The following is a 69,327-nucleotide window of genomic DNA, read 5'->3' as shown; positions in this document are numbered from 1 at the left end:
AGAACTGGCATTTTTTTCCTCCATCGTGTTTTCTCATTCAGGGTCGTGTTCGCTCCATTTTCTTAAGTCTTCTTTTATGTTCCACAGTAAAGTTTCATATTTTTCTTCATCTAGCTTCTTCCATTATCTTTTTAAAGTTGTTCTTAGAGCTTTTATGGCTTTTATTGTTGTTCTGGAGGCAATCTCTCCTTCTCTTTATGTGCTCTCATCTGTTATTGCCAGTGTATAAAAAGAGCTATTGACTTGGGCATATTTATCATAGAGCCGGCCATATTATTGAACACTCATTACTTTTTAATAGGTTTTCAGATGATTCCCCTGGGTTTCCTTGATAGATCACACTACCTAAAAATAACCGGATTTCATCTCTTCCTCTAGAAAGTGTATCTCCTATTTCCACTTCATACAGAATTGCATTGGAAGGGACTTCAAGAATGATATGAACTAATAAAAACATCCTGTGACATCCTTTACTTGGCCCAGTTTAATGGCAATATCTGTGCTACTTCACCATCAAATGTAAGATTCAGTTAGATGTCCACCTCGTCTCAATTTCCCAAAATGTTTCCGAAATTTACAAGGAGAATAAATATCCTATTTTATCAACTGCTTTTGTGGCATTTGTTAAGACAGTTTGGTTTTATAAATGCATTTTATTAAATTAATAGTTTATTAATAATTAAACCACTTTGCCTTCCAAGTTTCTCTGCCAGGTCCTGGAGAACTTTGTTACAATGAATCTGATGTTTAACTTGATAGTATTCACTTGTTTTCTATTCAGACTGTATATAAATGAGATACGTGTACCTGTCTCAAGGTTCGTGTGTGCAGGTCTGTCCTGATATTTGCAGAATCTAGAAACTCTAAGTAGAGGTCCTGGGATCCGAGTGTAATTAGAAGCCCTTATACCATATGCCTAAACATTTAAAACTTGCAAACCAAACTACTGAGCTTCTAAATAATACATATTCTAGCCTACCTTTTCAAATATACTTGTACTATGACAAAACAGTCTATAAAGCAATAATTTTATATGATTAAAATTTGGCCAAATATTTAAGAAAAAACTGAGTTTAATTATTATCACACACGTCTGGATGTTCTTTTTTTTTTTAGTCTTTTTGCCATTTCTAGGGCTGCTCCCACGGCATATGGAGGTTCGCAGGCTAGGGGTCTAATCGGAGCTGTAGACACCAGCCTACGCCAGAGCCACAGCAACAAGGGATCCGAGCTGCGTCTGCAACCTACACCGAAGCTCACGGCAACACCAGATCCTTAACCCACTGAGCAAAGCCAGGGACCGAACTCGCAACCTCATGGTTCCTAGTCAGATTCGTTAACCACTGAGCCACGACGGGACCTCCATGCCTGGATGTTCCGATGATGAACTGTCAGTGTTCGACTGTGTATCTTAAATTGTATGTATTTTTTTCCAAAATTATTTTCTTCCTTCTTTTATTCTTTTATAGCCAAATCACCAATTATATTACTCTAATAAAGATGTTATATAATATCTTGGCAGTAATAAGCTAAAGTATTAGACAATGAAATGCCATTAATTCAAAGTTTAAAAAATGATGTACTTTCATTAAAGGGTAAATAAAAATGTAATACACAGAAAGTTAAAACCTGTTCATGTTTTCAAATCATGTTTTTGTCTTCTAACATATTTAAAATTGTCTTTCATTAAAAGATAAAATGCAAATTTAATTTAGTAAACCTAAAATTTTATTTTATTATTTTTGTGTGTGTGTCTTTTTAGGGCCACACCCATGGCATATGGAGGTTCCCAGGCTAGGGGTCGAATCAGATCTGTAGCCACCGGCCTATGCCACAACCACAGCAATTCGGGATCTGAGCCGCGCATGCTACCTACACCACAGCTCACAGCAACACCGGATCCTTAACCCACTGAGTGAGGCCAGGGATCAAACCCGAGTGCTGGTGAATGCTAGTTAGGTTCATTAACCGCTGAGCCACAAAGGGGAACTCCAAACCTAAAATTTTAAATAAAAATTTTGAAAATAAAGCAGAATTTATTTTTAAATCTAGTTAAATACTATTAAATCTTTTAATAAATATAAAGCCATTAGCAATTCTAGCATAAATGGCAAAGTGAAAAATCCATCTCATGTTTCATGTGTGTTTTGTCTAGACCTATGTTACACCAATTTGGGAATATATAATTATCTAATATTGGAAACTTTTCCTCAGCTGTCATCAGTAATTGTTTGGGAATACTGTGCTAATTTGTGAGCACCTCTGAACACAAATTGTATTGTAAATAAGGTAGGAAAGTGGACATTTGCACTTCTAAAAAGTGATACATCATATGCAAGAATCTATGGCATTCTTTTTTTTTGTCTTTTGTCCTTTTAGGGCTGCACCAGCAGCATATGGAGGTTCCCAGGCTAGGGGTCTAATCGGAGCTGCAGCTGCCGGCCTACACCACAGCCACAGCAACACCAGATCCAAGCCGCGTCTTCGACCTACACCACAGCTCACGGCAATGCCAGATCTTTACCCCACTGAGTGAGACCAGGGATTGAACCTGAAACCTCTTGGTTCCTAGTTAGACTTGTTTCTGCTGCGCCAAGACGGGAACTCCAAGAATCTGTCACATTCCTATCTGAGAGGAAGATCTGCCAGGTCACTCTGTTTGTCTTTCTTCTCACCTAAATGCCCAAATTTTCCCCACACTCAGAGAGTCCATCTCCAAAATCAAAAGGGACACAACGCACAAGCCTTCCCAGCATCTGGACGTACTCAGCCTTTGTTCTGATGACGGGGCGGCGGTGGGGGCAAGAGTCCAGGAGACGTTTTCTTTTCCCTGAGGCTGAACTGCATCCTAAGAATGGGTATTTAGGACCACGCTGAGCACCAGCCCTGAAAGTCAGAGGTGCCTGCCTGGTGTTCTTTAATACACTCCTCTGTGTGTGTGTGTGTGTGTGTGTGTAAGCATAGACATATATGGGTGTGTGTATATGTGTATCTATGTGTGCCTTCAAGTCTGCAACCAGGTTTCAAATGGATTGGCAAAAAAGTATATATGTGTGTGTATATATGTGTGTGTATATATACATATATACGTGTGTGTGTGTGTATTGGGAGGGAGGGAGAGAAAGAGAGAGGAAGCAAATGTGGCAAATGTTAGGGACTGGTAAGACTAAGAGAAGGTTATATGGTTCTTTTTTGTCCTCCAGTTTTATTGAGATGAAATTGACATTCAGCACACAGTTCAGTTTAAAGTATGCAGAGCATAATGTTTTGATAACATACATCGTAAAATGATTATCACAATAAATTGACATCTATTATCTCATAGAGATACAAAGTTAAAGAAATAGGAAAAAAGGATTTTCGCCTTGTGATGAGAACTCTTAGGATTTACTCCCTAAACAGCTTTCGTATATAATACTCAGGCCGCAGCGCTGACTGTATTTATCATGTTGTACCTTTTACACCCCTAGTACTTATTTCTCTTACAACTGGAAGTTTGTACCTTTCAACAACCTTCGTCTAATCCCTTCTCTTCCTGCCTCTGGTAACCACAAATCTGATTCTATGCGTTTGTTTTTGTTTTGAAATAATTGAAAAGTAATTGACCTACCACACTGTTAGTTCCTGTTACCCAACACAGCACATTATATATGGTTGCTTTTTTTTATTTTTATTTTTTGGCTGCAACCACAGCATGCAGATGTTCCCAGGCTAGGGGCTGAATCAGAGCTACAGCTGCCGGCCTACGGCAACGTGGGATCTGAGCCACGTCTGTGACCTACACCGTAGCTCACATCAACGCCAGATCCCTAACCCACTGAGCGAGGCCAGGAATCAAACCCGAATCCTCAGAGATACCTGTTGGATTTGTTTCCATTGCGCCACAATGGGAACTCCAAGTATACATGGTTCTTGTGTTCATCGTAAGTTTTCTACGTGTTTCATAGTTTTCAAAATGAGGCAGGAGGAATATTTCATTTGCTTCTTCTCTCTTTTATTTGTAGAATACTGGAAACTTCCAATTTGATGTTAATACTTGTATGGAAATATGTCCAGAATGTTTGAGCCAGTTCTGGCTCAGAGAGTGGTGACAGAACTAAGTCTCTTGTGCAATGATTGGACTTGTGGAGAGCATTGGGCATCCCCAGAGTCAGCATCCACTGTGTAAAGTGATTCGGGTATCTGCGGATTTGGAGGTTTGCCAGGTACATACATTACAGGGTGAAGGGCGAAAGAGAATTGGAGAGACATGCGAAGAAGTGGTTGTCAAAAGCGGATACAGACTCAGCTGGGTGAGGAGGGAAAAGAACGCACTAGAGACCCTGAGGAAGGGGGCAGATTGGTAGTCAGGGCCTGGATAATTTAATAGAAAGTATTGGAAGGGGATGCTTAGAGTGAGTGTGCTGTAAATAGAGAGGCTAGAGGTCAAGGGTGAGATGCTGATGTTTCTGAGAGCATCAAGTGAACCACGGTCTGTTATTGGTCATGATCAAAGCTAGGGGTGCACCCATGGGTTTGGTGGGTGAAAAGATGACTGGAAGAGTGGGCGTCAGCAGATAAGCAAAGGGTTCAGCATGGTGCCGAAACCCAATAGGAACACACTGCAGGCAGCCTGAACTTGGACAAGTCAGTTTACCTGAGACTCCACATCTGTGAAACAAAGATAACGGCCCTCCCTCAAAGGATGGTTACACATAATGCACAGAGGACTTTATGTGCGCAGTTCACAATGCATGCCCAAGGAATATTAGCTACCACCTTTTGACTGGACCTTTCGAAAGTGCCAATATTCACATATTTTTGTCCTCCCCCGATGGCAATTTCATAGGGGTTAATCCAATATTCTAACATTTTATTCTCTTAAAGCTGTATATTTCCAGAGTTGTGGCTCAGAGGTAACGAATCTGACGGATACCCATGAGGATGCAGGTTCAATCCGTGGCCCCGCTCAGTGGGTTAAAGATCTGGTGTTGCCGTGAGCTGTAGTGTAGGTCACAGACGTGGCTCAGATCCCACATTGCTGTGGCTATGGCATAAGCTGGCAGCTGCAGCTCCAATTTGAGCCCTAGTCTGGCAACTTCCATATGCTGCAAGTGCAGCCCTAAAAAACCAAAAACCAAAACAAAACAAAACAAAAAAACAAACAAACAAAAAAGACAGAGAGAGAAAAAGTTGTATAGTTCCAATATAATATGGCTTAATACTTACTGGGTTTGTTTACAATTTCCTAAATTGACAGTGGCAAATAGTTTACTCTGGCTGTGGGGGCCAAGCTGCTTGGAAAAAATGCATGTACCAGCCTCCGGAACCTCCCTCACCTGTGACCCAAGGTCAGTATGGCGTGGGCTCAGGGAATTGATTTCTGTTAACCTATGAATGGATTTCTCTGTCCTGATGTTGGCCAGCCTCAGGATTGGTCCTTTAAGGCCTAGGTGATGAGCTATGTCATGGTGGTGGGGAAACCAGGACCCAAAGGGCAGGAGGAGGTCCTAGAGTTGGTAATGGGGCCTGGGGCACAGGGAGGAGCTGAGCCACAGCAGCTGCCATGAGACTAGGGCTATGTAACTGGTCTCCAGGATTACAGCTTCTTGGGCAGAGGGTTCTGAGTCTCGGAGGACTTCTGAGTCAGGCTGCTTCCCCATTGTGTTAGAGAACATCATTGACCATCTGATTACCATCAGTGCCGGATGTTTTTGCCATGACTTTGCAACTTTTATTTATTGTTCCACTTCCTGTTGAGTCTCTCTCCTTGCTGAATGTCAAGACCAACATCAAAGAAGAATTTGAAAATGGACTTTATGTGCACATAAAAGAAGTGCATTGACAAGGCGGGGGTGGTTTTCCATAACCATGTAGGATAAAAATATGTCATCAGTTTGGAAATCATTTGTTATTTTTACTCTACTTAGGAGGAGAAGAAGGAGGTGGTATTAAGAAGATGGGGGTTCCTTCTTGGAAATCGTTGAAGTATATTTGCTGAGGCAACTATGGTGTTCTAGGTCGTGAGGGGTGGCATGAACGTGAGAGAATAACAATAGTTATAATTATAGCTATATTTTAGGGTGCCCATTATGTGCCAGGCGCTCTGTGAGCCACTCTCATTATGTGATCTCATTTCGCATTCACAAAAACACTTCAGCCACGGTCAGGAAGATGGGAAGATTTTGAGAACATCTAGTCCCAACCAGTTATGAGTCTAAGAAACCAGCAAACAGGCAAAGCCAGCCCCAGAGCTTAAAAAGAAGCAAGGAGAGAGCTCCCAATGCAGTGGATTTGTTGCATGGATGAATTACAGTATTAGCCAGAATTTTAAGAGATGTATGAGAGAGAGATGGAGTTTCCAGTGACATCCACTTGGAAGAAACTTGAGCATTTCCAAGGGCAGTTGATGAGAACTTGGTAAAGGTGGCTCCCATCAAGGTGGCATCCAAAGGCAAAAGGACAAGGACAAGAATGCCAAGCCACACAGCAGAGAATCCCCAATATAGGGTCCAGGAGTTGAGAGAAAGGGGTTGCATGTCAGACTTAGCAGAGATTGTTCTCTTGTCATCCTGGCCAAGGGTTCTCATTGCTTCCTTGATGGCGAGGAGCAAGAAGCAATATGAGAAACCCCCAGATATCATCCATAATGCATATACTTCTGCTTAAATTAATTCAAACCAGTTCTTATTCCAAAACACAGTCAATGATTCTCGATGAATTTTTTTTTTTTTTTCTTGGAGGATACAAATCCAAGTTAAAGAAGATCTCAAAGTGGATTGGGTCCACCCTATGGGATGCCTTTAGTGGAGAGTTTGATGTTCAAAGTGGGCAAGTTAGATGACCCACAATCTGGACAGTCTTGGTCATCTGCTGGTGCTCAACTTCCAGCTATGGGAGTGGGTGGGACCAACCTATATGAGAAGAGAGTATGGAGGCAAGGGACAGTGTCAGGGAACAGTGTGAGACCCGTAACTAAGCACGAAGGTCACATTGACCCAAGGGAGGAGGCAGAAAGCAGGATGCGAGGGCTGAGCAATGGAGCAGCAGGCAGAGACACCAACCGTCAACAAGCGTGTTCAGGCTGTGGGGTGAGTGAGACAAAGCCTGAGAATATTCTGCCGGTGGATACATAATTACAGGAGTCAACAGGTTGGGACACCAGAAAAGCAGCATCCCCTACAAAATATTAACCCAAAGGTAATGCAAATCAAAATGTAGCAGGTAATTATTTTACTCCATCAACCTAGGTGTACAGAAAAAGTTACATCTCCTTATTTTTTTAAATTAACTCCATCCGGCTCTGAGTTTCTATCCAGCTGAGTGGAAATTCATTTTTGATCATTATTGACTCTCCCCTAGTAGCCCAAGAAGAGGCTCATGTGGGGCTTGTTAAGTTGAAGACAATCCTTAATTCTTCTGCCCTAGTAGTGCTTTCTGGGATGCTCATTGTTAAAATTTTCACTGCCATGGTCATGGTGCCCAACCCTCCAAGATTCATTCTAATGGGAATCCATTGTTGTCCTCTGAGCCTCTTACCAGTGATGGTTTCTGAATGTGAAGGATTCTTCATAAGGCCTTCAATGAAGCATAGATTCAAATCAAGGTCTTTTTTTAACTCAGTGAATTTTATCATATTTATAGTTGTACAATCATCATCACAACCCAATTTTACAACATTTCCATCCCAAACCCCCAGCCCATCCCTCCCCCCGACCCAACCTGTCTCCTTTGGTGACCATAAGTTTTTCAAAGTTCAAATCTAGGTCTTTCTGATTCTAAAGCTCCTGCCTATGCTGACCCTATGCACAGGGTTAGCATGGGCAATGTAGAATTGCCCCCTGAGGGGGAAGCCCAATTTTGCCCCCTAGCTTCTAACGAAGCATTACAAGACCCTGATGGGTCAAGACCATTCTGCCCAGGTAATCTCAGGTTGGTATTTCTCACCTGAAATTAGTGCTTTAGGTGGACCTAAAATTCTCCCTTTGGGCAAAGGCCTTTCATGGCCTTCATTGAGAAAGAAACTATGGGTTCAATTTCTATGGGAGTTTCTGTCTAAGATAAGAAGATAAAAATACCTTTGACACTCTGGAGCAAGGTGATGGCTTTAGTTAGGAAAATAATCTTTCAGCTGACATGAAATTAGAGTTGACCTTTAAACTTTTTTTTTTTTTTTTTTTTTTTTTTTTTTGGTCCTAGCTTTTCTGAAGAAATGGCTTCCAATTCTGAAATATAAGAAACTCAATACAATGAGGTTGTGTGTTCCATCCCTGGCCTTGCTCAGTGGGTTGAGGATCCGGTGTTGCTGTGAGTGTGGTGTAGGTTGCAGATGCAGCTTGGATCCTGCGTTGCTGTGGTTCTGGCCGAGGCCGGCAGCTGTAGCTCTGATTTGACCCCTAGCCTGGTAAGCTTCATATGCCGTGAGTGCAGTCCTAAAAAGCAAAAAAAAAAAAAAAAAAAAAAAAAGAAAAGAAACTCAATACAGTGGTAAATTATGGCCAATTGCCTTCAACTTTTTGGTATGAGATTTCAGACCCATCTAGGGTTACATAATTGTTTCCAATACCCAGAAACACATACACACTTAATTTCATTGTTTGATGGGTCCTCGTTGTGGGTCTTAGGTGGACCAACTTTAGAGAACTAGTTACACTCGTGGAGTTTTTTGTTTTCCCCATTTTTAAAGCTGTTTTTTGAAGAGATAATATTCACATCATTCAAAATTCAACATGAATTAAAGAAATACAGTCAAATCTTCCTCTGAACCTCTCTCAGGCACCAAGATCCGCTTTCTGAAGGCAAGTGTGTTTTAAGCAACTTGAACGTTTTTTTCCAGAAATATTTTATTCACATGCAAATAGCACTATAATACCCTGTCCTGCACTTTGCTTTTTTCATGTACTTAGCAATGTATTTGGTGATTTTTTTAGTATCAGTTCACAATGAATCACTCATATTCCATTAGATACCTGGACTGTCATGTGTGTAAACTGTTATCCATGGGGTATTTATTTATTTCTTTATTTTGGCTGCACCCACGGCATTTTGAAGTTCCTGGGCTAGGAACTGAATCCCAGACACAGGTACAATCTCCACCACAGCTGCAGCATCTCCGGGTCCTTTAACGCACTGCGCTGGTTCAGGAATCAAACCCACCCCTCTGCAGGACCTGATCCACTACCGTCAGATTCTTAACCCACTGTGCCATAGCAGGAGCTCCCTCAATGGGATGTTAGGTTGTTTCTTTTCCTCTCTCTCTTTCTTTCTCTCTTCCTCTCTTTCTTTCTATCTCTTTCTTTCTTTCTTTCTTTCTTTCTTTCTTTCTTTCTTTCTTTCTTTCTTTCTTTCTTTCCTTCCTTCCTTCCTTCCCTTCTTTCTTTCTCTTTCTCTCTTTCTTTCTTTTTCAATTTCAGTGATGCTGCAGTGAATAACTTTGTTAAACGCATCATTTCTCACCAGTGTAAATGTACCTATAGGATAAATTCCTGGATATGGAATTGCTGGGTTAAGGGGTATGTATACCTATAATTTTGAGAAATATTGTCAGATACCCATCCAGAGAGGCTGTTCCAGTTTAACCTCTGCTCTAAGAATATATGAGTGTCCATATTCCCCACAGTCTTATCAATACAGCATCAACTTTTTTGACCATTGCCGATCTGACAGATGAAACAGAACTTCTTATTTGTAGTTTTACCTTGATTTCTTTAACCTGAATGATATTTTCATAAGTTTAAGAGTCAAGTTAATTTGCTTTATTATGAACAAACTATTAATACTTTTTGGTCAGTGTTTACATTGGGTCATTAATCCTTTTCATATTGATTTATAAGAACTCTTTATATATAAATGACCTGTCTTTTCTCCATGATGTAAGTTTTGTACATTTTCTCCAGACTTTTCTTTGTACTTTGACTCTGCTTATGGCAATTTTTGCCATGGTTATTTAAATTGTATGTATTTAAAATTATTAATCCTTAAAAAATAGTTTTGGGGTTTTATTTCTTAATTAGAAAGACATTCCCTATTCCAAGTGTTAGGTTCTCTTATGATTTCTTCTGGTACTTTCTGGGTTTCACTTTTACATTTAAAAATCTTCCTGTGTAGGCTGTGAATGCAACTGTTAGGATAAGCTACTGTATGCTGCAGTAACAACCCTGAGCCTCAGTCATTGAAAACAACAAAGGCTAACTTGTTACTCATATTACACCCCCATCTTTGGTTAGCTGGGGGCTCTGGGAGCCAGGCTGACAGAAAACATTATTATCACGATGATAGGAACACAGAGGTATGGTGACACACACACTGACTCTCTAGACTTCCTCTTGCAGGGAACATGTTTATGCCCACACTTCATTGATCAAAGCATACCACATGGGCAGAGGAAAGAACTGAAATATTTGTGAACAAATGCAATGATTGCTACCAGAATTACGGATACAAATTTTCATTCCCAGATGACAACTATGATGTCTCAGATCTATTTAATGACTAATCGACTTTCGCCACAATTTCTCCACCAATTTGAAATGCTTTATTGTGGCCCAAATTTCATTGTGTATTTGGGAGTACTTACAGATTTTCTATTTTATCTCATTCATCGCTCTGTCTATACAGGCAGCATTTGGTTTTAATGATGTGCCTTATATTTCATAAAGTACAATTTCATAATTTATAATTAGAAGTTTTATAGTATGATGTTTTAATGCATTAGTCCTCTCCCAATATTATCTATTTTTTTCAGAATTTTACTATTCTTGCTTGTTTATTTTTTGATGAATTATGGAATTGTCTTATTTAATTACAATATCCCATTGATGTTTTTATTGGTTTCCTGTAAAATCTATAACTTAACTTGGGAATAACTAACATTTTTACGATGCTGAGTTTTCCTATCCAAGCCATGATGTATCTTTTTTTTGTTGTTTGAAACTTGTTTTTGTTCTTTGGCAGCACTTAAAACTTTTCCTCCATCAGTTCCCGTCATGGTGCAGTGGAAACGAATCTGACTAGGAGCCATGAGGACACAGGTTCAATCCCTGGCCTCGCTCAGTGGGTTAAGGATCTAGCGTTGCTGTGGGCTGTGGTGTAGTTCGCAGACACAGCTTGGATCTGGTGTTGCTATGGCTGTGATGTAGGCCAGCAACTGCAGCTCCGATTTGACCCCTAGCCTGGGAACCTCCATATGCCATGGGTGCAGCCCTAAAAAGACAAAAGACAAAAAATAAAAAATAAAAATAAAACCTTTCCTCCATCTAGAGCTCATGCATTTCTCCAGTTGGTTCCTGACTATTTTATTTGTCATCATTATTACTATTGTATGAAAGGATTTTCCTCCCTCCCTCCCTTTTTTCTTCTCTTTCTCTCCCTCTTTCCTTTTCCACATGATTTGTATTTGTGAAAGTTATTGACTTCTCCAACTTTTTTCTTTCTTTTTTTTTTTTTTTTTTTGGTCACACCCACAGCAAAGTTCCTGAGCTAGGGCTCAAATCCTAACCATAGCTGCAAACCTACACCACAGCTACCACAACCCCAAATCTTTAACCCACTGCACCAGACCGGGGATCAAACCCACCCTGGTGCATTGGCCAGAACCTCTGCAGAAACAATGCCAGATCCTTAATCTGCTGCGCCGCAGCAGGAACTCCTTTCCAAACTTTAAAAAAATTACTAAACTGGAGGCACAGATAACATGGAATAGGCATGAGCTAATGCTGACATGAAGGTAAGCTAGAGGGGCCCACAGACATATCTTTCCTATATTTAAGCTACATACAGGGTAACCAACTAGAGCCATATGGTTGTTATTCATAAAGTTAGTTTATTTGGAAAAGTGGCAGATGGAGGCAGGTTAGTATCAAGGAAAGAAAAGCATCTAATCTGAAAATTCCCAATTTAAGCCACAGCAGGCATTTCCCAAGCGTTGAAATGCATTTAAACATCACTGGGTCACAGACCTAACACCGGGCTTAAAGCCTTTTAGTTGCTTTATCAGAAATTTCTGGAATAAAGCCTGAGTCCAGCTACAGAGTTTTTGAGCTAGAAGGGGGCTTAACATGAGCTAGACACGTGGTTCTCAACTCTGCACATGAGAAAGACCAAGGGAATTTTTGAAAAGCATCCATACCTAAGCCCGTTTCCACAGTGAGTGCAGGCGTGAGGCTGGGGGGAGGGGGAAGTAATACCTTTTGAACCCTCGCAGGTGGTTTCGTGGTGCAGCCGGTGGAGAACCAGGGCCTTAGACCAACGTTCTTGCTGTGCAGATGAGGAGAGAGCAAGGACGTGGGAGGAGGTGAGGGGTCCACGGTTGAGCTGGGACCAAAACTAGGTCTCAGGGGCCCCGCCCAGGTAACAGGAGCGATGCTTTCCAAGGCGGCCGCGGCGAGCTCTGGAGGTCAAGGTGAGCACTCGTTTGCTCTGCCAGCTACCTCCCGAAGGAGGCATTTCACAGTCCCCGTTTTATAAGGCAGGGACTTGAAGCCAGTTCTGCAACTCGCCCAAGGTTATGCAGCTCCAAAGGATCAGAACTCAGGAGAGCCCCCAGGGGCGGCCTGACTCAGAGGGGCCGTGTGCCCCCCAGATGGACGTCTCATCCGCTCCGGCCATGAGGCCCTGGAACATTACCGGCCACTTTCCCTTCCCTGGGGGGATAATAAGTTGTATAGTATGGAGTCATTAGGAATTGTTGAGATTTTAACAGTTTTAGCAGGACAACGTCTTTCTCTGTTCAAATCTTACTTTAAGAGCAGGGAGATGTTCTTACTCCAGCCCAGGCTGGAGCGGGAAGACGGATGCTGAGCCTCACCCATGAGTCCCCTCTGACTCATCATCCGATCACCCTCGCCTAAGAGGGTCATTTCATTGTTTCTTTTTAGGGCCACACCCGCTGCATGTGGAGGTTAGCAGGCTAGGTGTTGAAATGGAGCCACAGCTGCTGGCCTACGTCACAGCCACAGCAACGCCAGAACCGAGCTGCGTCTGTGACCCACACCACAGCTCACGGCAATGCCGGATCCTTAACCCACTGAGCGAGGCCAGGGATGAAACCCGCATCCTCATAGATACTAATTGGGTTCGTTAAGCACCGAACCCCGACGGGAAATCAAAGATCTTAATTTCAACACTTTGGCTGAACACCCCGAAGCGGCATGGCCAGATCACATGGCAATTCCCCTGTAACTGCTTTGAGCATCTCCAGACAGTCTCCACAGCTGCACCATTTACAGTCCCCCAGAGGGCACGAGGGGGCCAATGGCTCCACATCGCTGTGCCACTTCCCTTACTTTTTGATAAAGGCCACCCGAGCAGGTGTGAGGTGCTATCTCCTCGTGGCTTTGATTTGCATTCCCCTGATTCCTGGCCTCAACTATCTTCTCATACACTTGATGGCCATGTGTGTGCCTTCTTTGGAGAAATGGCTATTCAAGTTGGATGTCCATTTTTAAATAGCGTTATTTCTCTTTGGGCTATTGAGTTGTAGAAGTTTCTCCTTTTTTCCTCTTTTGTCTTCTTAGGGCCGCACTCGCGGCGTATGGAGGTTCCCAGGCTAGGGGTCAAATCAGAGCTGTAGTTGCCAGCCTACACCACAGCCATGTCATATCCGCGCCTGTGTCTGCAATCTACCCTGCAGCTCATGGCATTGCCAGATCCTAAACCCACGGCGCGAAGCCAGGGATCAAACCTGAGTCCTCATGGATACCAGTCAGGTTCATTACCGCTGAGCCACAGTGGGAACTCCTAGAATTTCCTCTGTAGTGTGGACTGTCCCCTCTCCTGAGATATATGGTTTGGTGATATTCCTTCCCATTCTGTATGTAGGTTTCCTTTTCACGGCACACACGCAACGGAATATTTTTCAGCCTTAAAAATTAAGGAAGTCCCGTAACATGGATAAAACTGGAGGACGTTATGCTGAGTGAAATACGCCAGTCAGAGAAGAACGAATACTGTACGATTCCACTAACGAGGGAGCTCTCAAAAGAGCTAAGCTCACGGAAACAGAGAGTGGCGTGGTGGCTTTGCCAGGGGCTGGGGAGCGGAAAATGAGGAATTGCTCTTCAATGGATATAAAGCTGTAGTTATGCCAGGCGAAAACGTTCTTTGGATCTGTTGTACCAGCTTGTTCGTATGCTGAACAATGCTGTATTATACGTAAATATTTGTTAAAAGGGTAGCTCTCACGTTAAATGTTCTCACTGCAATAAAAGAAAAAGAAACGTAGGACGTCAGCTGGCTCCCCCGACGGCCGCCTTACACAGCGTTTCCTCCAGAGCAGCTCTTGAGCCTCTTCCAACCCTCTTTTCCAACTCCCCCTCCAGCAGACAGAGCCCCCTGCTTAGCGAGGGCCTGGTTTTAAGGGCCACACCTTCGGGGTGCTCAGGTTACTGGCCCACCTCGCCGAACTCAGGCGGGCATCTGGGATGCGCTTGGGGACCAACCATATTGGACCACTTTTCTCGGCACCCCTCCCCCCGCCTCAGGGCAGTCAGAGGCCCGGATGCCAAGCCTGGTTTGGGGAGATTTTCTCCAGCAGGCCCCGTCCTCCCCTGCCCACCCCCCACCTCCTCCCGGTCCTGGCAGCTGCTGGGGGACCTCGAGACCTGCTAAGTGACGGGGCTGCAGAGGCCAGGGGGGCAGCTCCAAACTGCCTCTGGAAACAATTTCTTCTGCTCGGTTTGGGAGTCTGTGAAATTTTCTCTCCTGTCTCTCTGCCGCCTTTCTCTGCTGCTACCTCTGGAGTGCTGCTTTCCCGCTTCCTCATCCTGCCCCGTGGGTGTGTGTGTGTGTGGGTGTGGGTGTGTGTGTGTGTGTGTGACAGAAGACGGCTCTGTGTTAACACCTCTCTCCCTCACTCCTCTGCTCCTCGTGCGAGAAAAGCCCACGTCTGCGGAGGGTCCCAGCCGGTCAGGGGCCACACTGCCCACTCTGGCCTCGGGGCCCCCGAAAGATCCAGAGGTGGGCTGGTCTGTCATCTGCACCAGAGAGGGACACAAACCAAATACCCAGATGGGGGGTTGGGGGCTCGGGAATGGTGTGGAGGCCCAGAGGGACCTGCGGGAACATAGCTTCCATTCAGGGGGCTCAGGAAAAGGCCGTTACTTAAGCCTTTCTGTCCCTGGGTCTCCCCCACTGTCAAATGCAAGGAGCCTGTCGCTCATAGCTTTGGAGTGAGGGCTGCAAGAAGCTGTGTCAAGGTCGTTGTGGCCTCCACGTTACAGATGGACCTGCTCGCTGTCACAGAGCCAGTGGCTGGCATCAAGCGACCTGTGACCTCTAGCTCCCAACATCCTTCTGAATTGCCACCCTGCTTCCCTTGTCAAGCTAAGTCTGTCCTCGATTCTCCCTCTGTGGCAGCCCTGCCTGACATTCTGCCAGCATCACCGGGAGCTCCCTGGCGACAGGGCCTGGCTCGCCTGTATCTGTGGAGGGTGATCTTTTCCAGCGTTACCTGTGCCCAGGTGTGCTTGCCTGTCCCAGGAGGCTGACAAGCCTTTGAGTTTCCTCGTGGCAGGACTTTTGGCCATAGGAGCAAAAACCAGGCAGCAGAGGGCTCCCTCCGGCTTTGGTAGAGCAGATGCCTGAGCTCAGGCAGGGACCTGGGTGTGGATGGGGAAAGGGCTGAGTCATTGGAGCGATGCTCTGGCCCCTCCTGGTGTCCCTCTCTCCCCTGGGACAGGTCCTGCTGCAGATGCTGTGCCTGTCACAGGAGCGCAGCCCAGGCCGTGGGTCCTGCCTCCTAGGGCCTTGGCGAGGACTCTCAGGGAAGTGCTGTCATCTGCATTTGAGAGCTGAGGACATGGCAGCTCTTCCACTCAATTGCTTGCAGTCCCACGGCTGGTGGGTAAACTTTCAGGATTCGGACTAATCTCCTGCCAAAGCAATACCTCAGCAGGAAGGCAGTGGTTTCCAAACTAGGTTCAGGGGGACCCCTAGGGGACACTGAGGTTTGGCATGGTTTGTCAGATGGATGGAGGGTGGTGGTTCTGAGGGACGAAGGGGCAGGTTTTTCCCATGAGGGCAAGAAAGGCCTGCGATTAGCTCAGAGAGACTCTAAGGCGTCTTCAAGCTCCGGGATGAAGGACACCTGGCTTTTAAGGTGACAGTCGTGAAGGGGAGCGGGACGAAGGGCTCGGCCAGGCTGGTCCCCAAAGACAGATGGCGCCAGAGACCAGAGGCCCCAGATATCTGGGGTTTCCACACTCTGGGGGCTCACAAGCTAACACCCCCTTTCTGGGCATAGAGGAGAGGTATCTCAACATGCAGATGGAGCGACAGACAAATGCAGTGTAAAGCTTATTAAAAACATGGCCGAGTTTGTGTTTGGACATTCCTATCACACACACTCGTGTGCCCCGACACACATCCTAAACAGTGACTCCTAAACAAGACAGTGTTAGCTCGGGCTGTCCCAGAGTGACGCAATTCCGGAGAATTTATTTATTTATTTATTTTTCAGGGATGCACCTGCAGCATGTGGAACTTCCCAGGCTAGGGGTTGAATCAGAGCTGCAGCTGCCGGTCTACACCACAGCCATGGCCACGCCAGATCTGAGCCACGTCTGTGACCTACACCACAGCTCAAGGCAACACCGGATCCTTAACCCTCTGAGCAAGGCTGGGGATTGAACCCGTGTCCTCATGGATACTAGTCGAGTTCGTTAACCACTGAACCACGACAGGAACTCCCTGGAGAATATTTTTAAATAGTCCCCTTTCCATTGGTTGGGTTTCTACATGATCCTCACTGAGGATAAGATAAACAGGCACAAAAACTAAGAGTCTGTTGCTTTTTTTTTTTTTTTTTTAAAGAACAATAGTCAGAGCTAATTTTCAGTGTCTCTTTTGTATATTCTGGTCTTTCGCGTGTTCCTCAATGGGTTTTTCATAATCAAAAGAAAACTCTAGCAGGAAAAAGAGTTTTGTTAGCTGTTTCCATAACTATGTTGTTCCAGTAGATATAATAAATGCTGTTACCAGAGATGGTCATTGGTCAGGTCCAGTCTGAGGTCAGAACACTGTGTTGTCACCACAAACATTTCGCAAGCAGGGAAGGGACCTTTGCAGGGATAAATGGGCAGCGGCCCCTGGAAAGCCCAGCATTGCGGGTAGGCGGCGGCTCTGGCTCCACTCAGCGCATCCTGCTCTGCGAGGCAGGTAAGCCCTGATGCTCCCACTCGGGGACACAGGGGCCCCTTTGCTGGAGGTTCTAGGCCTTGGCCCGGGTCCTGTGGCACATGGGCAGGAGGGAGGCAGGAGGACCTGTGTCTGATGCTGGGATGGCTCTGTGCCCTCTGAGGACCTGTCCTATCTCTGGGGCTCAGTTGTCATCCTGCAAAGGGAGGGAGCTGCCCCAGGGCTCCGGGGGTCCCTTCAGGCTCTGCCTCTGTGGGATTCTGATTTGAGCCAGCTGTGTCCCCCACGCAGCTGTGCGCCCCCTCCCCGGCCAGGGCCAGACCTCTGAGAGGGCCACGAGGTAGGCTCCCTACTTGGTACAGGGCGATACTCTTGGGGGGCCAAGGGACCAGAATGAGGGCACCAGGTCCTTCTGGGCAGAGCCCGTGGGGTCTCCAGGGAGATTCCTGGGCTCCACTGTGCCTCCAGGGCCCCAGACCAAGCAGCCAGGCAGGTGCATCTGTCCAGCAACTGAAAGGACAGACCATCAGAACCACAGCCAGCCCTCCAACCTGGCCTAATGGCCACGGGCTATTTCTCCAGGAAAAATGTGGCGGGGGGGGACTCTTTTCCAAAGAAATGGTTGCATCAGCCCTGAGTAAACTAACACGTGGGGGAGGAGATCACCTCTGCCCTCAGCTTGTCCAAAGGCCTTTTCACTGGCCTCTGCAGGAGACTCGGCTCCCCTCCCTCCCCCTCCCCTCCCGCCCTCTTTTCTCCCCTCCCCTCCCCACCATCCAAGCAGCCCTTTGTCCTCTGAACTCTGAGAGGAGTGGGCAGAGGCTGAAGGCCAATGGTCCTGTTTGCTGAGGTCACCAGCTCTGACCTCAGCCTCTCGCAGGTTTTCATGCAGTAGCTCTGTCCCCTGTTCCCAGGAATCAGAGTCTTGTCCTGTCCCAGAGGTGGAGCCTAGGTGGCCCTGCTAGGGGTTGGAGGAAAGTCCCAGGAGGCTAGAGTGTTCTTTCCAGCCCCTGCCAGGTGCCCACATGGTGGGTGTCCCCACCATAAGCCTGGAAGGGCCTCCAGGTCAGGGGGACGTAGCTGGCTGTATTTCTGAGGGTCTGCCTTTCAGTTGCTGGACAGACGCACCTGCCTGTCTGCTTGGCCTGGGGTGGCACATGGAAGAGGTGGCACCTGAAACTCTTCTTACAAACCAGGCGCCCTCATCATTTCTCCTGTCATTCAGCTTGTTGGACAGAGAGGACACGTGGGGCCCAGAGAGCTTTAGTCACTTGCTTGTCACCACAGAGCCATCACAAGTGATCACAATGAAACCCTCATTCATGTCTCTGAGACCCTGAGGCCAGGCTTCTTCCCTCCCACCTGGAGGCTTTTCCAGGCTGATGGTGGAGACACCCACCATGTGGGCACCTGGCAGGGGCTGGAAAGAACACTCTAGCCACCTGGGCCTTTCCCCCGACCCCTAGAAGGGCCACCTAGACTCCAGCTCTACTCCTGATGCCTTTGGTGGCCCCGCTCACTGAACCCTCACTGTGACCAGACACCACGACCTGCCGGCCTGCCTGAGGTCACACTTGTCATCAAGAGGCCAGGAGGGGCCCTGTGGCCTCTGAGTCAGGGCAGGGCTCCTCCCTGGGCTTCTACCTGAGGACACCCAGGGAACCTAGTGGAAAAGGAGCCCCTGTCTCCCAGTCCCCTCTGAGGGTGTCTGCTCCCCTGGCAGGAGGGGGACAGGTTCTCCTTGGACAGCACCTCCCCCATCACCAGCTTCCCCACCTCGGAGCCTGGCACCCCAGCTTCTCACCCTCGCTCCTCCGCGTGCCTGCTGTGGGACCTGGGAAAAGCCCCTTCCCCTCTCTGGGCCCAGTTTCTCCACTGGGGAGCCTGGGAACCATTCTCGCACTTGCTCAAAGGCTGAGAGGGAGCCCAGAGCAGCCTCCTGGATGATGGGAGCCCAGGAGGTGCCCCCCCTGGAAGGTGACAGAGCAGCAGAGACAGCAGACTGCAGGCCACACAGGGGAGGACACTGGGCATCTTCCTGCCTCAGAGCCTTAAAGGAGTTTTGCTTTTCAGACATGAGGGCAGAGGGAATGTCCCTCTTCCTGGCTCTGGGCCTCCTGGTGGCTGGGCTCTGCTCCAGGGTCCACTGCGTCCCAGCGGATGACCTTGCCTCAAAGATTGTGACCCTGAAGGACCAGATCACGAAGCTGCCAGTGCACAACACCGCCGTAGTCTCCAGCAACACCGACTTCGCCTTCAGCCTCTACAAGCAGCTGGCTCTGACGAACCCGCATGAGAATGTCATCTTCTCCCCGCTGAGTGTCTCCATAGCCTTGGCCTTCCTGTCTCTGGGGACCCAAGGCCCCACCCTGATAGAGCTCCTGGAAGGCCTCAAGTTCAATGTCACAAAGATCCCCGAGGCAGAAATCCACCAGGGCTTCCAGCACCTCCTGCAGGCCCTCAGCCAACCCAGCAACCTGCTGCAGCTGAGGTTGGGCAACGCCATGTTCATTGATGAGCAGCTGGAGCTGCTGGAGAAGTTCGTCCAAGATGCCCATGAGCTGTACCACTCCGAGGCCTTCTCCACTAACTTCCAGGATTTAGAAGCTGCCAGGAGACTCATTAATGACTATGTGAAGAATAAGACCGAGGGAAAAATTGTGGACTTGTTCAAGAAGCTTGACTCACTCACCAAGGTGGTCCTGGTGAACTACATCTACTTTAAAGGTGGGTGACAGGATCGGGTTGGGGGGGACACACAGTTTGATTTCTGAATCTTCAGGGCTGTTGCTGTCCCAGCTCAGGCCACTGTGTCTTAGCAAACCAGTAAGGAGGGTTTGGCTTGGGGAGCCCTGGGCACCAAAGTCCTGGCTCCCCTATAGGCTTTGTCTTTTCTTGGGGGTTTCCAGTGTATCATTGTCCATACAGGACATCAGGCACTGACACTTCATCCCAGGTCGAGGGAGACTTTTTAATCCGGACTTAACTTGCATGGCTGCCAGAAGGAGGCGCTCTCCTTTCAGATCCCTCCAGGGTGGCCTGGAACTACAGCTCCTTCTCCAAAGAGAGGTTTTGGACACCCCAGGAGTCTTCACCTGTGGGCTTACATGACCTTGAGGGTGAAGATGGCAAAACCCTCATCTGGAGAAGGGTCTCGTGGGAGGACAAGTTCCAGGGCAGAATCTCCCAGATTCTAGCTGGCCCAGTGCCCAGTCCCGCTGAGATAAACTCAATATTGTAAACCTCAGCCTGGAAACCCACACGGGGCAAGGGGAAGGCCTATGCATGTGGCATCGGAACCAGCAGTGCAAATAGAGATGCAACCAGATGAGGACGCAGAGAAGGAGCACCAAGGCAGGGGTGAGGTGCCTGAGAGCCTAGAGGCAGGTAGACCAGTTAGCCCAGTGCCAGGGCTCCTGGTGGCTCCCATAGCCAGACCTGGGGCTGTGGTTTCACCTGTAATTGAAGGCTTGGAATTGTACTTTTCTGGAAAATGAATCCAGCCTCACGTGCTCTTGTTCTTCAGGTCTCCTATGCATCCCTGTCCTCCCTCCCTGCCCTGTCCTGTGAATTTTTCCCCCTGCCCTCAAGGGACACCCCAGGAAGCTCAGCTTTCCTTCCACTCATGGGCACACAGGGAAGGCTGGGAACAAAGCAGGAAGCAGGGTGACCACACACTCAGGGAAGCCCCAGGGCTCTGCTCTGCCGGAGAAGCTCCCCACTGAGTGCTCCAAACTCCCGGGGTGGGGAGACCCGAGCCTTCTCCTCTGCTGACCCTGCCCTGCCCTCCCGGGCCCCATGGGGCGCCTGATCCAGCCTGGTCCCCAAGCCTGCGGAGATGTGCCCTCCCTGAGAGGCCAACGCCTAACCTCTGGTCACTCACGCTGTTCCCTCAAGGACCAGGATGTCCCCTGTGTCCCCAGGCCTAGCCTGCGCCCACCTCTCCCTTGCCCCCCACATCCCTCTTGGTTCCTCACGTAGCACAGTTACCCAGGCTTCCTTCCTGGCCCCTTCACCCCCCGACCTGTGGGGATCACCCCATCCCCAAGGGCGTCCCCACCTGCCCAGGAGGATGTGCAGACCTAGGAGGCCGCCCCTAGGGGCACGTGGGGGTGTTGGTGTGTGGGGGTGTCTTCACCCCCAGGGATCAGGGCAGAGGGGGCAGAGGCAGGCAGCCCTTGCATCTCAGACTCTCCCTCTGCCTCCAGCCAAGTGGAAGACACCCTTCAATCCCAACTTAACTACGGAGGCAGATTTCCACGTGAGCAAGAACAGGACGGTGAGGGTGCCCATGATGGGCATTAGGGCCCTGACCGTGCCATACTTCCGGGACGAGGAGCTGGCCTGCACGGTGGTGGAGCTCCCATACACCAGCAACGACAGCGCGCTCTTCATCCTCCCTGACGACGGCAGGATGGCGGCCGTGGAAGCCAAGCTGCTCCCGGAGACGCTGAGGAGGTGGAGAGACTTCCTGCAGCCCAGGTGACTGTCCCCAGGACCCGGAGCTGGGGGCGGGAGGCACCTGCCTTCTGGGCCTGGCACTCAGGGCCTCACTCATGTCCAGGGGCCAGGGGCAGAGGTGGGCAAGGCTGTACTGATACGGCCTTGACTTTTCCTCTGTTCCTGGCTTTGGGTCCTGAACGTCTCATGATGACATGAGATGGGACGGGGCCCGGGGTTGCTCTCATTCTGACATGGCCTGAGTCAGGCTCCTCAGCCCCACAGCCCAGCACTCATGCTCCTCTCTCCTTGGCTCCAGCTCTGCAGGTGGAGGGGAAGATGGCAATGTGACCAGCTGAGGGCTCAGGGGGACGGGCTCTGAGATCAGCTTTGCTCTGACCGAAACTTCCACTCACCTCTTTACACATTCCCTTATTCTGCACTGGTTGAATAGGGCCAGGGTCGAATTTAGGCCCTGAGGTAGGTCAGCAAGTAAAGCACTGAATTCCCTGCCCTCGTGAGCTTAACTGATGGAGGAGAAATAACTGCACTGGATGATTCGGTGTGTTGAGAGGTGAGGTGGGAGGAGAGGATAGTGAAACGTAGTGAAAAGATTTGGGACCTTGAACCTTGCGGTAGTTTGCGATTTCAAGGAGAGGGGCCTTCAGGTGGTGTTTGAGGTGAGGGATTGAGCCGGGCAGGTGTGCTGGGGAAAAGCATTCCAGGCTGAGGGAACAGCCTGTGCACAGCCTCGAAGGCAGGAGGAGCCTGGGGTGGTTGAGGATCAGGGGGGCCAGAGCCACAGAAGCAGAGGGAGGGAGGGGGGAAGTTGGGAGAGGTCGGGGCCCCCGGGGGCTCAGGTTATGTGGGGGCTGCAGAGCCCTTGACGGGATCCCCTCTGACCGAAATGAAGGCTCATCACAAGGTTTTAGGCCAAAGAGTGAATGAACTGGGACATGTTTCAGGAGGATCCCCCAGGGGGCTGAGTGGGCACCATGCTGCAGAGACAAGCCTGGAGGCAGGGAGGCCAGCCAGGAGCCCGGTGCAGTCACCCAGGGGGAGCGACTGGGGCTGGGCCAGGAGGGAGCCAGCAAGTGTGAGAAGCATTGGGTCCTGGATGAAGTGAGGGCAGGACGTGGAATTCAGGAGCCTGACATCAAGGGGACAACAGAGGGAGAGGCAGTGCTGGGCCCGAGTCTGCAGGGGCCACGGGGAGGGTGTGGGGGCCGCTGTGCAGGGGCAGCCCCAGCCCCAGAGCCCCACTCCCAGGCTCCCCCTCCCCCACCACCTCCCTCTGCTTCTCTGGGGCTCAGCTCCCTCCTGAGAGGGGTGCGGGGACAGTCCTTGACCCACTGTCCTGAGTGGGAGGTTCTGCAGGTCCCAGGGGGCCATGGGTATGGAAGGCACTTCATGCACCACAAAGCACCGAGACCTGCCTAGAGATGAAGTTGAGGCGGCAGCCCCTCCCCCACCCCCTGTCCAGGGCACCCGAGGCCTCTTGGGGCTGCTGCCCCCCAGGCCCTCCCCACTGTGCATCCCAGGAGACCCCAGGACAGGAGGACCCACCTCCCCTGCCCATGTCATCCCTTCCCAACCCTCTCCTTCCTCCATCACCAGAGACCAAGCCCAGAGCAGGGGCTCAGTTGGAAATGGACAGAGTATCATCCAACAACTTTGATTTATGGCCCAGGGGGTGGGGGAGGGGGACCTGCATCTACACTTTCCTGCCCATGTGAGGGGGGCTCTCGGTAAGGATTTGCTGAGTCAATGGATAAAGTGCAAATGAAGGAGCGCATGACTACAGGGTGGAGGAGCTCCCCCTGCTGCCAAGGGCATCAAGGTTTAAAGGGCGCCCCAGCCTCCTCACTTTTGCATCTGCAAGACCAGGTGCCTTGACAAAAGTCTTCTGGGAAATATAGACAGCGAGGGTGGGGGTCCTGGGCAGAGCGGGTCCTGGGGTGGGGAGACATCACTTTTGCTCCAAGAACCTTCTCCCTCTCTGCTCACAAGCTGACTCAGCCCTGCTTTCAGGGAGCACATTGTGGCTCCAGTGGGGACCTTGATTGGTTGATTGATGTCCCCAAGGCCCTTGAATGCAGCCCCCAGCCCTCCATGTCCCCCAACACACCCCCGCCCAGCCCTCACTTCCCTGTCCCCCACACTCACCTGCCTTTCACGCTGTGGGGCAGCTGCTCTTTCTTCCTTCTTTCCTGCAAGTGCATCTACCTGCCCCCTGTCCTCCTGGTTCCCAGCCAGCTCCTTCCCTCCTCTGGGACTCGGGCTCTGCGGCACCTCCTGCAGGAAGCCCTCTTGGTGCCCATGGAGCCAGTGACCCCAGCACAGTCTCCCAGCAGCCGTGGAATCCCTGTTGGATTGAAGGTGTTTCCTGATACCCTGCAGGCTCCCAGGGGAGAAGCAGGACCAGGCGTGGGCGCTGCCACGGCCCCAGCCCTGGTGACTGCCTGGCCTGATAGACTGCTGCAGAGTTAATGGATTAAGGAGAGATGGCCTGAGGGGTGGAGACAGGGAGGAAAGGAATCTATCTTTCCAGAGAGAAGGGCCGGGTGGGAGAGGAAACCAGAGAAGACCATGCTGACAGGTGGGAGAAAGGGGGGACTGAGTCCGGCAGACGTTCAAGTTTACGTTCTCATTTCCTAGATGGATCGTTGAACTTTACTTGCCAAAGTTTTCCATCTCCAGCGACTACAGACTGCATGAGATCCTTCCCCAGCTGGGCATTAATGAAATCTTTGGCGACAATGCTAACCTGTCAGGAATCACAAATACCAAGCACTTGAAAGTTTCCCAGGTATGACTTTAAACTTTGGACATTTCATCCCCCACATGGAGCTTGAAAGGTGACGGCCAGGCAGATCTTTGGGTAATCTTGACTCTGCCAAATTTCTGCATCTCTCATTACTTAGAAGTCTCCTTGGAATCCCCAGGCCCAGGGGAGCTGAGCTACAGCCATCCTGGGGGCTGGTTCCACCTTCCGGGAAATATCTTTGAGACAGAAGCTGGTCCTGAGATGGAATCGGCTGTGGACCCCCCATCCCTGTCCCACCTTTTCCTGCTAATGAGATAAATCATTCAAGTCCAGTACACCTCAGTTTTGTTTTCATATAAAATACGGAGGTGATGGTTGTTGGCTGGTGTGCAGTGCTTAGCGGAGCAGGTAAGAAGAAATAAGTATAACAATGGCTACGGGGCAATCAGGATGAAAGCAAGCCACGAGCACGAGAAGAACACCAGGGACCCTGGGACTGCGATCCTAGAGGCAGAGGGGTCGGAGGGGATATGCATGGCTAGGGAGCTCTCCAGTCTTCCTGGCACCTAAAGCCACCAAAGGATGTGATAAAGGATGTGTTAAGGATGCACTTGCGCCACAGGGCCCACGTGGTCCAGGGATGCGAAGCGCATCCTATGCAAAGTAGCTAAAGGCTCAGGGACTCATAAACGGGGGCAGGAGAGGGCAGAAGGATTTGATATAGAGGGGCTGCAGAAAGGTGCTTATGAGACAAATGCCCTTTATTTTTTCTTTCTGGTTTTTAGGTCCTCACTTTGGGCATATGGACGTTCCCAGGCTAGGGGTTGAATCGGAGCTATAGCCACCAGCCTACACCACAGCCACAGCAACGCCAGATCTGAACTGCCTCTGTGACCTACCCCACAGCTCACGGCAACGCTGGATTCTTAACCCACTGGGTGAGGCCCAGGATCGAACCTGCATCCTCATGGATGCTCGTCAGATTTGTTTCTGCTGAGCCACGACGGGAACTCCGAGACAAATATCTTGATCTTGACCTTGGCCAGCCCACTCCTTAATGGGTGTTTTGGGGGCAGCCTAGTTTCTGAACTCAGACAGAGCAGGGTCTGGATCTGGGAGCCCCTGACTTTGGGTCTCTGACCCTGGGTCCATCACTCATAGCCTTTGAGCCTCCGTTTGCACATTGGCACCTCAGCACTCTGTGGACCGGCTGACCCGTGGGGTGGGGAGAACCACAGGGAAGAGCCTGACAGCACAGCGACAGGCCAGAGGCAGAGGCTGGACGAAGGTCAGACCCCTTAGAGGCCCACCCCCGCCCACCCATCTCCACTGGGTAACACGCTGGTGTCCCTGCAGGTGGTCCACAGCGCTGTGCTTGACGTGAACGAGGAGGGCACAGAAGCGGCTGCCGCCACCGGAATCGACATTAACGTCAGGTCCCTGGAAAGAATCGCTCTGCACTTCAACAGGCCCTTTCTGTTTGTCATAATCAGCAAAGACATCCAGAGCGTCATCTTTCTGGGCAAAGTCACCAAGCCCTAGAGCTCCCCTCCGAGTGGCGAGACCCTCCGAAACGAGCTGGGCACCTCATTCTGGGCACCTCACCTCTGGCTACCTGGCCCCACCTTTCATCCTTGAGGAGGTACAGTCACCCTCTGGAGGCGCCACACGCCCAGGGAGTCTGTGCCCTGCTCCGCGGAGGCTCTGAGACCTCGCACAGCAATAAAGCATCTTTTTGGGCTGGACTCCTTCCTTCCTGTGCGTCTCCGCCTTGATGTGCCCAACTCCACCCCTGCTGCCCCCTGGGCCCAGAGGCTGAGCCCCTGACCTCCCACACAGGCTCCACCCCCAGACTCTGGCCCCTGGGCTTCAGCCTCACCAGCAGGCCCAGGAGCAGACTCTGGGCTGTGACCAAGCCCACTGGACTCAGGCCCAGGACCGGGAGGGGACCCTGCTGCCCGATGCCCACTTCCAGAGCTCTGGTCCCAGAGCCCAGGAGGGGCCCCCAGGCTGACCCTGGCAGGGGCTCCCAACCCTGACCTCTCTTGGCCCTGCCCCTGCACCCCTGGCTCCTGCAGCTGAGCGGGCCTCCACCCACCACCCAGTCCCTCCCCTCTGCCCCCAGCCCCCCAACCTGGGGACAGGAACTCCTTCCAGGTTCCTGGGCGAGCGGCACCCCCCTGACCAGGTCTGTGTCCTCCCCTGACAGAGGATCCCCCACCCAGAGTGGGGGTGGGAGGGAAGAGCAGCAAACCCTCTCCCCCTCGCAATAAAAGGAACCCCAGGGTCCTTCATCCCCCTGATGTGACCAGGGGCTGCCTGGTCTCCAGGCAAACAGCTCCAGGCACTCATGCTGACGACACCCAGGACTGAGGGCTTGAGGGCTCTCTGCCAGGCAGGCTGCTCAGACCTCCTCCTGGAATAACCCGTTTGTGCTTGTGATGAGCACCTGAGATGCCTGCGACACCTCGGCCCATTTTACAGACGAGGCAACTGAGGGACGGAGAGGCTCCGTCATTTCCCCCAAGGCCACACCATGGCTACTAATTATGGCCGGCAGGACGTTATGCCAGCTTCCTAGATCAGAGGAACACTCGGAAGCACAAAGCCATCTGCCCATAGATTTTCACAGCGATGTCCCTCATGGTACTTCAGATCTGATGGGCAAGAGGAATGAAGATCAAGCTTTTGGAGGCTGACAGGAGAGGACCAAACTCAGTCGGGGAAGCATGGAAGGCTTCCTGGAGGAGGTGATTTCATGTTGCTGAGAAAGGGAAACTAGAAGGTGGTTGCATGAGCAGAGAGAATATTCTGGGCAGGAGAAAGAAGGAAGGAGATAATTTCAAGAAAGGGAAAGAAGCGGGGCAGATCTGGAGCAGGAAGCAGAGGGGCTGCGGAGAGGATGGGGCCATGATGGAGCCACAGGACCTCAGGGAGCCTGGCAAATGAAAGAGGATTCTGAAAAGTTTCCTAGAGTCCTAGGAAGCTTCAAAGGAGATTAAAGAAAGAATGGATGTGAGCAGATTTGCATAGCAGGAAAATGACTGAAGCTGCAGTGATGAGAGCTGATTCAGGACCCAGGACAGGGATGCAGGCTGGGCATTAAAAAGGATGATGCAGGAAAGGGGGCCAAAGCAGGTCCAGGCTGGGGAGGGAGAGGGAGGGGATGAGGGGAAGGCTGGGAGGAGAACCCATGCTCCTGGGAGTGTCTGGGGGGAGCAGGCAGGATAACTGGCAATTGGCAATTGGCAATTGGCTCCTGGGGAGGACAAAGCACCCCCTGAGGAAGGACCCTGGCAGGAGGAGCAGCTTGGGGGGGAGGGGGTCACCTTCAGGCTCAGACCCCAGGTGTGCAGTTCCTGCAGGCAGACCCCAGGAGGCAGCCCAGGGCTTTGCTCAGGGGAAGTTCAGAGGGAATCGGGGCTGGAGGGGAGCATCAGGATTGGTCCCCAGGATGGGCAGGTGGCACTGAGGGGACGAGGTCCCCTAAGGTGAGTGCCAAGGGGTGTGGAAAGGAGGGCAGGGGGGAGCGTCTGATGTTGTTTGTAAGTGGGGAGGCGTGTTATCACAAGCGCATAGTGGCAGTAGGCTGCATCAATGCCGTTGCTCTCCCTGGCCTGTATCACGGTGACACAAGCTGTTCTAAATGTAGGTGTGGAGCTGAACCCAGGCTCTGCCTGCCTTTGAGATCTGGGGCAATTACCTCACATTTTTGTGCCTCATTTTTTTTTTTTAATCTCTTAGTGATATAGTAGCATCTACCTTGTGCTGTAAAGAGAATTCAATAAAAATTAATTAAGTGCCAAACCTGGCAGTATACTAGGGCTTCATACTTGTGGGTGTGTTCGTGTCCGTGTGTGTGTGTGTGTGTGTGTGTGTCCGCATACACACGCACATGCGCACAGACTTACATATAACGTATGTTAAGTCCTCACAGATGCGTATATGAGTCATGTCTCACTGGCTCAGAAAATAACTTTTTCCTTTATTTCATAATGATTTTTATTTTTTCCATTACAGTTGATTTACACTGTACTGTCAATTTTCTACCGAACAGCAAATTGACCAAGACACCCACATATATTTTCTCTTTCTCACATTATCCTCCCTCACATTCCAACACAAGTGACTAGAGAGTGCTCTGTCCTATCCAGCAGGATCTCATAGCTTTTCTTCTTTAAAAAAGCCTCTCCCTCATCTGTAAAATGGGACCACGAATCTCAGCCTCATTGGCTTCACACACAGGTGACAAAGTCAAAGGCCACTGTGGCTGTGAAAACCCCTGGGGACTCACAGAGCTCTGGACACATATGAGGAGGCTCAAGCCATCTCCTGAATTAGGAGCGTGGTGCAGGAGGGAGGGACACAGACTTAATGGCTCTTTTGGGGAAAAGTAAAGAGCTCGCTGCCTTGGGTGCTGCCTGCCCTGATCCATGCCTCCCGGACCTGCCAGAGGAAGGGAAGCCCTGCTCCTTAATCCAGTGCTTGCCCACAGGGTGACTCAGAGGGGAGAACACTGCCCTCCTGCAGCAGGATCACCTCTGCGGTGAAAGAAGGTGAGCTTTGTAAACGCAGGGTCCCTGACTCACCTCTGTCCTAACTCAGAATCTCCTGGTCTGAGCACAGGACACCTGCATCTCAAAGAGGCTCCCCAGGGAGTTCTTAAGCTCACTGAGCTGGAAAGCCCTTTTTTGAAAGAAACGGAACACGTGGCATTAAAGTGGGACAGAGGGTGAGGTCCCCATCTCTGGAGGTATGCAAGCAGAGGCACCATTCAGTGTGCAGAGACTGATGGGATGCCTCCTATGTGTAGGTCAGCAGGGGAGGCTCCCCAGAAGCATGGGGCTGGGATGTGAGTGGAGCAGGAGCCCTGATTCCTGGAAGGAGATTCCCCACTGGAGAAACGCTCTCTGGCCTCTGAGGAGCACGTGACCCTTGGGACTGCTGAGTGTGGTCCCGAGTGGGTCCACCCAGGCCTCAAGCTTGCCCTGGGTCTGCCTCTCTACATTCTCGTGGGTGGGTCTCTGGGCCTCCCCCTGGTCCTGGGTGGCCCCTGGGCGCGGGCTGCTGAACGGGCGCTGACCATGGTCAGGAGGGGCTGGGGACCTGCCCAGGGAGTGTGGGCAGCCGATCCCAGAAGCGGTCCTGGACCTCAGCCTGGGGCCCCACAGGGAGGTTGACCCAGGCCCTCTAGGAGGTGGGTCCTGCTGGCTGCTGGGGCCCCAAGGAAGGTCATGGCCAAGGCCAAAGTGACGGTGACTGGGGAGAAGACAGTGTCTGTAATGAGTCCTCTGGTCAGTGAGAGGAAGAACCAACTCAAACGCGGCCTCCAGGAAAGCCTCACGCGTCGGGTGTGATGTGTCATGTATTGATGGGCACAGAGCAGGTGGGCTCCGGCGGTCCATTCACCGGATGATCTGCTCTGGGGAATGACTCAGCATCGGGACAGTTCTATGGCTTTATCCTCTTCTCTTATTGAATATGTATTTCTTCATTCACCCATTCGTTAACTAAACAGAGACCAGATATCTACCATGTGTCAGGACCTGAGCTACATGCTGGGGCTGCAGGATGCATGAGAGGTAGCTCATTTGGGGGGATCTCGGATCCAGTGCAGACCAGAATGCAGAAATTGGGCAGTGCAGGGTGTCAGCAAGCCCAACTCTGCCAAACTGTAGAGCTTTGGAGCTGACAGGACATTATGACGCCATCTGAGTGTGGCACAGATGGGAAAACTGAGGCCAGGAGAGAAGCTTATCCATTCCGTCCTTGACTCATTCTTTCAACAAATTCTCAGCCATCAGTACACAAGGGACCGGCAGCCTGGGTGCTGCCTGGAAGGAGCTCCCCTGCTTCTGCATGAGAAGGAAATGCAGAGTGCTGATTGCAGGACCCTGAGCACCGGGGGTCAGAGGAGGCCTTCACAGGGGCACCTGCAGGAGGCAGGGTGTTGCTGGAAGGCTTCCTGGAGGAGGTGGCCACTGACCTGAGACAGACAGTTTGATCAGGAGAGAGCGAAGAGCGGGATGCCAGCAGAGGGGGGACCATGGTCAAGGTCATGGGGGAAGCCCCACACTCACCTGGAACTGAAAGTTTTGCCTGAACCTTAGAGGAGCTGGGGACAGTCAGCAGATCTGCATGGCCTTGACACAGAGGCTTGTCCCTGCAGGAGGGATGGTGACAGGTGGCCTTCTGAGGGGACACAGACTGATCTGAGGCTCCCATGTCCCAACACCTGGCGTCAGCACATCAACAGGAAGGAAAATGACTGGCCCCTCCATGGTGTGTGTGTGTGTGTGTGTGTGTAAATCCCCGTGTGGAGGAGAGAGAGCCGTGAGCAGGGTGGCTCTGCGCCTGGGGCTGGGGGCCTGGGCTGAGTGTCTGCTGTTTGCAGCCTGACTCCCCGAGTCTCCGGTTCCCGCTTTGCCTCCTGGGAGCTCAGCGTTGCCATGAAGCTGAAGCCTAGTGATGCCCATGGACGTGCTTTACCCCCGGGAAGGGCTGAGTCATTGGAGCGATGCTCTGGCCCCTCCTGGTGTCACTCTCTCCCCTGGGACAGGTCCGGCTGCAGACGCTGTGCCTGTCACAGGAGCCCAGGCCATGGGTCCTGCCTCCTAGGACTGGGCGAGGACTCTCAGGGAAGTGCTGTCATCTGCATTTGAGAGCTAGGACATGGGGGGTTTTCCACTCAATTGCCTGCGGTCACACAGCTGACACTTTGAGGCTTCAGGTTAACCTCCTGCCAAAGCGATGCCTCTGCACGAAGCCAGTGGTTTCCAAACTGTTTCCATGGAACCTCTAAGGGTCCCCAGAGGTCGCCAAGGGTTGTCATGGATGGAGGGCTGTGACTGGCTCAGGGAAGAATCTAAGGACACCTCAAGGTCAGGGATGGGCAAAGCCAGTTCTTACGGTGAATCTGTAATGAAAGGCAGCAGGAGGAAGGGCCAGGCAGAGGGGTCCCCAAAGACACTTGGCGCCAGGGACCAGAGGCCCAGACCCTTGTGCTCTGATAAACACTGGGGCGCCTCAAGCTCACACCCGCTGTGACAACGGGGGAGGGGGACCTCAACATGCAGGTCAGCTACAGAAAACATGGCTCCTGCACAGTCAAAGCAGAGCTGTGTGGGTGGAGATTCATAGTGCAGACACACACGTGCACACACACCCTTCAAAGAAGAGTGGCTTCTAAAAGAAACACAACACAGTGTTAGCTGGGGCTCCCTCAGCGTGACCCGATTTTGAGAAATATTTTCCCATGTTCTTCTCTATGTTCTCTGGGATTTTACATGGTCCTCGGGGAGGACTTCATAAATAAGAATAAAAAATGAACAAGAATCAATATATCATAAAAAACCAATTAGTTAGGATTTTGTGTGTGTGTATTGTGAGGGCCGCACTGGCAGCATATGGGGGTGCTCAGGCTAGGGGTCGAATCAGAGCTACAGCTGCTGGCTACCCCACAGCCACAGCAATGCAGGACCCAACCTACACCACAGCTCAAGGCAACGCTGGATCCTCAACCCACTGAGAGAGGCCAGGGATCGAACCTGCATCCTCATGGATACTAGTCAAATTTGTTTCTGCTCAGCCAGGAAGGCAGCTCCAGTTAGGATGTTTTTCCTGCGCCTTTTGATGATTCTGCATTTGCGCATGTTCCTCATGAGTATTTCATAGGCAGAAGCAAAGACCACCAAGGCGAAGGGAAATGGGGTTTTGTTTTAGGGTCATTGTCTTTAGTGCCCGCTCCTTTGGTGCATGGAAGTTCCTGGGCCAGACGGAATCCGAGCCGCAGCCGTGCCCTACACAGCAGCTGCAACGAGGGGGGATCCCTTTAAAGCACTGAGCTGGGCCAGGGATTGAACTTGCGCCTTGGCAGCGACCGTAGCTGCTGCCATTGGATTCTTAACCCAGGGTGCCACGGTGGGAACTCCTCAGGTAAAATTTTTAAGGGACGAAAATCTATTTCTGTTCCTTAATTGAGTAGATCCAATAATAATGAACAGACTTAAAGAAAGCTCTGGAGAGAATTATTTTTGAGGAAAAAAATGTTATCAGTTTGTGTAACTAAGTTATTCAAATAAATCTAGTAAATGCTGTTACCAGAAATGATCAGCTGCCCATTTCCAGTCTGAGGACGGAACACTGTGTTGTCACCGCAAACATTTCCCAAACAGGGGAGGGGACCTTTGCAGGGATAAATGGGCAGCGGCCCCTGGAAAGCCCAGCATTGCGGGCAGGTGGCGGCTCTGGGTCCACTCAGTGCATCCCGCTCTGCGAGGCAGGTAAGCCCTGATGCTCCCACTCGGGGACACAGGGGCCCCTTTGCAGGAGGTTCTAGGCCTTGGCCCGGGGCCAGTGGCACGTGGGCAGGAGGGAGGCAGGAGGACCTGTGTCTGATGCTGGGATGGCTCTGGGCCCTCTGAGGACCTGTCCTATCTCTGGGGCTCATTTTCATCCTGCAAAGGGAGGGAACTGCCCCAGGGCTTCTGGGGTCCCTTCAGGCTCTGCCTCTGTGGGATTCTGATTTGAGCCAGCTGTGTCCCCCCTCCCCTGCCAGGGCCAGACCTCCCAGAGGGCCACGAGTTGGGCTCCCTCCATGGCACAGAGCACGGGTCTCAGGGGGCCAAGTGGCAGAAGTGAGGGCACCAAGTCCCTCTGGGTAGCACCTTTAGGGTCTCCAGGGGCTTTCCTGGGCTCCACTGTCCCTCCAGGGCTCTGGGCCAAGCAGAGAGGCAGGTGCATCTGTCCAGCAACTGAAAGGACAGACCCTCAGAAACACAGCCAGCCCCCCAACCTGGCCTAATACACACGAGCTATTTCTCCAGGGAAAATATTTAGGGAAAAACTCTAAGGAAATAGTTGCATAACTCTGTGTAAATTTACAGTTTGGGGAAGCAATCACCTCTGCCCTCAGCTTGTCCAAAGGCCTTTCCACTGGCCTCTGCAGGAGACTCGGCTCCCCTGCCTCCCCCTCCCCTCCTGCCCTCTTTCTCCCCTCCCCTCCCCTCCCCTCCCACCATCCAAGCAGCCCTTTGTCCTCTGAACTCTGAGAGGAGTGGGCAGAGGCTGAAGGTCAACAGTCCTGTTTGCTGAGGTCACCAGCTCTGACCTCAGCCTCTTGCAGGTATTCATGATGTATCCCTGTCCCTTGTCCCTAGGAATCAGAGTCTTGTCATGTCCCAGAAGTGGTGGCATGTGAAGGAGGTGACACCTAAAACTCTTCTTACAAACCAGGCGCCCTCATCTTTTCTCCTGTCATTCAGCTTGTAGGACAGAGAGGACACGTGGGGCCCAGAGAGCTTTAGTCACTTGCTTGTCACCACAGAGCCACCCCAAGTGATCACAATGAAACCCTCATTCACGTCTCTGAGACCCTGAGGCCAGGCTGCTTCCTCCCCACCTGGAGGCCTTTCCAGGCTGATGGTGGAGACACCCACCATGTGGGCACCTGGCAGGGGCTGGAAAGAACACTCTAGCAACCTGGGCCTTTCCCCCGGCCCCTAGCAGGGTCACCTATGCTCCAGCTCTGCTCCCGATGCCTTTGGGGGCCCCAGTCACTGAACCCTCACTGTGACCAGACACCACGACCTGCCTGCCTGCCTGAGGTCACACTTGTTATCAAGAGGCCAGGAGGGGCCCTGTGGCCTTTGAGTCAGGGCAGGGCTCCTCCCTGGGCTTCCACCTGGGGACACACAGGGGACCTAGTGGAAAAGGAGCCTCTGCCTCCCAGTCCCCTCTGAGGGTGTCTGCTCCCCCGGCAGGAGGGGGACAGGTTCTCCTTGGACAGCACCTCCCCCATCACCAGCTTCCCCACCTCGGATGGAGCCTGGCACCCCAGCTTCTCACCCTCGCTCCTCCGCGTGCCTGCTGTGGGACCTGGGAAAAGCCCCTTCCCCTCTCTGGGCCCAGTTTCTCCACTGGGGAGCCTGGGACCCATTCTCGCACTTGCTCAAAGGCTGAGAGGGAGCCCAGAGCAGCCTCCTGGATGAGGGGAGCCCAGGAGGTGCCTACCTCTGGGAGGTGACAGAGAAAGAGAGACACAGGAATCTAGAACAGGTGTGGACAGTGGGCGGTGGTTGGGTCACCACCTGGCTCTGGGAGACTTAAAGGAGCTGTGCTTTTCAGACATGAGGGCAGAGGGAATGTCCCTCTTCCTGGCTCTGGGCCTCCTGGTGGCTGGGCTCTGCTCCAGGGTCCACTGCGTCCCAGCGGATGACCTTGCCTCAAAGATTGTGACCCTGAAGGACCAGATCACGAAGCTGCCAGCGCACTACAACGCCGTAGTCTCCAGCAACACCGACTTCGCCTTCAGCCTCTACAAGCAGCTGGTTCTGGCCGCAGGCAGAGAAAATGTCATCTTCTCCCCGCTGAGCGTCTCCATGGCCTTGGCCTTCCTGTCCTTGGGAGCCCAAGGCCCCACCCTGATAGAGCTCCTGGAAGGCCTCAAGTTCAATGTCACAGAGACCCCTGAGGCAGAAATCCACCAGGGCTTCCAGCACCTCCTGAGGACGCTCAACAGGCCGAGCAACCTGCTGCAGCTGAGGTTGGGCAACGCCATGTTCATTGATGAGCATCTGAAGCTGCTGGACAAGTTCGTCCAAGATGCCCATGAGCTGTACCACTCCGAGGCCTTCCCCACTAACTTCCAGGATTTAGAAGCTGCCAGAGGACTCATTAATGACTATGTGAAGAACAAAACCGAGGGGAAAATCGTGGAGTTGATCAAGAAGCTTTCCCCTCGGACCGTGGCCGTCCTGGTGAATTACATTTACTTTAAAGGTGGGTGATGCATTGAGGTTTCACAGGCAACTCCCATTTCGTTCTGAGCTTCAGGGCTATTACCGTGTTTTCAGCAACCCATTCCAGAAAGGGCCGCCTTGAGTTAGGGACATGGGCTCCCAGGCCCTGGCCTGACCATAGGCTTGGTCTGTCCTGGGGTTTTCCAGCTGACAGTTGTCACTGCAGGGCACGGGTGCAGGAGAGGCCATAGCCTTGGTCTGAAGAGGGCAAGACTTCCTTCGGACTGAAGCTGCTCCAGCTGCCCGGAGGAAGGAGCTTTCCTTTCACACCGCCGGGGTGCCTGGGACTCCGGCTTCCTCCACGAGGAGCCGCTTTTGGACACGCTCAGGAAGGCCTGCGGTGTGCACACTGCGGGCTGTGTCTGACCTGGGCTCTGTCTAAGGGGACTTGGTGTTTTCTGTGGGGGAGGAGGGGCTGGTGGTTGTCTTCACCACGACCCAGGCTCAGAGGAGCCCGCACATCCCAGGGTCTTTAACAGCCCGCGTCTAAAGTCTGGAAGTGGCAGGGCCCCATCTGGAGAAAGGCCTCGGGGCAGAGGCCGGCCTCCAGGGCAGGACCTTCTCCCAGATTCGTGTCGGTCCAGTGGCCCAGCCCATTGGTGGGATCTCAGAAAAGGACGTGCAGCCTGGAAGTTCACAACGACGAGAGCGAAGGCAGACAGATTTCAGAGGCAGGGTGTGCAGTGCACCTAGGGGCACAGAGAGATAAGGACGCATAGAAGGACCACCGAGTTGGGGGCGAGCTGCCTGAGATACCAGCTGTAGGGAGACCAGTTAGCCCTGCGCCTGGTCCCATAGCAAGAGCTCCTGGGTCTGTGTGTTCCTCTCTCATTGAAATAATTGTATTGCACTTTTCTGGAAAACGAATTCAGGCCTGATGTGTTATGTTTATTCATCAAATGTCCTGTCCTCCCTCTCTGCCCTGTCCTAGGACTTTGTCCTCCGAAGTTTCTTCCCAGGGACACCCCTGCCATCCAGCTTTCCTTCCACTCCGGCTTCTCAGAGGGGCACAGGCAGGGGTAGAACACAGGAAGTGGGGGGACCACATGCTCAGAGAAGCCCCAGGGCTCTGCTCTGCCAGAGAAACTCCCCACTGAGTGCTCCATCCTCCCGGGGTGGGGAGACCCCAGCCCTCTCCTCTGCTGACCCCGCCCTGCCTTACTGGTCCCCACAGGGCTCCTGCTCCACCCTGGTCCCCAAACCTGGGGGAAGGAGTGCCCTCCCTGCCAGGCCAATGCCTAACCCCTGGTCACTCACACTGTTCCCTCAAGGACCAGCATGTCCCATTTGTCCCCAGGCCCAGCCTGCGCCCACCTCTCCCTTGCCCCCCACATCCCTCTTGGTTCCTCACGTAGCACAGTTACCCAGGCTTCTTTCCTGGCCCCTTCTCCCCCCGACCTGTGGGGATCACCCCACCCCCAAGGGCGTCCCCACCTGCCCAGGAGGATGTGCAGACCTAGGAGGCCGCCCCTAGGGGCGCGTGGGGGTGTTGGTGTGTGGGGTGTCTTCACCCCCAGGGATCAGGGCAGAGGGGGCAGAGGCAGGCAGCCCTTGCATCTCAGACTCTCGACTCTCCCTCTGCCTCCAGCCAAGTGGAAGACGCCCTTTGATCCAGAACATACTATAGAGTCCACGTTCCAAGTGAGCAAGAACAAGACAGTGAAGGTGCCCATGATGAGCCTTCGAGGCCTGGAAACACCTTACTTCCGGGACGAGGAGCTGGCCTGCACGGTGGTGGAGCTCCCGTACACCAGCAACGACAGCGCGCTCTTCATCCTCCCTGACGACGGCAGGATGGCGGCCGTGGAAGCCAAGCTGCTCCCGGAGACGCTGAGGAGGTGGAGAGACTCCCTGCAGCCCAGGTGACTGTCCCCAGCACCCGGTGCTTTGCAGGGGCGGGGGGCACCTGCCTTCTGGGCCTTCACCCTCTACCCTGACCCATGTCCCCAACACTCGGGGCCTCACTGATGTCCAGGGCTGGGGCCAGTGATGGGACGCCCCTTCCAGGAATGACCTTGCCCTTTGCTGCTTGCGTCGCCTTGGTCTGAATGTTTCCTTTTATAAGATGATGACGTCTGCTTGGGTTGGAGCTGAGGCTTCTTCTGTCTCTAACATGAAGTGAATCCTGACGAACCTCAACTCAACCCCCAATCACTCCTGCGCGGTCCTCCTTGTCTCCCCCTCTGAAGGGGGGGGTGGTAGATGGACTTGGGATCAGCTGCGGGTTCAGGGGAGGCGGGCTCTGAGATGAGCTTTGCTCTGGCTCAACGCTGTCTTCACGCATTCCTTCAGTCATCCATCCAGCTCCGGTTTCGCAGGTTAAAGGAGCACCTGCTCTGTACACGGAGTAATTTGGACCCTTTGGGCGGATGAGCCAAGAACACGCAAACACTGCCCTGCTGCAGCTTCCTCTGTGACTGCGGGAGACGGGCAAGATTAAATGAATAATACGGTGTGTTGAAAGGAGAGAAATGGAGGGCGAGGGAGAGGAAAACAGAATGAAGTGATTTGAAGCAGACGGTGTTGGGGAGTTTAGACAGAGGGGCCATGAGGTGACGTGTGAGGTAAGAGACGGAGCCATGGGGATATTTGGGGAAAGAGCATTCCTGGCTGAAGGAACGGCCAGTGGAAAGCCTGAGAATAGGACCAGACCTGGTGTGACTGAGGATTTGCCTCAGAGTGGCTGGAGCAGGAAGAGGAAGAGGGGGAGTTGGGAGAGGTTGGGGCCCCCGGGGGCTCAGGTTATGTGGGGGCTGCAGAGCCCTTGACGGGATCCCCTCTGACCAAAATGAAGACTCATCACAAGGTTTTGGGCCAAAGAGTGAATGAACTGAGTCATGTTTCAGGAGGATCCCCCAGGGGGCTGAGTGGGGACCATGCTGCAGAGACAAGCCTGGAGGCAGGGAGGCCAGCCAGGAGCTCAGTGCAGTCACCCAGGGGGAGCTGGGGCTGGGCCAGGAGGGAGCCAGCAAGTGTGAGAAGCCGTGGGTCCTGGATGAAGTGAGGGCAGGACGTGGAATTCAGGAGCCTGACATCAAGGGGACAACAGAGGGAGAGGCAGTGCTGGGCCTGAGTCTGCAGGGGCCACGGGGAGGGTGTGGGGGCCGCTGTGCAGGGGCAGCCCCAGACCCAGAGCCCTGCTCCCAGGCTCCCCCTCCCCCACCCACTCCCTCTGCTTCTCTGGGGCTCAGCTCCCTCCTGAGAGGGGTGCGGGGACAGTCCTTGACCCACTGTCCTGAGTGGGAGGTTCTGCAGGTCTCAGGGGGCCATGGGTGTGGAAGGCACTTCATGCACCACAAAGCACCGAGACCTCCTAGAGATGAAGTTGAGGTGGCAGCCCCTCCCCCACCCCCTGTCCAGGGCACCCGAGGCCTCTTGGGGCTGCTGCCCCCCAGGCCCTCCCCACTGCCCATCCCAGGAGACCCCAGGACAGGGGGACCCACCTCCCCTGCCCATGTCGTCCCTTCCCAACCCTCTCCTTCCTCCATCACCAGAGACCAAGCCCAGAGCAGGGGCTCAGTTGGAAATGGACAGAATATCATCCAACAGCTTTGATTTATGGCCCAGGGGGTGGGGGAGTGGGACCTGCATCTACACTTTCCTGCCCATGTGAGGGGGGCTCTCCGTAAGGATTTGCTGAGTAAATGGATAAAGTGCAAATGAAGGAGCGCATGACTACAGGGTGGAGGAGCTCCCCCTGCTGCCAAGGGCATCAAGGTTTAAAGGGCGCCCCAGCCTCCTCACTTTTGCATCTGCAAGACCAGGTGCCTTGACAAGCGTCTTCTGGGAAATATAGACAGCGAGGTGGGGGTCCTGGGTGGAGGGGGTCCTGGGTGGAGGGGGTCCTGGGGGGAGGGGGTCCTGGGGTGGGGAGACATCACCTTTGCTCCAAGAACCTTCTCCCTCTCTGCTCACAAGCTGAATAAGCCCTGCCCTCGGGGAGCTCATTGTAGTGACAAGAGGGGGACCTTGGATTGATTGATTCAGGTCCCCAAGGCCCTGCAGTGCAGCCCAGGCCCTCCACACCCCCTTCCACTACTAAGCCCCCAAATAGCCTTCACCTCCTTGCCCCCACACTCACCTGCCCCCCACACTGGGGGCAGCCCCCCTTTCTTCCCTCTTCCCTGCAGGTGCATCCGCCTGCCCCCTGTCCTCCTCTGCACCTGGCCAGCTCCTTCCCTCCTCTGGGCCTCAGGCTCCATGGCACCTCCCACAGGAAGCCCTCCCAGTGCCCCTGCCACTAGCAGCCTCAGCACAGTCCCCCAGCAGCTGCGGAATCCCTTTTGATCTGAGGGTGTGTCCATGGGCCCCCTGAGCTTGAAGGGAGAAGCTGGACCAGGCATGGGCACCACCCCAGCCCCAGCCCTGGTGCCAGCCTGGCTAGTTAGACTCCTGCAGACATGAGCGGATAGGTAATGAACTGAGGGGAGTTAGCCTGAGGGCTGCGGAGAGTGAGGCAGGGAGTCCTTATGCTCAGAGGGAAGGCGTGGTGGGAGAGGAGGCGGGGAGACCCCGCTGAGAGGTGGGAGGAAGGGGCGCCCAGTCAAGCAGACCTTCAGGTTTCTCTTCTCCCCTCCCAGGCGGATAGATGCCCTCCACCTGCCACGGTTTTCCATCTCTAGCGACTATAAACTGGAGGAGATCCTTCCCCGGCTGGGCATCAAGAAAATCTTCAGTGCGGAGGCTGACCTGTCAGGAATCACAGATACAACACCCTTGTGTGTTTCCCAGGTGAGTCTTCACACTTTGGACAATTCCTCCTCCTTATGGGGAGCACATGGTGGAGGCCAGGCAGGTGTTCAGGTGACCTTGAATTTGCCAAAGAATTGCATTTCCTACAACTCAATCATCTCCCCTGGGAAGCCTCAAGCCCAGGAGGGCTGGGTGACAATCCTGTTGGGGAGTTGTCCCCACCTTCCCTGAAATAGAATGTGACCCAGGAGCCTTCATTGGGAAGGTCCTGGGGTGGCATCCTCGGTGGACCCCGCTCCCATGCTCTGCTTTTCACCGCCCTTAAAGGCACAGAATTAAAGTCCTGTAGCCCTCAGGGGTTTCATCTGTAAAAGGAGGGCGATGGTTCTCAGCCAGCTCGCAGAGCCCAGCAGAGCAGGGAAGAGGGTAGAGGGAATACCAGTGGCTCCAGCGCATGGGATGAAAACACACTGAGAGCACAAGAGAAGAACACCAGGGACCTGGGACTCTGATCTTAGAGGCAGAAGGGTCAGAGGGCATGGGGCGGGGGTGGGGGCTGGGCAGCCCTCTGTCTCCCCTGCATGCCACCTGCCAAAGGAGGCACGTGTGCCAAGGGGGCTGTGTGGTCCAGGGATGGGAAGCCACACCCTGTGCACGTACCTGAGGGTCTCAGGGGACTTCGGCTGGGGCAGGAGAGGTGCAGAAATAAGCGCCAGCTCCTCTGCGGCTTCAACATGGAGGAGCCTTGCATAGCTGCTTGCAAGAAAAATGCCTGGACCTTGGCTAGCCCTCTACACTATGGGGAGCTGTGTGGGCCGCAGTCTCTGCACTCAGACCAAGATCCAGGCCAGGGAGCCCCTGCTCTTGACCTCTCTGTCCCCAGGCCCATCTCTCACTGCCTTTGAACCTCTGTCTGTCCATCTGTGCATCAGATCTCTGTGCACCTGCGGGCAGGTGTGTGGAGAGGACAAAGAGCCCAGGTTGACAGCACAGTGACAGGCCAGTGGCAGATGCTGGCTGAACGGCAGACCCCTTAGAGCGGCTCAGGCAGGCTGCTCAACCCCGGCCACACTGTCTCTGCGGGGGGCTGCTCTCGTGTCCCTGCAGGTGGCCCACAGCGCCATGCTGGACGTGGATGAGGAGGGCACGGAAGGAGCCGCGTCCACAGGAGTCGTCCTAGAAAAAAATTTCTTCGAGAATTTCATTGTGCGATTTGACAGCCCCTTTCTGTTCGCCACGGTCCTCAGAGACACCCAGAGCATCATCTTTCTGGGCAAAGTCGTCAACCCCCGTCCAGCCTAGAGCTCCCCTCTGAGCCGTGGGGCTTCTCTCTAAGGAGCTGGGTGCTCTGGGCCCTGGGGCAGCCTGGCCTCTACTCAGCCATGAGCTGCCTCACCTTGGCTGCTCCCGCTGACCCTTGGAAGGTGACAGTCACCTTCTGGTGGCTCCACACACACAGGGGTCTGTGCCCTGCTCCGGGGAGGCTCTGAAACCTCCCACAGCAATAAAGCATCTTTCTGAACTGGACTCCTTTTTTCTCCTGTGCTTCTCTGCCCTGATCTGCCCAACTCCACCCCTGCTGCCTCTGGCCCTGGAGGCCAAGCACCTGACGTGCCACACATGCTCCGCCCCCAGACTCTGGCCCCTGGACTTCAACAGCCAGCCCAGGGGCAGGCTCTGTGCTGTGGCCAAGCCCACTGGATTCAGGCCCAGAACTGGGAGAGGTTCCTGCTGCCTGCTGCCCGCTGCCAGGGCTCTGATCCTAGGGCCCAGGAAGGGACCCCTGGCTGATCTTGGCAGGGGCTGCTGACAGGGGCTCCCAACGCTTCCCTCTCCGGGCCCTGCCCCTGGACCCCTGACTCCTGCAGCTGAGTGGGCCTCCCCCCTCCCGCAGGCTCTTCCCTCTGCCCCCAGCCCCCCAACCTGGGGACAGGAGCTCTTTCCAGATTCACGGGAGAGCCCCTCCCCCCTGACCAGGTCTGTGTCCTCCGCTGATAGAGGATCCCCCACCCAGAGTGGGGGTGGGAGGGAAAAGGAGCAACCCCCCCCCCTGCAATAAAAGGAAGCCCAGGGTCCTTCATCCCCCTGATGTGACCTGGGGCTGCCTGGTCTCCAGGCAAACAGCTCCAGGCACTCATGCTGACGTCACCCCAGACTGAGGGCTTGAGGGCTCTCTGCCAGGCAGGCTGCTCAGACCTCCCCCTGGAATAACCCGTTTGTGCTTGTGATGAGCACCTGAGATGCCTGCGACACCTCGGCCCATTTTACAGACGAGGCAACTGAGGGACGGAGAGGCTCCGTCATTTCCCCCAAGGCCACACCATGGTTACTAATTATGGCCGGCAGGATGTTGTCCCAACTTTTGGTTGTCAGAAGATCATTCTGCACCACTTAGCCATTCTTCCCTCAGAGGTTTTTCCATGATGTTCTTCATGGGACTTAGGATCGGATGGTCGACATGGTGGATGAACCAAGGCTCTGACAAGCTGCCAGGAGAGGCCCACCCTCTGTCAGGGGAGTCAGGGGGGCTTCTTGGGACAGCTGATTGCTGCACTACCATCAGAACAGGAGAGGGGCACAGAGATGCGAAAGTTCTGGGCAGGAGTAATAGCGAAGGAGGCATTTTCAAGAATCTGGAAGAATGTGGCCAGATCAGGAACAGGCCGGGGAGAAGCCAGAGAGGGGATGGGGCCGTGATGGAGCCACGGGACCAGTGGGGGCCTCACAGCACAGTAAGAATTCTGAAAGCTTCCACTGAGCCTTAAGTAGCTTTAAGATTAAGTAGTTTTTAAAAGATCGTCAGAGTTCCAGGTGTGGCTCAGAGGGTGAAATACCCAACATAGTGTCCACGATGCTGCGGGTTCAGTCCCTGGCCTCGATCGGTGGTTTAAGGATTGGGCATTGCCGCAAGCTGCAACATGGCTTGCAGATGTGGCTCGGATCCGGTGTTGCTGTGGCTGTGGCATCGGCAGGCAGCTGCAGCTCTGATGCAACCCCTACCCTGGGAACTTCCATATGCTGCAGGTGTGGCTGTAAAAAGAAGAAGAAGAAGAAAAGAAGGGGAAAAAAGAGCCTATGTGAGCAAATCCACATAGTCCAAGAAGGACTCAGGCTGCTGTGATGAGGGTTGATTCAGGGCCAAGGATGGGGATGCAGGCTGGACATGAAAGGCAGTGATGCAGGAAACAGGGCAAAGCAGGTCCAGGCTGGGGAGGGAGGGAGGGGGCATGAGGGGAAGGCTGGGAGGAGAAGCCACGTTCCTGGGAGTGGGTGTGCGGGGGAGGCAGGATAAGCAGCATTTGAGTTTGGCTCCTGGGGAGGACAAAGCACCCCCTGGGGAAGGACCCTGGCAGGAGGAGCAGGTTGGGGGGTAACGGGTCACCTTCAGGCTCAGACCCCAGGTGTGCAGTTCCTGGGAGGCAGCCTAGGGGTTTGCTCGGGGAGAGTTCAGAGGGAATGAGGGCTGGAGGGACGCATCAGGATTGGTCCCCAGGATGGGCAGGTAGCACCGAGGGGAGGAGGTCCCCTGAGCTGCGTGCCAGGGGGTGTGGAGAGGAGGGACCCCGAAGGGCAGGGCTCCAAGAAGAGGGAGCAGAGTGGGGGGAGGGAGCAGAGTGGGGGGAGGGGGGAGGCCCGGAGGAAGGAAGGAATGCGGGTACTTGTGTAACTGAATCACGTTGTTGTAGAGCAGAAATTATCACAACATTGGAAATCAACTACAAGAACCCTCTCTATGAAAAAAAAAAAAAAAAAAAAAAAGACGAAACATACAATCAAAAATCCCAAGTCCTGTACAGAGAAGAGAGACGCCAGGAGGAGACTTGCCAGGAAGAAAGAAGAGAGTGTTGTCTTCCTGAGGAGAGAAAAAGCTTCTGTGGTCTGGATCACAGAGGCTGAAGGAAATTTGGACATTTCCTGAGCTCGAGGGCCCAACACAGAGGCGATCACGCCTGGTAAAGCATGTCAATCATTTTCTTTCTTGCGCAGCTTTTTCGGGATGTATCGATGCGTCGCTTTGTGTAAGTTTCCCACAGACGTGATGACGTCATCTACGTCTCTATTGTGATGGTGAGGTAACCCTCCATCTCCCTACACGAAGCCCGTTGTGTGTGCGTGTCAGGAACATGTAACATCTACTCTGCTGTAAAAGTTCAAGCATGTGATACAACATCGTTGGCTAGAGTCGCCATGCTGGAGCTTAGATCCCCAACCCTGGCCGTCTTCTGACGGGAAGTCTGTGCTGCTTTGACCCCCATCCCCTTTCCTCTCTCCCCGTCTTCTGGCGACCACCGTCCCCCTCTCTGGTTCTCGGAGTTGGGCGTTTGTAGATTCAAAATATAAGTGAGATCACGGAATACATTGTTCTTTCATCTGACTGACCTCGCTTATCTCCATCCCTCCCCAAGGTCTACCTGTGATGCTGCAAGTGGCAAGATTTCTTTTTCCCTCCTGGCTGAGTCAGAGTCATCTAGTTCTATGCCCACCTTTCTACCTAAGGCTCTCTTTATCTATCTATCTATCTATCTATGTATCTATCTATGTATCTATCTATGTATCTATGTATCTATGTATCTATGTATCTATGTATCTATGTATCTATGTATCTATCTATCTATCTATCTATCTATCTATCTATCTATCTATCTATCTATCTATCTATCTATCTAATCTACCTACCCAGCTACCTGTCATCCATCCATCAGTCTATCCATCCATCTACCCACCCATCCATGTAGTTTTTCTTATTCTATTCATGCTTAGACCAACACTTTAAATGTTTCCATAACTGTAACTCTTCTGAAGAATGCAGCAGTCAACGTGGGGAGGCAGCTATCTTTTTGTGCGAGTGACTTAATTTCCTTTGAATATACACCCAGTCGTGGAGTTTCTGAATCCCATGGAATTTAATTTTTGGAGTCTTCATGTTGGCGGCAGTGACTCCTCCAGCTGACAGCCCCACAGACAGTCTGCAGGGTTTCCATCGCTCCGCATCCTCCACGACCCTTGCTCTTTCCCATCTTCTTGGTAACAGCCGTGCTAACACGCGGGAGGGGCTGTCTCATGGCGGTTTGGACTTCCACTTCCCTGATGGCCACTGGGGTTGAAACGCTTTTCAGGAACCTGTTGCCTATGCACCTGTTCTCTTTGGAAAAATAGTTATTCAGGTCCTCTGCCCAACTTTGTGTCAGGTAGCTTTCCTTTGATATAAAATAGTTTGTGTTTTATTCCTGATATTTTGAATGAGTTCCTTGTATATTTTTGATATTAAAAATAACTTTCTCCGGAGTTCCCGTCGTGGCGCAGTGGTTAACGAATCCGACTAGGAACCATGAGGTTGCGCGTTCGATCCCTGCCCTTGCTCAGTGGGTTAACGATCCGGCGTTGCCGTGAGCTGTGGTGTAGGTTGCAGACGCGGCTCGGATCCTGCATTGCTGTGGCTCTGGGGTAGGCCGGCGGCTACAGCTCCAATTAGACCCCTAGCCTGGGAACCTTCATATGCCGCGGGAGCGGCCCAAAGAAATAGCAAAAAAAAAAAAAAAACTTTCTCGGATGGACGGTTTGCAAATATTTCCTGCCATTGTACAGGTTGCCTTTTCATTCTGTTAACTACTGTTTCCTTTGCTGTGCAGAAGCTTTTGAGTTTTCTGTAGTGTCACTGATTTATTTTTGTTTTTGTTTTTGTGTTTTGGTATCATACCCTGCAAATCGCCCTCAAAATTGCCAAGGAACCCCTTCCCCCATTTGCCTCTAGGAGTTTTACAATTTCAGGTCTTAAGCCTTTGATCCCCTTTAAGCTAAATTTGTGAGTGATGTGAGATGGGGGTTTATCTTTTTTTCTTCTGTCCATGATTATCCAGTTGGCAAACAGCATTAAGGAATAGACTCTTTTAGCTAAGAGTTGAGTGTTCTTGAATCAAAAGATGGTTTTTGGCCAAATGTTGGTTGATGGGCTGTGTGAGGATTTTCCTCTGCGCTCTTGATTCTGTTCCTTTTGTCTATGTGGATTTGTTTTTCTGCCAGTATCATACTGTTTGATTACTATAGCTTTTTAAAACAGTTTGAAATCAACCAGTGTGATGCCTCCGGCTTGGTTCTTTTTTAGGCGGATTGCTTTGTTTTTTAACTTTCCTTTCTTTTTTTTCACCTTTTCTTCTTTTTTGTTGGCCGTGCCAGTAGGATGGGGAGGTTTCCGGGCCAGGCATCAAACCTGCACCACAGCAGGGACCCGAGCCACAACAGTGACAACTCTAGGTCCTTAACCCACCGCTCCACCAGGGAACTCTTAGGAATAGTGCTTTGGAAAACGGCAAATACATGGGAATGACACAATATACTCCTGAGGGGAAGCCAAATGCCAATGTCAGCCTGGGAGAGACGTGAGAATGGCCTGGAGGTCCCCCTTCTTGCAGTCCACTGCAACGTGGAGCCCACCCACACTCTGCACGCCAAGCCCAGCTCCACACCTCCCTCCTTTGTTCCCCATGTGGTGACCCTAAGGGGCCGAGCCCCGGACCCTCCTTATCGTCTGTCTCCTTCTTAGCAAAGTGGACGTGAACACCAGGACGATAGCATCACAGTATCTGATGGTAAATACCATTGCTCGGGTCCCCTTTACCTCCCAGGAAGGTGGTTCATTTTAGAGAGAAAGTGTGTCCCTGTCCCAGCTGCTGCTGGGACTCTGCCTGTGGATCTGAAGGCCAGGCTCTGCTGCCTGGCTTTGGGATTTGGGACAAGTGACCTAACTTTCCGTGCCTCAGTTGTCTTGTCTCTCAGGTGGCCATGATGGTATCTGCACTGTTGGGTGGCAAGGAGATTTGACAGAATTAATTCTGCACAGTGCCTGGCATGAAAATAAGGCCTTTGGACTTACACTGTGTCTGCAGGTGCATAAGGTGCTTACATACAGCATATGAGGAAGAGCCACAGGTGTACATGTGAAGAAGGATTTCCTGGCTCAGGACACGTGTTTCCTCTTTTTGAGAATGCGTATCGTCCTCTGTGAAATGGGGCCAGTCATCTTAGCCTTGTCAGCTTCCCACGGGTAATGAGGTCGAAGGAGACTGAGGCTCTGAAAATGCCTTGAGACCCTCAGAGCTCAGTGCAAACATGGGGAGACTGAATTCAGTGCCGAATCGGGAGCGGGATTCCGGAGGGAGGCGCACAAACTTACTGGCTCTTTGGGAGGCAGTGAACGAGCTCCTGCCTTGGGTTCTCCTTGCTCTGATCCATCCTCCCGGACCTGCCCCGGGAAGGGGGCTCGCGCTCCTCAATGCAATGCTTGCCTCCAGCGTGACTCGCAGTGAAGATCTCAGCAGGGCTGCTGACGGGGATGCTTCGGGGGGAAGGAGGGGGTGTTTCTTAAATGCAGGGTCCCTCTGTCCTAACTCAGAATCTCCTGGGCTGAGTGCAACACACCTGCGTTTTTAAGAAGTTCCCCAGGGAGTTCTTAAGCGCACTGAGATGGAGAATCCTTTGAAGGAGTCGGAACGGGTAGAATTAACATGGGACATAGGGTGAGGTCCCCATCTCTGGAGGTATGCAAGCAGAGGCACCAAGGATTCCGTGTGCAGAGACTGACGGGATGCCTCCTATGTGTAGGTCAGCACGGGAGACTCCCGGGAAGAGGGGGCTGGGATGTGAGTGGAGCCCTGATTCCGGAAGGAGATTCCCCATTGGAGAAACGCTCTCTGGCCTCTGAGGAGCACGTGACCCTCAGGACTGCTGTGTGTGGTCCCGAGTGGGTCCACCCAGGCCTCAAGCTTCCCCTGGGTCTGCCTCTCTACGTTGTCGTGGGTGGGTCTCTGGGCCTCCCCCTGGTCCTGGGTGGTCCCTGGGCCCTGGATGCTGAACGTGTGCTGACCATGGTCAGATGGGGCTGGGGTCCTGCCCAGGGAGTGTGGACAGCACATCCCAGAAGCGGTCCTGGACCTCAGCCTGGAGCCCCTCAGTGAGGTTGACCCAGGCCCTCTAAGAGGTGGGTCCTGCTGGCTGCTGGGGCCCCAAGGAAGGTCATGGCCAAGGCCAAAGTGACGGTGACTGGGGAGAAGACAGGGTTCTATCCATGGTAACTGTCTATAGAGGCTGAAGGCAAAGTCTGCATTGCTCTCAAAGATTTGTGGCAGCGGGGGGCTGGCCTGGGCAGGCTGTCCTGAGTCCTGGGGTCGGTGAGGTCAGACTCTTCATGGTTAACCAGGGCCACAGCATGAGCCACAGCACTGCACACAGAGACCAGTAGCCACCACTGAGCAGCCTCCATCCCCCGGGGGCTTTCGTGTGGAAGCAGGGCCAGGAAAGGACAATAAGGGCAGCGGTCATGGTTATCAGGGGTATTCATGGAGTGTCTGCTCTGTTCCAGGCACTGTCCGAAGGCCTCACTCAGCCTCCCATTCAACATCCCACAGCCCAGTGTGGGAGGGATGCCCAGGTTTCACACTCCTATTGGACAGAGAAGAGAACAAAGCCTGGAGAAGGCCAGGGAGCTGTCCAAGGTTGAGTCACTGGGAGATGGTAGAGTCAGGACTGAACCCAGAGCCTGGACAGGAGGCAGGTTCAGGACCAGGTGAGAGGAACACAAACAGGACTCTTGTCTGAACAGAAGCACAGGTACGTTGTGCAAGCAGGTTCCCTGGCTCCGTTGGCCCCCAGGGTCCCTCCTCACCAGTCCCTGGAATCCAGAGGCATCCCAGTCTCAACAGAGCTGGATTTTCTCCTTCTTCTCCTATTGGCTTGGGAGGCACCCCCTTCCCTGTCCTTCCCACCCTTGCTGTCTGCTTGGCTCACAGTCAGGGTCTACGTCTCATCAGACTGCTTGGAGCCCCTCCTCCAGCCGACCCCTGCTGAAAGCTCAGCTTCCTTGGTCACAGAACATCACTTGGGTGATTGCCTTAGCCCCTGTTTCTCATCCTTAGTCTTGAACTTGCAGAGAGCTCCCCAGGAGGATCGGGGCGAGAAGAGCCTCGTGGTGCAGGTTGAGCTCCAGAGACCCGGGCTCAGTTCCAGGCTCTGCTGCTCCACGGGAGCCCGGCGACCTTCTTCAAGTGCCCCTACCTCTCTGGGAACCTCCTTCTCCTCTGAGAAGTGATGTCAGAACCCCACATCTCAGGGTCACAGGAATTCAAAGGGATCGTGCCCTGGGCTGACCCTGCCCAGGTCCTAGCACAGAGCAGGCCCCCCAGAAGCAGCAGGTTTTATTCCCCAGTGGACCTGAGGCTATGTCCTGCCCCCGAGGGATGTGATTCGGCAGATTCAGTGGGACCCAGAATCGGTTTTAATAAGGGCCTGAGCTGACCCTTGGCTACACTTGGGCGGTCAATGTGACCCTTTTCAAAGATAGGTCAGGAGTGCCCATCGTGGCTCAGCGGTGACCAACCTGCCTAGGATCCATGAGGACGTGGCTTCAATCCCTGGCCTCACTCAGTGGGTTAAGGATCCGGCATTGCCCGTAGCTGTGGTGTAGGTCATAGACGTGGCTTGGATCCTGCGTTGCTCTGGCTGTGGTCTAGGTCAGAAGATGCAGCTCTGATTCAGCCTTCACATGAACTTCTATATGCCACAGGTGTGGCCCTCAAAAGCAAGCAAGCAAACAAAGAAACAAACAAACAGAAGCACAAAGGTTAAATCAGATTCATTCACTCCCTGCTGGAGAGCTCTGATAGCCCCCAGAACACCTAGGAAAATTCCTACTTCTCATCAAGGGCCCTTCCACATGTTCTGGCTCTTGCTGAGTTTGTGGTCTCACCTCTTCCCTTCCCTGCCTCTGCTCTGACTGCCCTGGCTTTCCTCCTATTCTTGCATTTAACCAGCTGCTTCCTGCCACAGGACCTTTGCACTGGCCAATAGCTGCTAGAGCAGCCTTCCTCCAGCTCCTTCCGTGGTTGGCTTCCTCACTTCACACCCTCTGCTCAACGGGCACCACCTCAGAGTGGCCCCACAGGGTCCTCACCACTCTAAACCCTGCTTTACTTTTCTTCTGCCCATCTGATACCGCGTGGCATATTTGCTTGGCGTCCTCACTGGGAAGTGAGCTCTCTGTGGGCAGAGGGCCTGTCCGTGTCCTTCACTGCTCAATTTCTAGCGCTCAGGCACTCCAACACTGTTTGTTCAAAGAACTAAACTCCCATGGGCTCCCCTTCGGTAAATTTCCTTCCTGGGCCTCAGCCCTCTCCCTGGAGCACAAGCATTTCTCTGGGGCTCAGGGACCCACCCCCAGCCTGACCATCCTAGCTCCGCTGCCAGCACCCTGCCCGTTCCCTCTGGGTCTGGGGTAACTGCTGGCAGAAATGAGCATCACCAGCCCTCTCCATCCTGCCTCTGGTTTCCCTCGTGACTTGGCCAGTCCCGGATCTTCCTAAACTTGAGTTCTCTTGTCTGTAAAAGGAAGGATCAAGTGAAACGCTGCCTCCAGGAAAGCCTCCTCTGTGAATGTTTGTTCTGTATCATTTATTTATGGGCGGAGACAGATCACCTCCACCCTCCCATTTGCCTGATAATCAGCTTTGGCGAATATCTCGAATATCTCGGCCAGGCCGAACCATTTATGACGTTATTCTGTGCCCTCTTTAAAATTCCTTCCTTCCTTCACTGACGACACAGCAACCAGGTGTCTGCCCTGTGTCAGGACTTGAACTACATGCTGGGGCTGCAGGATGGATGAGACGCAGCTGTTCTTGGAGGGAGCCTGGGTCCAGGGGGGACAGACACACAGAATTTGGGCAGCACCAGGTGTCAGCAAGCCCAGCCCCCCCAAACCGCAGAGCTTCCGGGCTGACAGGACAGCATGGTCCGGGCTGAGCACTGTGCGCGTGGGAAACTGAGGCGAGGAGAGAAGCTCATTCATTCCCGCCTCAACTCCGCTTTTCAATACATACTCCGCAGCCAGGACACAATGGACTGGCAGCCTGGGTCCTGCCTGGAAGGAGCTTAGCTGCTTCTGCCTGAGAAGGAAATGCAGAGAGCTGATTCCAGGTCCCTGAGCATCACGCGTCAAAGGAGGCTTGTAGCTGGGTACCTGCAGGAGGCCAGGAGGCAGGATGTTGCTGGAAGGCTTCCTGGAGGAGGTGGTGTCTGAGCTGAGACTGGGATTTTGACCAGGAGAGAGCCAAGAGAGGGATTCCAGCGGAGAGTGGAACGTGGTCAAGGTCATGGGGGCAGCTGAGCCAGCACCACAGGCTGTGTTCACACGTGCAGCTCTGGGAGCGTAAAGGGTGCAATTGTGTCTTATGATGAGGTGACCTGTGACCAGGTCACCAAGCTGGCTGGGGGCCGGGACTGCAGCCCCACCCACAGCCCACACTCGCCTGAAACTGAAACCTTTGCCAAACCTTAGAGAAGCTGAGGACAGTGAGCAGATCTTCGTGGCCCTTGGCCCAGAGCCTCGTCCCGGGTAGCAAGGATGGTGACAGGCTGGCTTTCCGGGGTGACGCAGTTCCAAGGCCCCATGTCCCAACACCCACCCTCAGCACAGCCACCAGGGAGGAAAACGACCCGGCCCCTCCATGGGGGTGTGTGTACAAATCTCGCATGAAGGATTCTCAGCCGTCACTACTAGGGCCCAGTAGCCGGGGCGCTGCCTAGAAGGAGCTCGCCTGCTTCTGCATGAGAAGGAAATGCAGTGCGTTGATTACAGGACCCTGAGCACCAGGGGTCAGAGGAGGCCTTCACAGGGGCACCTGCAGGAAGCAGGATGTTGCTGGAAGGCTTCCTGGAGGAGGTGGCCCCTGAGCTGAGACGGGCAGTTTGATCAGGAGAGAGCCAATCCAGCAGAGAGGGAACCATGGTCAAGGTCATGGGGGCAGCCCCACACTCACTTGAAACTGAAAGCTTTGCCTGAACCTGAGAGGAGCTGGGGAGAGTCAGCAGGTCTGCATGGCCTTGACCCGGAGGCTCGTCCCTGCAGGAGGGATAGTGACAGGTGGCCTCCTGGGGGGACACAGACTGTTCTGAGACTCCTGTGTCTCAATACCCACCCTTAGCACATCAACAGGGAGGAAAACGACCGGCCCCTCCATGGCGTGTGTGTGTGTGTGTGTGTGTGTGTGTGTGTGTGTGTGTAAATCCCCGTGTGGAGGAGAGAGGGCCGTGAGCAGGGAGGCTCTGCGCCTGGAGCTGGGGGCCTGGGCTGAGTGTCCGCTGTTTGCAGCCTGACTCCCCAAGTCTCCGGTTCCCGCTTTGCCTCCTGGGAGCTCAACATTGCCATGAAGCTGAAGCCTAGTGATGCCCATGGACATGCTTTACCCCCGGGAAGGGCTGAGTCATTGGAGCGATGCTCTGGCCCCTCCTGGTGTCACTCTCTCCCCTGGCACAGGTCCTGCTGCAGACGCTGTGCCTGTCACAGGATCCCAGCTCAGGTCATCGATCTTGCCTCCTCGGATCTTAGCTTATGACCCTCACATGTCATGACTGCCCATTCATGGTGGCTGGAGTGGGTCTCAAATGGTAATGATTAATCAGCAGAACTTTCCACTCTAATGCCGGAGAAACCGAAAAGCTAATATGTATTCCACAGTCAGAGTGTTTGCAGAACTTTTGTAACTCAGGACTTAGAGGAAAGAATATGGGAAAGGAGGTAAACAGGCTCCAGTGGTCCTGTACCCTTGGTGCCATTAAAAAATGATCTAGAGGCAGTCACTTCAAAGAGCAGGAGCCAGTGGATTCTGGAACATTACAAATTAGGCTCCCCTCAGGCTATAGAGAAGTCTATGACATGACCATCCTACATAAACCGTGCTTGTGGAATTGCCAAAAAAAAAAAAAAAAATCCAGTTCCAATATTTGGGATAAGCAGAGCAGTGCAGGCTCTAAGAGCTCAGAAAAGGTTGAGAGATGGCCAGAGGGGTGGTGCATGTGGACCTGGAGCATGAGCCCGAACTCCAGCGGACAGACTGCATCGGGGACATGTCAGCCCCACACAAGCATCCTCAGAGCTCCTTGGAAAGGGGAAAACTTTCCGCCTTCACCTTGACTGGAGGTTCAGACTAAGTCAGTTTCGGGTGAAGAAAAATGTTGGTTCTCCTGAGGCTGGAGGACCTGGGAACACTCAGGTACATTGGTGTCGTGAGCATCGTCGTCATGCCCAATGTCCACTCTAATTGTTTTCAAAGTAGTAGAAATCTAAGTTGTGAGTGGGGACATGAGCACACCATGTAGAATATTGACTGCCCATCACAGCCTCTCTTGCAGCTTCCTGTGGCCCTAAGACCAAGCTCTGGCCAATGGAACAGAAGAGGAACCGAGACAGGAAATGTACAGATGATTCCTTCCAATGAGAAGAGTGGGCCTTTCCCTACCCACCCGCCTTGCCCTCCCATTAACAGTCAGCCCACTCCCTCCATCTGGACTTGCGTGAGAGAGAGAGAAGTAGATGGCACTCTTGTCTCAGGCATTATCTGTTGGGATTCTGTGTAGCTTGATAACAGGTGGTCGATTCTGGAAATAGTTGGAGACTGAAAGGACATAAAACATCTCAGGAAAGATGGAAAGAAACCCGCTCGATCCCCTCAGTGTCTTACAGTCAATGAATACTAACTAAGTTCTCTAAGGAGGCAGCACCATGCAAAACACACACACGTATCTGTCCTCCTAGAGCGTACGTCTGAGTTACGGAGAGGTATTGGACTAAATCGTTTGAATCAGGTCCGTGTTGTTCTCTGCATGTTAGAGGTGAGGAGATGGAGGTTGAGAGATTTCCAGTAAATTGCCTGAGGTCACACAGTTGGTGACCCTAAAAAGACAAAAAAAAAAAAAAAAAAGGAAGAGAAGAAAGACGCGGAGGACAACGCGATCTTAAGGAGACCATCCGCCAAGGGCAGAGGGAAGAAGTCCCCAGAGGCAGATGGCCCCAGAGACCAGAGCCCCTAGTCAGTCCGGGGGCCCTCACCTAACAGCCCCCTCTCTGGGAACGGGGAGGGGTGCCTCAAGTGCAAGTTGAGCTGTGGAAAAATGGTGTATTGCCTATTAAAAACATGCTTGAGTCTGTCTTTGGAGATTCATATCACACACACACAAGTGCGCACAACACATCCAAGAAAAGTGACTAGTAAAGAAAAACACCCTTCTTTAGTTCTCTGGGTTTTTACACAATCACCAAAGAGGATATTAAAAACAGGAATAAAACACAAATAAAAATCAACAATGTATGTACTATTTATTTGCTTTTTAGGGCTGCACCCACAGCATGTGGAAGTACCCAGTCTAGGGGTCGAATTGGAGCTATAGCTGCCCGCCTATGCCACGGCCACAGCAACGCCAAATCCTTAACCCACTGAGCGAGGCCAGGGATCACACGGGCATCCTCATGGATGCTAGTTGGATTTGTTTCTGCTGTGCCACCATGGGAACTCCTAAGAGTCAATAATTTTTTAAAAAGAACAGGAGTTTGGGATTTTTTCCCCAATGATCCTTTTAATGTTTTCTGAGTTTTTACATGTTCCTCAATGATTATTTCATAAACAGAAGAAGATGCCAACAAGGGAAATGGTTTGTGCTTGTTTATTTTGTAATTATTTTTAAAGGGCAGAAAGCTCTTTTCCAAGTTGGATTATTTGAGTAGATCTAGTAAATGCTGTAACCAGAAATGATCAGCTGCCCATTTGCTGTCTGAGGCCGGAACCCTGTGTTGTCACCGCAAACATTTCCCAAGAAGGGGAGGGGAACTTTGCGGGGATAAATGGGCAGCGGCCCCTGGAAAGCCCAGCATTGCGGGCAGGCGGCGGCTCTGGGTCCACTCAGCGCATCCCGCTCTGCGAGGCAGGTAAGCCCTGATGCTCCCACTCGGGGACACAGGGGCCCCTTTGCTGGAGGTTCTAGGCCTTGGCCCGGGGCCAGTGGCAGGTGGGCAAGAGGGAGGCAGGAGGACTCATGTGTGATGCTGGGATGGCTCTGGGCCCTCTGAGGTCCTGTCCTATCTCTGGGGCTCAGTTGTCATCCTGCAAAGGGAGGGACCTGCCCCAGGGCTCCGGGGGTCCCTTCAGGCTCTGCCTCTGTGGGATTCTGATTCGAGCCAGCTGTGCACCCCACAGAGCTCTGCCCTCTCTGCTCAAGGCCAGACCTCTGAGCGGGCCATGATGTGGGCCCACTGCCTGGCACAGGGCAATGCTCTCAGGGAGCCAAGGGATAGGAATGAGGGCACTGGATCCCTCTGGGCAGAGCCCGCGGGATCTTGGAGTGGCCGATTCCTGGGCCGCACTGTGCCTCCAGGGCTCTGGGCCAAGCAGAGAGGCAGGTGCATCTGTCCAGCAACTGAAAGGACAGACCCTCAGAAACACAGCCAGCCCCCCAACCTGGCCTAATGGCCACGGGCTATTTCTCCAGGAACAATGTGGGGGGAAAACTCTTTTCCAAAGAAATGGTTGCATCAGCCCCGAGGAAACTAACAGTTGGGGGAGGAGATCACCTCTGCCCTCAGCTTGTCCAAAGGCCTTTCCACTGGCCTCTGCAGGAGACTCGGCTCCCCTGCCTCCCCCTCCCCTCCCGCCCTCTTTTCTCCCCTCCCCTCCCCTCCCCCTCCCCACCATCCAAGCACCCTTTGTCCTCTGAACTCTGAGAGGAGTGGGCAGAGGCTGAAGGTCAATGGTCCTGTATGCTGAGGTCACCAGCTCTGACCTCAGCCTCTCTTAGGCTTTCATGCAGTAGGGATCAGAGTCTTGTCATGTCCCAGAGGTGGTGGCATGTGGAGGAGGTGACACCTGAAACTCCTCTTATGACTCGGGCAGCTTTGTCATTCATGAGCCCTGACTCATTCAGCTTGTTGGACAGAGAGGAATGGAGGTTCAGAGAGCTTTAGTGACTTGCTTGTCACCACGCAGCCATCACAAGCGATCACAATGAAAGCCTCATTCTCGTCTCTGAGTCTCTGAGGCCAGGCAGCATCCTCCCCACCTGGAGGCCCTTCCAGGCTGATGGTGGAGACACCCACCATGTGGGCACCTGGCAGGGGCTGGAAAGAACACTCTAGCAACCGAGGCCTTTCCTCCGACCCCTAGAAGGGCCACCTATGCTCCAGTTCTGCTCCCGATGCCTTTGGGGGCCCCAGTCACTGAACCCTCACTGTGAGCAGGCACCACGACCTGCCGGCCTGCCTGAGGTCACACTTGTCATCAAGAGGCCAGGAGAGGCCCTGTGGCCTCTGAGTCGGTGCAGGCCTCCTCCCTGGGCTTCTACCTGAGGACACCCAGGGAACCTAGTGGAAAAGGAGCCTCTGCCTCCCAGTCCCCTCTGAGGGTGTCTGTTCCCCTGGCAGGAGGGGGACAGGTTCTCCTTGGACAGCACCTCCCCCATCACCAGCTTCCCCACCTCAGAGCTGGCACCCGGCTTCTCACCCTCGCTCCTCCGCGTGCCTGCTGTAGGACCTGGGAAAAGCCCCTTCCCCTCTCTGGGCCCAGTTTCTCCACTGGGGAGCCTGGGACCCATTCTCGCACTTGCTCAAAGGCTGAGAGGGAGCCCAGAGCAGCCTCCTGGATGATGGGAGCCCAGGAGGTGCCTCCCCCTGGGAGGTGACAGAGCAGCAGAGACAGCAGACTGCAGGCCACACAGGGGAAAGGGGAGGTGCTCAGGGCAGCTTCTGGCTTCTGAGACCTAAAGGAGTTTTGCCTTTCAGGCATGAAGGCAGAGGGCATGTCCCCCTTCCTGGCTCTGGGGCTCCTGGTGGCTGGGCTCTGCTCCAGGGTCCACTGCGTCCCCGAAGGCAAACCTGACCCAGAGAATGGGACCCCGAAGGACCAGCACAGCAGGACTCCCGTGGACCCCCACGCCATTGTCCCCAGCAACACCGACTTCGCCTTCAGCCTCTACAAGCAGCTGGTTTCTTTAGACCCCAGTAAGAACGTCATCTTCTCCCCGCTGAGCGTCTCCATAGCCTTGGCCTTCCTGTCTCTGGGGGCCCGAGGCCCCACCCTGACAGAGCTCCTGGAAGGCCTCAAGTTCAACCTCACAAAGACCCCCGAGGCAGAAATCCACCAGGGCTTCCAGCACCTCCTGCAGGCCCTCAGCCAACCCAGCAACCTGCTGCAGCTGAACGTGGGCAACGCCATGTTCGTGGATGAGCATCTGAAGCTGCTGGACGAGTTCAGGCAAGACGCCTAGGCAAAGTTCGCCTCCGATGTCTTTTCCACCAACTTCAAGGATCCCGGGGCTGCCGTCGTGTTCATCAACGACTACGTGAAGAACAAAACGAAGGGGAAAATCCCGAAGCTGTTCGATGAACATGCCACCTTCTCCGTGATGGTCCTGGTGAATTACATCTACTTTAACGGTGGGTGTCTAGACCCGGGAGCTTCCGAAGGAAACACACATGTTCCCTGAGCTTTCAGGATTGTTGTGTCCTGGCTCAGCCAACTCTGTCTTTGGGCAGAATGCTACAGGGGAAGGTGGGGCACCAAGGCCCTGCCCCGACCCTAGGTCTTGTTTGGCTTGTGATGTTTCCAAATTAGTCTTGGCATTGCAGGACAAAGGGCAGGGGAGGGTACCCCGTTGTCTGGGCCACTCTCTGACTTAAACTGGCTGCCAGAAAGAATGGACATCCGTTCATATCCCTTTTGAGAGACCAAGAACTTCCACCTCTCCTGGATGAGGTGGTTTTGGGCAGGTTCGAGAAGGCCTCTGCTGTGCCCATTGTGGACCGTTCCTGACCTGGGCTCTGTCCATTCCAGGGGACTGGGTTTCTGGAGGTTGAGGTGGGGCTGGTGGCCTGCTTCACCGTGAGACAGCCTCTGAGGAGCCTGGTTATCCCCTGGTTCTTCTATCCTGCACGTCTGTCACCCAAAGGATGGGAGGGGGCAAGGCCAGGACACGCGAAAAGCCTGGGCAGAAAGGAACATCCTAGAGGGAACTTCGCCCAGACCCCAGGGGGTCCGATCCCCGTCCCAGTGAGAGGAACATGTCACTGCAAAGCTCAGCGCAGACACTCATCCGGGGCAGAGTGAAGGCAGATACCTTTTGCTTGGGGAGCCTGCAGTGCAAATAGGAACCAGTGTCACTGGTGATGTGTCTGAGACACTGGCTATGGTTGAGCCCAGGGTAAACCCCTGGGCCACGGCTGTCACATGGAAATGAAGGCCTGGAACTGAAATTTTCCACATGACTCCAGGCCTGCCCTGCTCTGTCGTTCTTGGAGTTTTCGGTGCTGTCTTTGCCTCCGGCTCCATCCCATTTGAGGATGTTCACCTCCAAAGACTCCTCAGGGACACCCCTGCCATCCAGCTTTCCTTCCACTCCTGCTGCTCACAGGGGCACAGGCAGGGGTAGAACACAGGAAGTGGGGGGACCACACGCCCAGGGAAGCCCCAGGGCTCTGCTCTGCCGGAGAAGCTCCCCACCGAGTGCTCCATCCTTCTGGAGCGGGGAGACCCCAGCCCTCTCCTCTGCTGACCCCGCCCTGCCCTCCTGGTCCCCACGGGGCTCCTGCTTCAGCCTGGTCCCCAAGCCAGGGGGAGGGGTGCCCTCCCTGCCAGGCCAATGCCTAACCCCTGGTCACTCACACTGTTCCCTCAAGGACCAGGATGTCCCATTTGTCCTCAGGCCCAGCCTGCGCCCACCTCTCCCTTGCCCCCCACATCCCTCTTGGTTCCTCACGTAGCACAGTTACCCAGGCTTCCTTCCTGGCCCCTTCTCCCCCCTGACCTGTGGGGATCGCCCCATCCCCAAGGGCGTCCCCACCTGCCCAGGAGGATGTGCAGACCTAGGAGACCGCCCCTAGGGGCACGTGGGGGTGTTGGTGTGTGGGGTGTCTTCACCCCCAGGGATCAGGGCAGAGGGGGAGAGGCAGGCAGCCCTTGCATCTCAGACTCTCGACTCTCCCTCTGCCTCCAGCCAAGTGGAAGACGCCCTTTGATCCAGAACATACTATAGAGTCCACGTTCCAAGTGAGCAAGAACAAGACAGTGAAGGTGCCCATGATGAGCCTTCGAGGCCTGGAAACACCTTACTTCCGGGACGAGGAGCTGGCCTGCACGGTGGTGGAGCTCCCGTACACCAGCAACGACAGCGCCCTCTTCATCCTCCCTGACGACGGCAGGATGGAGGACGTGGAAGCCAAGCTGCTCCCGGAGACGCTGAGGAGGTGGAGAGACTCCCTGCACCACAGGTGACTGTCCCCAGGACCCAGGGCTGTTGGGGAGGGGTGGTCAACTGCCTCCTGGCCTTTCCCCCTCTTCCTGGTCTCTGGATCTCAGCACTCAGGGCCTCCCTCCCGTCCAGGGGCCAGGGGCAGAGGTGGGAGGACTTGTACTAACATGACTTCGTCCTTTGTGGCTTGCGTGACTTTGGGCCTGAACTGTGCCCTTTGTAACATGACGGCCTCAGATGGGACAGGGGCTGAGGCTTCCTCTGAGTCTAACATGGGCTGAGTCTTGAGGCTCCCGAGCCCCACCCCCAACACACATGTGTGTGCTCCGCGAAGCTCCACCTCCTGCAGCAGAGGGAGGGACCGTCGGAGTTAAGATCAGCTGAGCGCTGCGGTGAGCCGGGCTGTGGGGACCAGCTTTCACTGTCTTTCCAATAGAGTCACTCACTCATTCCTTCATCCGGTCAACACTGGTTGGGAGATTAGCTGAGGATGTGCTGTATCCCAGGGGCTAATTTAGACCCTGAGGTTAGGTCATGAAATAGAACTCTGAATATCCCTCCTTCACGACACTTCGTTTGTACCTGGGAGAGACAGACACGAAATAAATAAAGGCAAGTTATTTGCTATGTTGAGAGGTGGGACGTGGGACGGAGAAGCTTAGTAAAGACAGATGTTTAAGACAATGATGGGCTGAGGGAGCTCCTTGATTGTAAGTAGAGTCGCCATTAGGTGATGTTTGAGCTGAGAGACTAGGCTTGTGTATGATCTGGGGAAAAGCATTCCAGGCTGAGGGAACAGCCTGTGCACAGCCTCGAAGGCAGGAGGAGCCTGGGGTGGTTGAGGATCAGGGAGGCCAGAGCCACAGAAGCAGAGGGAGGGAGAGGGGAGTTGGGAGAGGTCGGGGCCCCTGGGGGCTCAGGTTATGTGGGGGCTGCAGAGCCCTTGATGGGATCCCCTCTGACCAAAATGAAGGCTCATCACAAGGTTTTGGGCCAAAGAGTGAATGAACTGGGTCATGTTTCAGGAGGATCCCCCAGGGGGCTGAGTGGGGACCATGCTGCAGAGACAAGCCTGGAGGCAGGGAGGCCAGCCAGGAGCTCAGTGCAGTCACCCAGGGGGAGCGACGGGCTGGGCCAGGAGGGTGCCAGCAAGTGTGAGAAGCATTGGGTCCTGGATGAAGTGAGGGCAGGACGTGGAATTCAGGAGCCTGACATCAAGGGGACAGCAGAGGGAGAGGCAGTGCTGGGCCCGAGTCTGTAGGGGCCATGGAGAAGGTGTGGGGGCCGCTGTGCAGGGGCAGCCCCAGCCCCAGAGCCCTGCTCCCAGGCTCCCCCTCCCCCACCCACTCCCTCTGCTTCTCTGGGGCTCAGCTCCCTCCTGAGAGGGGTGCGGGGACAGTCCTTGACCCACTGTCCTGAGTGGAAGGTTCTGCAGGTCCCAGGGGGCAACGGGTGTGGAAGGCACTTCATGCACCACAAAGCACCGAGACCTGCCTAGAGATGAAGTTGAGGCGGCAGCCCCTCCCCCACCCCCTGTCCAGGGCACCCGAGGCCTCTTGGGGCTGCTGCCCCCCAGGCCCTCCCCACTGTGCATCCCAGGAGACCCCAGGACAGGGGGACCCACCTCCCCTGCCCATGTCGTCCCTTCCCAACCCTCTCCTCCCTCCATCACCAGAGACCAAGCCCAGAGCAGGGGCTCAGGAGTAGTTGGAAATGGACAGAGGATCATCCAACAGCTTTGATTTATGGCCCAGGGGGTGGGAGTGGGGGAACCTGCATCTACGCTTTCCTGGCCCATGGCAGGGGTCAGGGTCGGGGCTCAGGAAGGATGCCCTGAAGAAACGGACAAGCGAATGTGCAGTTAAGGAAGGAAGGAATGACCGTGGGCAGGCGTGGATCCCTCGCTGTTCCCATGGGTCAGGGTTCAAGGGGATCCACCACCTCATATTCGGCATCTGTAAGGCCAGGCCCTGTGCCAAGCGTCTTAAGAAAGGGAGAGGGAGGCCACGGGGTGGGGGTCGGGGGTTATCATCTTTGTTCCAACAACCTGGAGAAGCAGCCCTGCCTTCAAGGGGCTCATTGTGGACACAAGATGGGGACCTTCAATTGATTGATTCAGGTTCCCAAGGGCCTGAAACTCAGCCCCCCCCCCAGCCCTCCAGGTCCCCCCACAAGCCCCTGCCATGCCCTCACCTCCATGCACCCCACACCCACCTGCCCCCAGAAATGTGGGCCAGCGGCTCTTTCTTCCCTCTTTCCTCCAGGTGCCTCCACCTGCCCCTGTCCTCTTCTTTGCCCGACCAGCTCCTTCCCTCCTCTGGGGGGGAGGCTCCATGGCACCGCCTGCAGGAAGCCCTGCTGGTGCCTTTGGAGTCAGTGGCCTCAGCAGCTGTGGAATCCCTGTTGGACTGAGGGGGATTCTGGCTGCCCTGCAGGCTCCCAGGGGAGAAGCAGGACTAGGTGTGGGCACTGCCGCAGCTGGGGCCCTGGTGACTGCCTGGCATGATAGACTCCCGCAGTCGTGAATGCATAAATAAGGGTTTAAGGGTAGTTGGCCAGAGGGGTCTAGAAACTGAAGAAAGATGTGCTTTTTTCCAGTGATAAGGTCTTTGTTGGAGAGGAACCCAGAGGAAACCACGCAGTCAGGTGGGAGAAAGACGAGCCCTGAGTCGAGCAGGAGATCAAGTTTATTTTTTTATTTTTTTATCTCCTAGACGGATAGATGCCCTCTACCTGCCACGGTTTTCTGTCTCCGGCGACTATCAACTGGAGGACACCCTTAAGCAGCTGGGCATTCAGAAAGTGTTCACCCACGAGGCTGACCTGTCAGGAGTCACAGGGGACAACAAACTGGGGGTTTCCAAGGTGAGCTTTTAATCTTGGGACAATTCCTCCTTCTGGTAGGAGCACCAAGGCTGGAGGCCAGGCAGGTGTTTAGGTAATTCTGAATGTGCAAAAGAATCCCATTTCCTACAACTCAACCATCTCCCCTGGGATGCCTCAATCCCAGGAGGGCTGGGCGACAATCACGTTGGGGGGTGTCCTCACCTTCCTTTAGATCGAACGTGACCCAGGAGCCCTTCATTGGGAAGGGCCTGGGGCGGCATCCGTGGGGGACCCCGTCCCCATGCTCTGCTATTCACTGCCCTTAAAGGCACAGAATGAAAGTCTTGTAGCCCTCAGGGCTTTCACCTGTCAAAGGAGGCTGTTGGTTCTTGGGCGGCACACAGAACCCAGCAGGGCAGCGAAGAGGTAGTAGGTCATAACAGTGGCTCCTGGGCAATTGTGAAAAAAACACACTGAGAGCACAGGAGAAGAACACCAGGGACCAGGGACTGCGATCCTAGAAGCAGAGAGAGGTCGGGGGATGAGGTGGCTGGGCAGCCCTCCAGTCTCTCCCGCATCCCACCCGCCCAAGGACCTGGTAAGGGAGACACGGGTGCCAGGGTTCGGGCATGGTCCAGGGGTGGGAAGCCACATCCTATGCAAAGTAGCCGAGGGCTCAGGGACACTTAGGCTGGGGCGGGAGAGGTGCAGGAAACAGAAAACAGTGCGGTCCTTCAGCTGCTTCAACACGGAGGGGCTGGGGACAGGTGTCCCCAAGGAAAACGCCTTGACCTAGGGCCCCCGCCCCCCATCAGTAAGGGGCATTCCAGGGGCAGCACAGTGTCTGGGCTCAGACAGAGAGGGATCCGGGTCAGGGAGTCCCCGCCCTTTGCTTCTCTGACCCTGGGGCCAGCCCTCCCAACCTCACCTTGCACATCTGTGCACCAGGACTGCACACTCGCTGACCCTTTGTGGGCAGGACACAGCCATTGAACAGGTTCGCAGACCAGTGACAGGCCAGTGGCGGGTGGATGAATGTCAGTCCCCTAGAGGCACCCAGGCAGGCTGCTCCCCTGCTGCCTTCCCTGGCTCCAGTGGGCAACGCTCTGGTGTCCCCACAGGTGATCCACAAGGCGGTGCTTGATGTGGGCGAGGAGGGCACGGAAGCAGCTGCTGCCACTGGAATTGAGATGATGACCTCAACCCTCCAGAGCCTCACTGTTATTTTCTCCAGGCCCTTTCTGTTCGCCGTAATCGACAAAGACACTGGCACTGTCCTCTTTTTGGGCAAAGTCGCTGACCCCAGTCCTGCCTAGAGCTCCCTTGCTCGTGGCTGGTTCCTCTCACTAAGGAGCTGAGTGCCCTGGTCCCTGGGGGCAGGCTGGGCCCTGTGCCCCAAGAAAATCCCCATCCTGGCACTGCCTGCTCACCCTTGGGAAGGTGACAGTCCCTCCGCTGGTGGCTCCACATGCCCAGGGAGTCTGTGCCCTGCTCCGCGGAGGCTATGAGACCTCCCACAGCAATAAAGCATCTTTCTGAGCTGGACTCCTTCCTTCCAGTGCGTCTCCGCCCTGATGTGCCCAACTCCACCCCTGCTGCCCCTGGGCCCTGAGGCTGAGCCCCTGACCTCCCACACAGGCTCCGCCCCCAGACTCTGGCCCCTGGGCTTCAGCCTCACCAGCAGGCCCAGGAGCAGACTCTGGGCTCTGACCAAGCCCACTGGACTCAGGCCCAGGACTGTGAGGGGCCCCTGCTGCCCGACGCCGACTTCCAGAGCTCTGGTCCCAGGGCCCAGGAGGGGCCCCCGGGCTGACGCTGGCAGGGGCTGCTGACTCTGACAGGGAGTCCCCACCCTGACCTCTCCTAGACCTGCCCCTGCACCCCTGGCTCCTGCAGCTGAGTGGGCCTCCCCCCACCACCCAGTCCCTCCCCTCTGCCCCCAGCCCCCCAACCTGGGGACAGGAACTCCTTCCAGGTTCCTGGGCGAGCGGCACCCCCCTGACCAGGTCTGTGTCCTCCCCTGACAGAGGATCCCCCACCCAGAGTGGGGGTGGGAGGGAAGAGCAGCAAACCCCCTCCCCCTCGCAATAAAAGGAACCCCAGGGTCCTTCATCCCCCTGATGTGACCTGGGGCTGCCTGGTCTCCAGGCAAACAGCTCCAGGCACTCATGCTTACGACACCCAGGACTAAGGGCTTGAGGGCTCTCTGCCAGGCAGGCTGCTCAGACCTCCCCCTGGAATAACCCGTTTGTGCTTGTGATGAGCACCTGAGATGCCTGCGACACCTCGGCCCATTTTACAGACGAGGCAACTGAGGGACGGAGAGGCTCCGTCATTTCCCCCAAGGCCACACCATGGCTCCTAGTTATGGCCGGCAGGACGTTATCCCAGTTTCCTAGATCAGAGGAACACTCGGAAGCACAAAGCCATTCTGCCCATAGATTTTCACAGCGATGTTACCCATGGGAAAGATTCAGGAAATGGAGTCACCAGCACCAGAGCTCCTGGGTGGCACAAGACCTATGGGACAGTTAATAGAAGAGATATGACCCTGCCACTAATCTGGGCTGCACAGGGTGCACCCAGCACGCTGGCACCCAGCGTCCCTGGAGAGAGCACGGTGCCTGGGATGGGAGGAGGTGGGATGGCACCCAGACCAGGTCAAGAGCCAGAGTCAAGGTCAAAACATCCACTGTGATAGGCGGGTGGAGGGCTGCGTTTCTTGGTAGGATGTGCTGGGGCCTCTTTGGCTCCAACGCTGATTTCCAGCAGAGGAGGCAACGTCACTTCCGAGTGACATTTGTCCAGGCGTTGGATGGGGGAAACGTTAAAGGCGACAGAGAGGGGACCACGATGTCGTGCAGGTCTGCCAGGCTCCGCAAGAGGACCCATGCTTGTCTGCTTCCATGAATTCTTGGTGTTCCCACCTTCCTAGCTGTGTGTGTCCTGTCTCGCTCCTGTGTGTAGTTCTAGAAGGCCACTACTGGGCAGCGGATGGGCGAGGAGAGGGCTGAAGACATGACCTGCAGAGAGTCGCAGTCATGGCTCTCAGCATCAGTGCAGGGGGACACAGCCGGGGGCCGAAGGAGCCGAGGGTGGGGGCCGAGGGGTCACCAGGATGGGCGTGAACAGCGCATTACAGGGTGAACGTGACAGAGAAAGGCGCCTCTGCCCCGGCACGAGGCCGTCCCTGGTCGTCCCTCAGTTTTCTTACCTAGAAGGGGGACCGGTGATAGGCTATGTGTCTGCAGGTGTGTATTTTGGAGGAAGGGGTTGGGTGTATGTGTGACTATGCGGAAGAAACCAGGAAGTCACTAAAATATGTCCTCCTGAGTCCTGTGGTTCCAGAGGCAATAAAAATGTTCTGAGAGCTTCTTTTTCTTGGGAATTCCCTCCTCATCTGCCTGAATCCAGGTCCTGGTGGCTGTTAGCCCCCTGGGTGGGGCCGCCTGGAATCTTCCGGGGGGAGAGACTCTGACCTGCCCCAGTTCGGGGCCTGTCCCTCCTGCCCTGGGTCCAGGGGAGCAAGGAGCAGGGCTGCAGCCCAGGGCGCAGCCTCATCCGGGTCTGGATGTTGCTGGAGGAAGGGGGGTCCTCCCTTAAGGGGGCACCTGGGCTTCAGGTCTTTGAGCCTGGGGCCAGTGCTCCTCTTCTCCTTGCTGTGGGACCCGGAGGTCACCCACTGCTGGCCTTGATGGGCCTCCCGATCCTGACACATGCAGAGACTCCCTGCTCCCTCTGTGATCCATTCCTCCCTCACTAACCAGAAAGGAAGCCTGGGCTGAAAAGGGACCAACACCAGGAGAGACATGGATTCCATTTCTCGCATCACTGCAGGCCCTGGGCGGGCCCTGGGCTGGCTCTGGCATGTGGGGTAGAGAGGGTGGAGCTGGAAGTTGCCTCACAGAGCCCACAGCCTGATGGGAAGGAGATAATGAATTTGGGTGCCTGGCAGCCTCTCGGATGGCACAGAGCTGTCCAGTGAGCTGGGGAATCCGTCCCAGGCTGGGGAAGTTGAAGTGGCCTCCTGGAAGCACCATCTACAAATGCTAAGTTCTGAACAGAGAAGAGTGGGCGCTGGGAGACATGGTGACAAGAAAGAAGAGAGCTGTGTTCATGGAGCTTAAAGAAGACCCCATGGTCCGGAACACAGAGTTCGAGGGACATGTGGACATCTCCTGAGCTCAGGGGACCCACGCTGGGGAGATCATGTCTTATAAAGCATGTCAATGATTTTCTCTTGTTCCAGCTTTACTGAGATGTAATTGATGTGTAATATTGTGTAAGGATCCCATGTCCAAAGTGATGACTTCATATACATGTGTATTGTGAATAACTCTCCATCTCCCTACGCTATTACCATTCTGTGTATGTGGGGAAAGAGCACTTGCGATCTGTTCTCTTGGAGCTCCCGTTGTGGAGCAGTGGAAATGATTCCAATTAGTATCCATGAGGTTGCGGGTTCGATCCCTGGCCTTGCTCAGTGTGTTAAGGATCCAGCGTTGCCGTGAGCTGTGGTGTAGGTCGCAGACGTGGCTCAGATCCCATGTTGCTGTGGCTCTGGTGTAGGCTGATGGCTACAGCTCTGATTCGACCCCTAGCCTGGGAACCTCCATATGCTGCGGGAGCTGCCCAAGAAATGGCAAAAAGACAAAAACAAATTTCCTGCAGGAAGATGGTGAGTTTTGATTTGGACATGTGGAGTTTGAGGTGTCTGTAGGTTGTATAAAAAGAGACATCGAATACATCATGGGCTCTGTGGATCTGAAGTTCAGTAGGAAAATTGGGGCTGGAGAGATGGATGTCATCGTGCATCAGTGGTTGTGTGAAACCATGAGATGTGATGGGTACCTTAGAGATCACGTATGGTGCTGAGAGCCTGGAGCCAAACTTCGCAAAACACCAACATTCAAAGGAATAAGAGGACCACAAGAAGACCTCTGAGGAGACAGCAAAGGAGGAGGAAGATACACGGGAGGAAAGGTGTGGTCTCTTGAAGGCCAAAGGAGGAAGATGTTGCAAGAGCAGCGTGTGGTCGGCAGGATGAAATAGGGCTGGATAGTCATGGAGGAAGAGGATGAACTGTGTCCCTTGTGGCAAGTCCGTCCATGGCTCATTGTTGATTTTGGCAAGGACGACAGTGGAGGGTGAAAGCAGGAACTGGTGGTGGGGGTGGGCAGAGGAGAAGTCACTTAAGGGAGTCCACCAGGTCAAAATTTCTCCATAGCAATTTGGCTTCAAAAGGCAGAAAGTTGGAGAAAGACATTTAGAGTTGTTTTACCCCAGTTTTTTAAATGAGAGACTTAAACATGTTCAAATAATACAAGTCAGGAAGAAAGAGATGTTGAAGATAGAAGTTAATCAGAGACGGGGATGGGTGGGGATGGAGAGGATGTCAAGCACAAGAAGAGGAGCCTTTGACTAGAGGTGGGGCACACCTTCCATCCTAGAGAGAGGACAGTGGGATGAAAATGTGCCTCTAAGCGTGTGGTCAGAGGGTGAGGGAGCACGCCTCACATGACTCCTGGTTTCCCTGTGCTACAGAGAGATGTTATCTACTAAACCCATCGGGGGGAAGCAAATGGACCAGGAGTCTGGGAAGAGGGAGACACCAGGAAACCTCAAAGTTCTAGCAGGTATGATGAGGGTCCCTAGGGGACTGGAGGCCAGGTCATTGACCTGTGGTTTCTAGGTATCTCAGTGGTTCAGATGTAGACAAAAAGGGGGCAGAATGCTGGATGCTATCCAAGTCGGGTTTCCCCTGGCTGCTGGGATGGAGGAAACATCCTCCAGCACGAAGAAAAAATGATAATGTCAATGATTATTCAAATGACGGGGACTTTATGTTCCAGGCTGGGGAAATCAGGAGTGATGACAGGAGAGGCTGATGGGGAAAGACAGAGGTATCTGGAAACAAGACGGTGTTTTGGTTTGAATAAGCAATCATACATTGAGATCGAACACGCAGGATGATTGTATATTGTAATATGTCCTCCTGCCATGCAGTTATCCATGGTGACTTTGGAGTCAGCAGGCTTTGGTTCAGATCTTGTGCTAATAGTTACACAGCCTTGACCAAACTACCTGATATTGCTAACTGCCTCTGCCCTTACATTATCAGAGAGCAACTTCTCTAAAAGACCATCAGTTATAACTATTGCTACTATTACTATTGTTGTTACTGCTGCTACTCTTACCACCACCACCTCCACTGCTAGTACTACTACCATGAGTCAAAGGCTGGGTTCCACAGCCCCACCCCACTGCCCACCCTCCCAGTCACACCAGACACCTGTTCTGCCATCTGAGCCTGTGAAATTCTACGGGCCCCGTGGTGCCTCATAAGGGCTGTGGTTGAGATGGCTGAGGAAAGCACTGAAGCAGTGGCCACCATGGGCATCAAGTTTCACTTCTCTGCAAGGAGGACCCTCTTGACCCTTGTGCATTTCCACTGTCCCTTTCTGATGGTCATCAACTGCCCAGACACCGGAGCATCATCCTTCTGGGCAAAATTGTCAATCCCAGTAAGTGATGAGGTCGAAATCACAATTTGCAAAGGAAACAAGACCAGGACTTGCAAAACAGATATGCCGTACCCAACCAGGACTTGAAAAAGATGCTCTCGAGGTCCAGAGTGTCGTAAGAGCAACTTGTTCAGACTCACATGTCCCAAGAGAAGGCAAACTCTTTCAGGAGTAACTCTGCACAGACTCATGGGCTATAAAGATAAGACCACTGACTTCTCATCCAGTTTGTAAACGCTGACCCTGCTTTCTAAATATCATCCAAATGCTGCTGAGAATGGACTCCAGCCAATGAAATCTTATATTTCTCCTAACTTCTCCCTTTCAAACATTACTGAGATGCTGTCAAAGTGATGGTCCCTCACACTCAGCAAGTTTAATAAGCCCAGATTTCTGTGATTCACAGGGTTCCCTGGTGGTCTATGTGAGGGACTGCCACCTTAGGAAAGCCTAGAGCTCCCTGCAAGGCGGGGCGGGGGGGGTGCTCAGCGAAGGTACAGAGAACAGGAGAGTCAGGACATCAGGGCACTAAGCCCAGCTGAGTTCTGGAATGCTGGGTGCTTCTGGGGCCTCCAGGCTCCCTGAGCCTCCAGGATCTGTGTGAAGTTCCGTAAAAACATGGTAGCCAGTAAGATGGTTGACGCTGAGTCGTCTTTGCTGCCATCCACCCACTTCCTTGAAACGAATGGTTTCTTTGCGCAATTCAACACGGCTCTGCCTAAATGCAACAGCATACATTTAGGAGATAATAATAGGGATTTATGTGAAGGGACTTAATCTGATCAGGAGATTAAGGATCAGGGGCTGTAAGTGTGAGGATAGAGGAAAAGGGACATTTTGAGACACAGGCAGTATCACTGAGGAAAAAAAGGGTGACAATCAGGGAAGGAAAATATTAATTGATAGATGTGAATCAGGTTGGTATTGGGCACTGATGAGGCTTTGAGCTCTAAAGGACCTGCAGGAACAACCAGTGTGAGGTTTCCCGTCTCATGGATGGAAAGGCACCTGGAGACCAGAGTCCAAGGGTCCTGGGAGATGCTGGGAAGTAGAGGATCCTGGAAAGATCTTGGCCAGCAGAGATCCCCCCTGGAGGCAGGGCTGACTT

The 69,327-nt window shown here is 53.5% G+C and overlaps 3 protein-coding genes across 4 annotated transcripts; all 3 read left to right on the top strand.

Annotated features, from left to right (window-relative positions):
- Positions 1-17,047: 17,047 nt before the first annotated feature.
- On the top strand, positions 17,048-26,064 carry SERPINA3-2 (alpha-1-antichymotrypsin 2). 2 transcript variants are annotated; one of them, XR_014811321.1, is made up of 5 exons: positions 17,048-17,133; positions 19,186-19,839; positions 21,321-21,879; positions 23,243-24,361; positions 25,676-26,064. XR_014811321.1 is itself a non-coding variant. In XM_084970124.1 (5 exons), exons 2-5 carry the CDS (start codon positions 19,188-19,190, stop codon positions 25,859-25,861), a joined length of 1,263 nt encoding a protein of 420 aa, XP_084826250.1. In that variant the 5' UTR covers positions 17,048-17,133; positions 19,186-19,187; the 3' UTR covers positions 25,862-26,064. The 2 variants fall into 2 exon arrangements, 1 of the variants encoding a protein (XP_084826250.1); XM_084970124.1 differs by having other exon boundaries at positions 21,321-21,594; positions 24,211-24,361.
- A 6,451-nt stretch (positions 26,065-32,515) lies between these two features.
- Positions 32,516-41,337, top strand: LOC100156325 (serpin A3-5). Its single transcript, XM_001928844.6, has 5 exons — positions 32,516-32,601; positions 34,445-35,098; positions 36,707-36,980; positions 39,699-39,849; positions 40,918-41,337. Exons 2-5 carry the CDS (start codon positions 34,447-34,449, stop codon positions 41,110-41,112), a joined length of 1,272 nt encoding a protein of 423 aa, XP_001928879.2. The 5' UTR covers positions 32,516-32,601; positions 34,445-34,446; the 3' UTR covers positions 41,113-41,337.
- A 13,163-nt stretch (positions 41,338-54,500) lies between these two features.
- Positions 54,501-63,234, top strand: LOC396685 (serpin A3-8). Its single transcript, XM_013978400.3, is given in 5 exon segments — positions 54,501-54,559; positions 56,405-57,058; positions 58,615-58,888; positions 61,584-61,734; positions 62,817-63,234. Coding segments are annotated over 4 exon segments (1,272 nt in total). The 5' UTR covers positions 54,501-54,559; positions 56,405-56,406; the 3' UTR covers positions 63,012-63,234.
- The last annotated feature ends 6,093 nt before the right edge of the window (positions 63,235-69,327 follow it).

This window comes from Sus scrofa, chromosome 7, assembly GCF_054392235.1.
Source record: "Sus scrofa isolate SSC_HxYL_T2T_F1_AM1 chromosome 7, Sscrofa_HxYL_maternal_Yorkshire_Landrace_v2.0, whole genome shotgun sequence".
NCBI classification, from domain to species: domain Eukaryota; kingdom Metazoa; phylum Chordata; class Mammalia; order Artiodactyla; family Suidae; genus Sus; species Sus scrofa.
The sequence above is the reverse complement of the archived record's forward strand: the minus strand, read 5'-3'. Positions and strand labels throughout refer to the sequence as shown.

Coding starts and splice junctions, on each gene's coding strand:
- SERPINA3-2 (XM_084970124.1), top strand. CDS start 19,188: ATGAGGGCAGAGGGAATGTCCCTCTTCCTGGCTCTGGGCCTCCTGGTG. Junction 21,595..24,210: donor AGAGACTTCCTGCAGCCCAG/GTGACTGTCCCC, acceptor CTCATTTCCTAG/ATGGATCGTTGAACTTTACT. Junction 24,362..25,675: donor AGCACTTGAAAGTTTCCCAG/GTATGACTTTAA, acceptor GTGTCCCTGCAG/GTGGTCCACAGCGCTGTGCT.
- LOC100156325 (XM_001928844.6), top strand. CDS start 34,447: ATGAGGGCAGAGGGAATGTCCCTCTTCCTGGCTCTGGGCCTCCTGGTG. Junction 35,099..36,706: donor GAATTACATTTACTTTAAAG/GTGGGTGATGCA, acceptor CTCTGCCTCCAG/CCAAGTGGAAGACGCCCTTT. Junction 36,981..39,698: donor AGAGACTCCCTGCAGCCCAG/GTGACTGTCCCC, acceptor CTCCCCTCCCAG/GCGGATAGATGCCCTCCACC.